This window comes from Syngnathus floridae, unplaced genomic scaffold, assembly GCF_059516105.1.
Source record: "Syngnathus floridae isolate MCC-2025c unplaced genomic scaffold, RoL_Sflo_1.0 HiC_scaffold_55, whole genome shotgun sequence".
Taxonomy (NCBI): domain Eukaryota; kingdom Metazoa; phylum Chordata; class Actinopteri; order Syngnathiformes; family Syngnathidae; genus Syngnathus; species Syngnathus floridae.
The window spans coordinates 1-71,389 of record NW_028284084.1 but is presented as its reverse complement, the minus strand read 5'-3'; the positions used below and the strand labels follow the sequence as shown (position 1 = coordinate 71,389).

General features: G+C 47.1%; 5 long non-coding RNA genes across 5 annotated transcripts; all 5 read right to left on the bottom strand.

The window, feature by feature from the left end:
* Positions 1-264: 264 nt before the first annotated feature.
* On the bottom strand, positions 265-1,061 carry LOC148378268 (uncharacterized). Its single transcript, XR_015856040.1, has 2 exons — positions 937-1,061; positions 265-567 (listed from the first exon to the last, which is right to left on the bottom strand). It is a non-coding gene; the product is annotated as an uncharacterized LOC148378268 (long non-coding RNA).
* Positions 1,062-19,144: 18,083 nt separating this feature from the next.
* On the bottom strand, positions 19,145-21,499 carry LOC148378267 (uncharacterized). Its single transcript, XR_015856031.1, has 4 exons — positions 21,299-21,499; positions 21,075-21,121; positions 20,874-20,951; positions 19,145-19,311 (listed from the first exon to the last, which is right to left on the bottom strand). It is a non-coding gene; the product is annotated as an uncharacterized LOC148378267 (long non-coding RNA).
* Positions 21,500-22,497: 998 nt separating this feature from the next.
* LOC148378266 (uncharacterized) lies at positions 22,498-23,294 on the bottom strand. The gene is made up of 2 exons (XR_015856041.1): positions 23,170-23,294; positions 22,498-22,800 (listed from the first exon to the last, which is right to left on the bottom strand). It is a non-coding gene; the product is annotated as an uncharacterized LOC148378266 (long non-coding RNA).
* Positions 23,295-46,285: 22,991 nt separating this feature from the next.
* On the bottom strand, positions 46,286-47,082 carry LOC148378265 (uncharacterized). The gene is made up of 2 exons (XR_015856042.1): positions 46,958-47,082; positions 46,286-46,588 (listed from the first exon to the last, which is right to left on the bottom strand). It is a non-coding gene; the product is annotated as an uncharacterized LOC148378265 (long non-coding RNA).
* Positions 47,083-63,997: 16,915 nt separating this feature from the next.
* On the bottom strand, positions 63,998-64,794 carry LOC148378264 (uncharacterized). The gene is made up of 2 exons (XR_015856043.1): positions 64,670-64,794; positions 63,998-64,300 (listed from the first exon to the last, which is right to left on the bottom strand). It is a non-coding gene; the product is annotated as an uncharacterized LOC148378264 (long non-coding RNA).
* Between the last annotated feature and the right edge of the window lie 6,595 nt (positions 64,795-71,389).

Below are 71,389 nucleotides of genomic sequence, written 5' to 3'. Positions count from 1 at the left end.
CTGATTAAAACGTCCTGTGTTCATCTACGTATTTTCGTTTTGCTGTGCATCTTTTCCCTGCCATTTCGAGAGCCCAATTGACACTCATAGTTTAAAGAAATGTGTTTGCCCATCCTACTTTGTGGAATTTCACCACATGCGCTTTTGACCAAAATACCAAATTGAACTCAAGTGAAGCCAACACGCACAACCCCCCCCCCCCCCCCCCCCCACACACACACACACACACAAATGTTGATATGAACATAAAAGAGCCGCATGCGGTTCGGGAGTTGCGGCTTGGCCAAACCTGTACTATACAACTTTATTTGTATAAAATTTTCACAACAGCTGTCACACAAACAAAGCGGGAAAAACCGAAGACGTGCGTGTTCCGCCCACGCTGGATTTATTTGCACCTTTGAAAAGACACCGTATTGCCGCAGATGTGGCAAAGAGTACTTTTGGGCATCTGAGACGGAAGGATGTCCAAAGCATCACGTCACCTGCTCTGGTAGGCATGGTGGTGGGACGTTGAGGTCAACCGCTTTGGGGTTGGCTGACTCTTTGATCGCAGGATGCCACACACTTGAAGACAGAAGCAGAAAAGCAGAGCTAAATGCAAAATGTACTCACCGGTGACTCCAATTTTTTTCCCCCCTGAAGAAACAGCTGGACGGGTGGCCCCGGCTGGCCAGTGGGACTCTTGTTATTCTGACCCTTTTTAGTGCGCGTTTGGGGCAACAACCGTTTTTTGTGGCGCTCTCTTCTGGTTCAAAAGTGCCCTGCATGTGAATTTGCTTTTCCTGCCTTCTGATTGGATGAGCGCCGGTGTGACGCGGTGCCTCTGTCACCGTGGCGGGGGGTATACGTTGGCATCGGAGCGTCTGCCAACGTCTGAGACCGGCTGGCAGTGTATCGGAGGTGTCGAGTGCGGTGCCGCTGGAGCTCACTCACCAGCTGGTGTTAGGGCCACAGAATGAAGGCCAAGGAGAAGAATAGAAAGAGAAACAGAAACTTCTCCTCCAATTGTTTGATTTGTCTCTTCTGAGCTTCGATGAATTCTTTCAGCTCTTTGTTCCTCTAGGACGGACAAATGGAAAGTGGCATTCAAAAGCCAGTAAGCGTGCAAGTAAGTGCCGGGCTGGCTTTGGGCCCTTACCTGTTGCGCGCTGTGCAGCAGATCCATTCTCTCTTGGAGGATGCAAGCGTCGCGCTCCCTCAACTCGCACATCAGGGCTCGCTTCCATTGGTCCACGGCGCTCCTAAGCTCTTCTCTCTGATCCGCCGTCAGCACGTCATTCACGCCAGCGTGGCTGGCTTTTTCGCCGTCCGTGGCGGGGCAGTCCCGCTGCGGTAGCGCCTCGTACAACATGGCCTCCAGCTCCAGGATCCTCTGGGCCGCAATCCTCGTCCATCAGTGGTCCGGCGGGAGATTTGAGGGCGGCTTACCTTATGAGCCTGGTCCATGGAACACTTCCTGAAGTCCAACTCTTCATCCAGGTAGCCCTTCTGCTTGCAGAACATATCCTAGCACAGCTCAAGGTCAGAATTGTTGGGGCACATTGCCGGAGTTCCCCTTGGCTGATGTCGCGTGTCTGTCTACCTTCTCACTTTCAATGTCCAACATCTTCTGTTGAAGTGCTGACTTGGTCACTTTGATGTATTCTAACCACTGAGGAAAGGCTGCTGTCACATAAGCAGAATGCGAGAGCGTGCGTGGACGTGCGCGTTACCTTCTCGGCTAGGGTGAGAAGGGTCCTGGCGTGAATCACGACCACCTGCTCCTCGTTGGTGAGATTCTGCAAGAGCCCAAAGGCACAGCGTCAACAAGCTTCTTTCAGCGCAAAGCCTTCCAAAAGTCACATTTGAGCCGCCGAGTCTCGTGGAGTGCGAACATAAGGAGTTCGACATACACTTACGGCGTTATAGCCCAGGATGTCCAGCTTCTTCATCAGATCACTGATGACGATGTCCGGGGGAAAGGCGCAAGGAGCAATGTAAGGTGTTCTGGGACCTCGGGTTAAGGTTAGGGTTGCGAGGGACGCCTTACGTACGCTCACGCCCTCGGCCTCGCAGTAGATCTGCAAAGGGCTGAGGCCGTCTGGGAAACGGACTTGCAGAAACTTCAAGACGGGGGAGCGCCACTCCCTCTCCTGAAAGGCAGAGGCATGCATCCGTCCGTCCGTCCGTCCGTCCGTCACATCTCTGGCCTCAACACGCTTGTGCGAGTCTTCCCACCTCCAGCTCCAGGATGCGGAACTCAAGCAGTTCGTTTTGGTCTCGGATATCCTGGATGTGCTCTTTCAGACGCGCTTCTTCCGCCTCCATCCGCCTGACCTGAAAAGACAGTCAGACCTCATCTGCGGGGCTTCCCGACAGGTGTGACGCCAAGCGACTCCGCCCAGCGCCTTTCTTTCCGTCACCTTTTCGGCCAACTGCTGATTGCTCTGACGCAGCAGCTGCTTCTCCTCCACCCACTTGACATTCTAGAAGAGACAAACGCGTGGACAGCTTTGGAATGTTGTGTCATTTTCATCCACAAATTCTTTGGTTGACTGGAAAATGACATTTGCTTTTCTCCGCATTTTCCCAGCCACGTTCGGGGGGGGGGGGGGGGGTTGGTCCAGTAATGCCAGACGGATGAGTGACTGAAGAATGTAGCTATTTTGTCTGAGAAAAAGGTGTGCTCATTGATGAGCTTACCTGTCCTTGTTGCTTCAGCGCTGACTCCAGATCTGCTACTCTGCTTTGATAGTGACCCATTTCTACCATCAGCTTTTCTCTGGTCTGAAAGGAGGAGGAGGGAGGCTCCTCCTCCTCCTTTCAGACCAGAGAACACCCGAGGCTGGGTGAGAACGGGGAGGCTGCGACCCGGCCGGGGGTTGCGGGAAGGGGCGCCACCTTGATCTCCTTCTCGGCGTCGTAGTCCCCTTTCGCTGGTCTGGGCTAGCAGAGCGTAGGCTCGTTGCAGCGCTTGATATTCTTGCGTCAGCTGGCGGTAGCGAAGCTCCGCCTCTTCATGCACACACCAATGCAACACAGCACTAGTACCAGAATCAGTCAGACCGGCGACAAAGCACCCGCGACGCAAAGACGAGTCCGATTCCAGGCTGAAGAGGAATGTTTGGTGCCAATACGCTGGCAGAAATGGCGGGCTACCTCTTCGGGTTCCGTGTCGGGGGTTCTGTCGGTGTGAAAAGACAAGGACGATCCGTCCGAGTCCACCAACACGTCTTCGTCGTAGCCGTAAAATGTTTCGATGACCTGCGGGCGCGGAAGCAAACATCTCTCTGAACAAACTGAAGCGACACCTCACGATGAATCGACGAGAGGAACGATAGCGAGAAAAAGGCCATTTCATCTTGCGCAACACCAAGCAGCCGCAAACAAACAGACTCACCTTGCAGGACCTCACGCTTTGTTCCTCCTCAGAGATTCTCGACGTCGGTATCGTAGCAGCAAATCTCTCTCCTGTCGACACAAATAATCCGCCTTTGAGATTCTTTGGATGCAAAGGGAACGAACGGCTCCGGCGCAGAAACAAACGCGACTCACAATGACATTTCTGACATGAGCTCCTGTCTCCAGAGCCTGAAAAACACGTCACCGGCGATGATTGGAGGGACGCTCGTCTTTTCCAAAAGTGACAACTACAGGGTGTGTCAGGGTTTTCCAGATTATCTTTATCGTATCATTGTGTTGCTTTGACTTTGACTGCGACCTGTAATAAATAATATTATTTATCCCTTATTTATCCCTATCGCTTATCCCTTCCTACACAAAGTCGTAAAACACCCCTTGCTATGTTTTGACTAGAGGTCAAGGGCTTCCTCTATTCAATCCACTCTTACACCCACCCTGTTTCTCTTAATTAAAATGCTCGTGCAGGAGCCGAGAGTCAGACTTCATTCGTACAACGGATGGACTCTCCACCTGCAGGTGTCCAAAAGAACTTACTTGTCTCCCGTGTGGTTCTTGCAAAATAAGTTGGAGCGAGCGCAACTCTAACAGGGTGCATTTTGCCACTAGCTGCCTACGGACAATGACGTCGCGCTCGCGGCTCATGGTTGACGGGCTGAGCAGCCGGGCAAGTCCGTCGTTTTCAGCGCACAGCGAGTGGCAAAGGCGCTGACAAAACGGGAGCTTTGAGCTGCTGAAAACGGCAAAACAAGTCTAAAGCGTGTTCAAACGCGTGCGCACAATGCTCCTGCTTGAAAGGTCGGAATTTAAGGGGCCAATTTTTTGGATGGCGGCCGCCGGCCAAGCTTTGGACGGAAAAGGTTTCCTGGCGACAGCGAGCGAGCGCGGCGCTGCCGTACGTGCACCGAGTCGCCTGCCTGAAGACCTTGGACAAGTCGTCGATGATGTGCCGCTGCTCCACAACTTGAAGGAACTCCATTTCACCGTCCTGCTGGCCGCAACCGCGGTCCAGGTCATTGAGCGAACTAGGCCTTCTCTGTGGAACACAAATGCAGTGGACTCTGTTGGCACGCCGCCGTTGTCCGCGTCGACTTACCAAGCTTGCCATCTCCTCGTTCTCCTGGGTGACAAAGCGCACTTTGTTTTCAAGGCGACACAGCACCAGCGAGAGTTCTTCATTCTTCCTGCTCAGGCGTTTGTTTTTGTACAGGAGTGGCAGAAACTGGCTTTCTGTTTCTCTCAGTCGCTTTAGCTGCAAGCATGAAGTGCGGGATGTGAAAGACGCACAACACGCGGGCCAGAACGTATCCATTCCTTTTGCATCGGTTTGAACGGAATCGTGGCTTTGGCTCCCAATAAAAGACATCTACCAGGCAACCGACTCGCCGCGCCGCTCAACTAATAAGCAAGCGCAATGGGTGCCTCGCTGGATGGCGCGCATCAAACGTAGCGCAAACCTTCAAGCGTGCCGTCAATAAATTACCAGTTCATTGCGCTCTTCAGAAAGCAGGGCGTTTCGATCCTCCAGTTTCCTGATGACTGCGCTGAGCTCAGCGATTTTCAGATGAAACCGTCGCGTGTCCCGATCCTCCTGAGACTGAAAACGCCCCGCAACACACACACACAAGCACTCGTTCAAAGTTCAAAACTGTTTTTGTGCTACCTTCCTCCAGCAACGAACTAAGTCATGCGTACTGCAAGTGTGTGATGAGGTGGCTTACGCAATGAAGAGGATTGCTAGTAGCGGCGTTGACCCCACTTCCAGGGTAGTTTAGGCCCGCCCTTTGGGAATCCCTCAGGGCAGCGATCTGCTGCTCGGCAGCCTGAGTCTGCAGCTGAAGGCGGTGGACGTGGCCGGCCCCAGGGCTTCATCCAAAACACTAACCGCTCTGTCTTTCAGCTTGATCTCATCCGTCTGGATGTACAAACGGGGAGCGCTCAGGCAGGCGGGCAAACTCATTTGCCAGAATTGTGACAAAAACAAAGAGAGCAACCGGCCAATTTTTTTCTGGAATCGACTAGAACACCTTTGCTGTGACAAAAGCGAAGCGAGCAACCGGACATTTTCTTCTTGTGAAATAGAATAGAATAGAATGCCTTAGGTGTCATTGCACTGCAGGTATACAACGAAATTGGGAACATAGCCACGCACCGCGCATCTGATCAGTCCTACCAGTCGGCGGATCTCCCTCTCGCAGTCTCTCTTGGTTCGGCTCAGCTCCTCCCGATGCTGGTGATGAGCCGATCGGAGCTCGGCCGCTCGGGACTGCCAGGCTTGCTGGGCCGCTGCCAGGGCTTCTTCCGCGCTCCTGGTGGAGGCGACACCGCTCGGTCTCCCGACACCGCCGCGTCTCCTCCACCTCCGCCAGCAAAGCGCCCCCCCTCCTCACCTGAGCAGACATTGCGCCACACCGGGCCGTTGAGACCGCAACGGAGCGCCGCGACGCTTACTGGGGACAAGCTACACAATACGGTAGCGGCCGCATCGAAGCCCGACGTGGCGTGCGGATAGTCAGACACGGATAGAGCGGATCACCTTGTCCATGGAGCCGTCCCTCAGGCTGAGGACCAAGGCATTCAGTCGCTGGATCTCTCCATCTTTGATTTTGATCACTCTCATCAGCTCCATTTCATGCTGCCGCAGTAATGTCTCCCTGGTAATGGCTAACTCTTTCTGCTTCTCCTCATGGAGTTTGCTTTTGAGTTCCGTCATGGCGGCGGTGGCACGGTGGTGCTCCGCCCGCAGGTCCTGACTTCTCTCTCTCTCCAGACAGCTGACCTGACATGACTTAGACTTAGACAAACTTTATTGTCATCTTGTCTGCACATGGTGCATACAAAACGAAATTCCGTTGCATACGTCTTACAACAAAGTAGTGATATTGCAGTTGAATAGAAGTAACATATCCTATGAAAATATATATATATACATATATACTATATATATATATATATATATATTAAAAATAAGTATAAAGTGCAGCAGTGATAATTATGCAATAGTGCAAGTAGGCAAAACAGTATTCAAGAGTGTGCAGAGGAATGCTAAACCATGTATTAAACTTCTATTTAAAGGGTTTATACAAGTTCAGTAAAGTTGGTAGTGCGAGATAGTGCAAGATAGAGGTCCGTAGTGTCATAAAGTACAGTTCTGTGAATGTGTGATGCAGAGTTCAGTTTAGAGCTCAACAGTTCTAGTGTTCAACAGTCTGATGACAGCAGGGAAAAAGCTGTTGCAGAACCTGGTGGACCTGCAGCGGATGCTGCAAACCTCTTCCCAGAGGGCAGCAGGGAGAACAGTCCATGGTGGGGGTGTGATGGGTCATTGATGATGTTACGGGCACGGGACATGCAGCGCTGAGATGAAATGTCCTGAATGGAGGGAAGAGGAGCCCCTATGATCCTCTCTGCTGTCCTCACCACTCTCCTCACGTTCTTCCAATCGGAGGCGGTGCAGCCTCCACACCACACAGAGAGACAGCTTGTCAGAATGCTCTCTATGGTGCTCCTGTAGAACGTCCTCATGATGGGTGGGGGCAGGTGGGCTCTCCTCATCCTCCGCAGGAAGTACAAGCGCTTCTGTGCCCTCTTGACCAGTGCCGTAGTGTTCATAGTCCAGGTGAGGTCTTCTGTGATGTGGACCCCCAGGAATTTGGTGGTGCTGACCACCTCCACAGCTGAGCTGTTGATGATCAGTGGAGCGTGGTGAGGCTGTTTTTTCCTGAAGTCGACGATGATCTCCTTCATCTTCTCCTCATTCAGGATCAGGCTGTTTTCTCTGCACCAGCCCACCAGCTGCTCCACCTCCTCTCTGTAGTCCAGGTCGTTGTTGTCTCTGATGAGCCCCACCACCGTTGTGTCGTCTGCTGACTTCACGATGTGATTGGTGGTGAACCTGAGGACGCAGTCGTGTGTCATCAGGGTGCACAGCAGGGGGCTCAGGACGCAGCCCTGAAGGGAGCCTGTGCTGAGGGTGATGACATCAGAGGTGTTCTGTCCGACCCGGACTGACTGAGGTCTGTTGGTGAGGAAGTCTAGCAGCCAGTTGCGAAGGGGGGTGTTGAAGCCCAGGTGTTCCAATTTTCCTACCAGATGCTGTGGGATGATGGTGTTAAACGCTGAGCTGAAGTCCAGGAACAGCCTCCGCACATGGGTGTTCTTCTCCTCCAGGTGAGCCAGGCTCAGGTGAAGAACGGAGGAGATGGCGTCCTGAGTGGAGCGGTTTTGCCGGTCGGCAAACTGGAACGGGTCAAATAATAGGGGGAGTCTGGAAACGATGTGACCTTTAAGCAGCCTTTCGAAGCACTTCATCATAACCGGAGTCAGTGCAACAGGCCGGTAATCATTAAATGAGGTGATTTGAGGTTTCTTCGGCACCGGAATGATGGAGGCAGTCTTAAAGCACGCCGGCACTGTGGCTTGGCCCAGCGAGGTGTTAAAAATGTCTGTGATGACCCCAGCCAGATGACTTGCACATTCCCTGAACACACGCCCAGGAATGTTGTCGGGGCCAGGGGCCTTACAGGGGTTGACTCTCCTCAGGGTCTTCAACACATCGGCGGAGTCAAGGCAGAGTACCTCCTCTTCCTGATGGGGGACAGTTTTAACTGCTGGAGTGCCGTTTAGTGCCTCGAACCTCCCAAAGAAGTTATTTAGACCATTTAGAAAGTCAGCATCAACTACACCCACCGGGGGGGGGAGGGTGAGTTGTAGTCTGTAATCGCCCGTATGCCTTGCCACATACTCCTGATGTTTTTGACGTCGTGGAAACGATCCTGAAATTTTCGACTGCGGTCTCGCTTCGCTATCCTGATGGCACGGTTCAAGTTGGCTCTCGCTGTCCTCAGTGTCTCCTTGTCGCCAGACTTGAAGGCAGAGTTCCGCGCTCGTAGCGTTTGACGTACCTCCTCAGTCATCCAGGGTCGTTGGTTGCCCCGGGTGATGATATTCTTAGTGGTGCTGACGTCCTCGGTGCATTTGTTGATGTAGGCTGACACAGTCATGGCACACGCATGTCTAATCTACATCGGGAAAACTGGGAGGGAGGGAGGCAGGCAGGGAGGCAGGCAGGGAGGCAGGCAGGGAGGCAGGCAGTGTCTGTCTGTTGAGGTTTTCACCTTGTTCTTCTCCTGCTGAAGTTCTAACTGGACGTCCATCAGTTTGGTTCTCAGCTCGTCATTGGCGGCCTGAAGGGCGTCCGTTCGCTCCGCCTTGGCCCGCCCTGCCGGAGCTCGTTTGGACATCTCTTACTCGAGTCTCGCCCGGTCGTCAGTCAGAGATCACAACATTTGTACCTGGAGAGCACAAACGCAGCGCTGTTTTCCACTGGCTTCGAACTCAACTTCAATCGGTACCGTAACTTACAACATCATAAACATAGAACTAGCTTGACTTATTCATTGAATAAATGCATTTGGTTCTTCAAAACTGCATCACGCAACATAGCGTGACCGAGACGGCCGTTATCCACCTGCGTGAAGTTATTTGGTGAAATGAATGAGATGTTTAAGACACCATCGTTCTGTCTCTATGTAGATGAAGGGAAATAATCGATTGCTGAAGGTCCAAAGGTGTTGTGATAAACAAATAAACATATTAGTGATTAGTGACATATTTGTGATAAACATATTAGGCAGGATAATCACATATGTTAACGTGACTGCCCACACTGTATTTATTTATGGTTATTTGTTAAATCGAGTACTGTTAGACATGAAATAGGAAGTGTTTAACATAAATGGAAGACGAAAGGGGTACTCACCATTGTAGCTCCTGCTGGTCAATGATACGAGCCTCTTCTTGCAGTGGAAAACATACAGCCAACAAACACCGTGGAACCTAAAGGAATGAAATTAAACATTAACATTTAGCCTCAACCAACATTCACAGATACAACGCAACGCAAACTACACAAACGTAAATCTTTTTAAACACAATGAGTTGTACTTACCGTGTACGCTCTAGACGGTCCACTTGCAAGCGGAAAATAAAGATATTTCTGTTGATAATCGTCGTGTTTGTATCCGGTGTCTCGCTCAAGGCCATTGCGCCCACAGATTTGAATTTTGGCGAGAGTTCAGCCTATTGACGTCATTTCCGCGGTGTAATACCCGCATATCTGAAACGGCAAAGTTAAGAGTAGAGTTAAATAAAGTTTTTAGTCAACGCAATAATTTACAACCGTTGACCAGTCGAAATAATCGTCGAAATTTGGCGTCTGTGGCTGGAAGCAGACGCCGAGTTCGACATTCCTCCCAAACGCCACACTCCCTCGCTTTTCAGGGCTAAAAAAAAACAGTTGTAATTACCTTGTACGCTCTAGACGGTCAAGTTGCAAGCTGAAAACAAAAATATTTGCCTTGTTAGTCATCGTGTTACTAACCGCTGTGTCTTGTTTGCCAGAACTGCCGCTTTCCTACTTCCTGTTGCAAGCCACGCCCACGGATTATAATTTTGCCGTGAGTTCCGCCTATTGACGTCATGTCCGCGTCACATGACTGCGACGTAATATTATCTAAAACTGTTTGTGCGGTATTGTGTTGTTCTGTGCGGTATTGTGTTATTCTGTGCGGCGTCGTGTTGTTCTGTGCGGCGTCGTGTTGTTCAGTGCGACGTCGTGTTGTTCAGTGCGGCATGGTGTTGTTCAGTGCGGCATGGTGTTGTTCAGTGCGGCATGGTGTTGTTCAGTGCGGCATAATGTTGTTCAGTGCGGCATAATGTTGTTCAGTGCGGCATGGTGTTGTTCAGTGCGGCATGGTGTTGTTCAGTGCGGCATGGTGTTGTTCAGTGCGGCATAATGTTGTTCAGTGCGCCATAATGTTGTTCAGTGCGGCATGGTGTTGTTCAGTGCGGGATGGTGTTGTTCAGTGCAGGATGGTGTTGTTCAGTGCGGCATGGTGTTGTTCAATGCGGCATGGTGTTGTTCAGTGCGGGATGGTGTTGTTCAGTGCGGCATGGTGTTGTTCAGTGCGGCATAATGTTGTTCAGTGCGGCATGGTGTTGTTCAGTGCGGCATGGTGTTGTTCAGTGCGGCATGGTGTTGTTCAGTGCGGGATCGTGTTGTTCGATGCGGAATGGTGTTGTTCAGTGCGGCATGGTGTTGTTCAGTCCGGGATGGTGTTGTTCAATGCGGGATCGTGTTGTTCAGTGTGGGGTGGTGTTGTTCAGTGCGGGATGGTGTTGTTCAGTGCGGCATGGTGTTGTTCAATGCGGCATGGTGTTGTTCAGTGCGGGATGGTGTTGTTCATTGCGGCATGGTGTTGTTCAGTGCGGCATGGTGTTGTTCAGTGCGGCATGGTGTTGTTCAGTGCGGCATGGTGTTGTTCAGTGCGGCATAATGTTGTTCAGTGCGGCATGGTGTTGTTCAGTGTGGAAAGGTGTTGTTCAGTGCAGGATGGTGTTGTTCAGTGCGGCATGGTGTTGTTCAATGCAGGATCGTGTTGTTCAGTGCAGCATAATGTTGTTCAGTGCAGCATGGTGTTGTTCAGTGCGGCATGGTGTTGTTCAATGCGGCATGGTGTTGTTCACTGCGGGATGGTGTTGTTCAATGCGGGATCGTGTTGTTCAGTGCGGCATAATGTTGTTCAGTGCAGCATGGTGTTGTTCAGTGCGGCATGGTGTTGTTTAGTGCGGCATAATGTTGTTCAGTGCGGCATAATGTTGTTCAGTGCGGCATGGTGTTGTTCAGTGCGGCATGGTGTTGTTCAGTGCGGCATGGTGTTGTTCAGTGCAGGATGGTGTTGTTCAGTGCGGCATGGTGTTGTTCAATGCGGCATGGTGTTGTTCAGTGCGGGATGGTGTTGTTCAGTGCAGGATGGTGTTGTTCAGTGCGGCATGGTGTTGTTCAGTGCGGAATGGTGTTGTTCAGTGCGGCATGGTGTTGTTCAGTGCGGCATGGTGTTGTTCAGTGCAGGATGGTGTTGTTCGATGCGGGATCGTGTTGTTCAGTGCGGCATGGTGTTGTTCAGTGCGGCATGGTGTTGTTCAGTGCGGCATAATGTTGTTCAGTGCGGCATGGTGTTGTTCAGTGCGGCATGGTGTTGTTCAGTGCGGCATGGTGTTGTTCAGTGCGGCATAATGTTGTCCAGTTCGCCATAATGTTGTTCAGTGCGGCATGGTGTTGTTTAGTGCGGGATGGTGTTGTTCAGTGCAGGATGGTGTTGTTCAGTGCGGCATGGTGTTGTTCAATGCGGCATGGTGTTGTTCAGTGCGGGATGGTGTTGTTCAGTGCGGCATGGTGTTGTTCAGTGCGGCATAATGTTGTTCAGTGCGGCATGGTGTTGTTCAGTGCGGCATGGTGTTGTTCAGTGCGGCATGGTGTTGTTCAGTGCGGCATGGTGTTGTTCAGTGCGGAATGGTGTTGTTCAGTGCGGCATGGTGTTGTTCAGTGCGGGATGGTGTTGTTCAATGCGGGATCATGTTGTTCAGTGCGGGGTGGTGTTGTTCAGTGCAGGATGGTGTTGTTCAGTGCAGGATGGTGTTGTTCAGTGCGGCATGGTGTTGTTCAATGCAGGATCGTGTTGTTCAGTGCAGCATAATGTTGTTCAGTGCAGCATGGTGTTGTTCAGTGCGGCATGGTGTTGTTCAATGCGGCATGGTGTTGTTCAGTGCGGGATGGTGTTGTTCAGTGCGGCATGGTGTTTTTCAGTGCGGCATAATGTTGTTCAGTGCGGCATGGTGTTGTTCAGTGCGGCATGGTGTTGTTCAGTGCAGGATGGTGTTGTTCAGTGCGGCATGGTGTTGTTCAATGCAGGATCGTGTTGTTCAGTGCAGCATAATGTTGTTCAGTGCAGCATGGTGTTGTTCAGTGCGGCATGGTGTTGTTCAATGCGGCATGGTGTTGTTCACTGCGGGATGGTGTTGTTCAATGCGGGATCGTGTTGTTCAGTGCGGCATAATGTTGTTCAGTGCAGCATGGTGTTGTTCAGTGCGGCATGGTGTTGTTCAGTGCGACATAATGTTGTTCAGTGCGGCATAATGTTGTTCAGTGCGGCATAATGTTGTTCAGTGCGGCATGGTGTTGTTCAGTGCGGCATGGTGTTGTTCAGTGCGGCATGGTGTTGTTCAGTGCAAGATGGTGTTGTTCAGTGCGGCATGGTGTTGTTTAATGCGGCATGGTGTTGTTCAGTGCGGGATGGTGTTGTTCAGTGCAGGATGGTGTTGTTCAGTGCGGCATGGTGTTGTTCAGTGCGGAATGGTGTTGTTCAGTGCGGCATGGTGTTGTTCAGTGCGGCATGGTGTTGTTCAGTGCAGGATGGTGTTGTTCAATGCGGGATCGTGTTGTTCAGTGCGGCATGGTGTTGTTCAGTGCAGCATGGTGTTGTTCAGTGCGGCATAATGTTGTTCAGTGCGGCATGGTGTTGTTCAGTGCGGCATGGTGTTGTTCAGTGCGGCATGGTGTTGTTCAGTGCGGCATGGTGTTGTTCAGTGCGGCATAATGTTGTCCAGTGCGCCATAATGTTGTTTAGTGCGGGATGGTGTTGTTCAGTGCAGGATGGTGTTGTTCAGTGCGGCATGGTGTTGTTCAATGCGGCATGGTGTTGTTCAGTGCGGGATGGTGTTGTTCAGTGCGGCATGGTGTTGTTCAGTGCGGCATAATGTTGTTCAGTGCGGCATGGTGTTGTTCAGTGCGGCATGGTGTTGTTCAGTGCGGCATGGTGTTGTTCAGTGCGGCATGGTGTTGTTCAGTGCGGAATGGTGTTGTTCAGTGCGGCATGGTGTTGTTCAGTGCGGGATGGTGTTGTTCAATGCGGGATCGTGTTGTTCAGTGCGGGGTGGTGTTGTTAAGTGCAGGATGGTGTTGTTCAGTGCAGGATGGTGTTGTTCAGTGCGGCATGGTGTTGTTCAATGCGGCATGGTGTTGTTCAGTGCAGGATGGTGTTGTTCAGTGCAGGATGGTGTTTTTCAGTGCGGCATAATGTTGTTCAGTGCGGCATGGTGTTGTTCAGTGCGGCATGGTGTTGTTCAGTGCAGGATGGTGTTGTTCAGTGCGGCATGGTGTTGTTCAGTGCGGCATGGTGTTGTTCAGTGCAGCGTAATGTTGTTCAGTGCGGCATGGTGTTGTTCAGTGCGGAATGGTGTTGTTCAGTGCGGCATGGTGTTGTTCAGTGCGGGATGGTGTTGTTCAGTGCGGCATGGTGTTGCTCAGTGCGGCATGGTGTTGTTCAGTGCGGGATGGTGTTGTTCATTGCGGCATGGTGTTGTTCAGTGCGGCATGGTGTTGTTCAGTGCGGCATGGTGTTGTTCAGTGCGGCATAATGTTGTTCAGTGCGCCATAATGTTGTTCAGTGCGGCATGGTGTTGTTCAGTGCGGGATGGTGTTGTTCAGTGCAGGATGGTGTTGTTCAGTGCGGCATGGTGTTGTTCAATGCGGGATCGTGTTGTTCAGTGCGGCATGGTGTTGTTCAGTGCGGCATGGTGTTGTTCAGTGCGGCATGGTGTTGTTCAGTGCGGCATGGTGTTGTTCAGTGCGGCATAATGTTGTTCAGTGCGGCATAATGTTGTTCAGTGCGGCATAATGTTGTTCAGTGCGGCATAATGTTGTTCAGTGCGGGATGGTGTTGTTCATTGCACTATGGTGTTGTTCAGTGCGGCATGGTGTTGTTCAGTGCGGCATGGTGTTGTTCAGTGCGGGATGGTGTTGTTCAGTGCAGGATGGTGTTGTTCAGTGCGGCATGGTGTTGTTCAGTGCGGCATGGTGTTGTTCATTTCGGCATAATGTTGTTCAGTGCGGCATAATGTTGTTTAGTGCGGCATGGTGTTGTTCAGTGCGGGATGGTGTTGTTCAGTGCGTTATAATGTTGTTCAGTGCGGCATGGTGTTGTTCAGTGCGGCATGGTGTTGTTCAGTGCGGCATGGTGTTGTTCAGTGCGGCATAATGTTGTTCAGTGCGGCATAATGTTGTTCAGTGCGGCATGGTGTTGTTCAGTGCGGGATGGTGTTGTTCAGTGCGGGATGGTGTTGTTCAGTGCGGCATGGTGTTCAATGCGGAATGGTGTTGTTCAGTGCAGGATGGTGTTGTTCAGTGCGGCATGGTGTTGTTCAGTGCGGCATAATGTTGTTCAGTGCGGCATGGTGTTGTTCAGTGCGGCATGGTGTTGTTCAGTGCGGCATGGTGTTGTTCAGTGCGGCATAATGTTGTTCAGTGCGGCATGGTGTTGTTCAGTGCGGCATGGTGTTGTTCAGTGCGGCATAATGTTCAGTGCGGCATAATGTTGTTCAGTGCGGCATGGTGTTGTTCAGTGCGGGATGGTGTTGTTCAGTGCAGGATGGTGTTGTTCAGTGCGGCATGGTGTTCAGTGCGGGATGGTGTCTTTCAGTGCGGCATGGTGTCGTTCAGTGCGGCATGGTGTCTTTCAGTGCGGCATGGTGTCGTTCAGTGAGGCATGGTGTTGTTCAGTGCGGCATGGTGTTGTTTAGTGCGGCATGGTGTTGTTCAGTGCGGGATGGTGTTGTTCAGTGTGGCATGGTGTTCAGTGCGGCATGGTGTTGTTCAGTGCGGTATCGTGTTGTTCAGTGCGGTATCGTGTTTCTCAGTGCGGTATCGTGTTGTTCAGTGCAGTATCGTTGTGTTGTTCGTATTGTGTTTAACACTTAGCCTCTAACACTTAGCCTCTAACACTTAGCCTCTAGCATCTAGAAGGTAAATAAATAGGAAGGAAGGACTCACCGGTGACGTCTTCGCCCACGTCCAAGCGTTGTACTTTGTATTTTCATCCTTCTGACAGTGGAAAACATAGCCAACAAACACCGTGGAACCTAAACGAATGAAAGAAAACTATCATTTGGCCACAACCAACATTCACAGATACAACACAATGTGACGTGCGGGGTTGAGGTTAAAGGTTGAGTGAAGGGCCCTCGTTTTAAACTACTTTTTTGAAAAGGATTGGGAACAAGTAAGACGTATTTAATTTATTTAATGGGAAGTAGTAAGAGCTATTGAATTTAATCTATGTATTATATTCTATTGTATTGTATTCTGTTGTATTCTTTTGGATTGTATTCACACTAACCCCACTAAAACTTCAGCCCACAAAAACTCGCCTCTGGCGCCTAGCCTCTGGCACTTAGCCTCTAACACTTAGCCTTTAACACTTAGCCTTTAACACTTAGCCTTTAACACTTAGCCTAGAAGGTGAATAAATAGGGTTAAAGGTTGAGTGAAGGGACCTCGTTTTAAACTACTTTTTTGTAAAGGAGTGGGAACAAGTAAGACGTATTTAATTTATTTAATGGGAAGTAGTAAGACTTATTAAATTTATTTAATCTACTTTTCTTCCCAGGCAAAATTTGATGTGCTGCAATTCCAAATTTCCAAAGTGAATGAAGGAATGAAGTCCTTTAAATTATGATTTTGTATAAATACTAGGCATTAACACAAAATCGACGGCACAAAATGGGCAGACTTTACTTGTTTGAAAAGGACTGGTTACAAGACAGACTTTTTTAATTTATTTAATGGGAAGAAGACTTATTTAGTTTAATTGATCTATTTTTGTTCCCTGCCAAAATTCGATTTGCTGCAATTCCAAATTTCCAAAGTGAATGAAGGAAAGAAGTCGTTTAAATTATGATTTTGTTTAAATACTAGGCATAGACACAAAATCTACGGCACAAAATGGGCAGACTTTACTTGTTTGAAGAGGACTGGTTACAAGACAGACTTTTCTGATTTATTTAATGGGAAGAAGACTTATTTAGTTTATTTAATCTATTTTTGTTCCCTGGCAAAATTGGATTTGCTGAAATTGTATTTTGCCAAATCTTGCCTTGAGACCTGATAGGAAGTATTAAACGCTTAGTTAAATCAATACAAGTTGGTAATAAGAGCGAGTAATGTTGGTTGAACCGATGAATGAAGGTTGAAAGCAATTTAAATTATGACTTTGTATAAATACTAGATATTAACAGAACATCTACTGCGCGAAATGGGCAGAGTTTACTTGTTTGAGAAGGAGTGGCTTATTCAAAACTAAGATTTATTTAATCTGTTTGTTCCCAGGCAAAATTGGATGTGATGCAATTCCAAATTTCACCACATGATGGTGCCCAATTTTGACTTCATAGGACATATTAAACACTTAGCTTGTTATTATGTTCAAGGTAATCAGATTTGTTTATTATTCTAATGGCCTCTTCAAAACTATTCTGGATTACTACTTTGGATCTATTCTACATTACTTGGCAACAACATACTCTGTAACAGATTAGGCAGTATAATCATATCTGTTAACTTGAGAGTGCCCACACTCAATCTACTTATCGTGATGTGTTAAATCAATTACTGTTAGACATTATTTGTCTGATAATCTACCAAATCTTTGAATTGAAGAATTTGTGATTTAATTAATAGCTTGTTGTTATGTTAAGGGTAATCAGACTTGTATATAATTCTAATGGCCTTCTTTTGAAAACTATTCTGAATTACAACTTTGGATCTTATATTACTTTGCAACAATCTACTCCGTGACAGATTAGGCAGTATAATCACATATGTTAACTTCAGTGCCCACACTGTATTTATTTATGGTTATTTGTTAAATCAAGTACTGTTAGACATGAAATAGGAAGTGTTTAACATAAATGTTATGGCTACTCACCATTGTAGCTCGCTCCTGGTCAATGATACGAGCCTCTTCTTGCAGTGGAAAACTTGCAGCCAACAAACACCGTGGAACCTAAAGGAATGAAATTAAACATTAACATTTCGCCTCGACCAATTTTCACACGTACAACGCAACGCGGCTACACTTCTGCTATTACAAACGTAAATCTCCTTAAACACAATGAGTGTTACTTACCGTGTACGCTCTAGACGGTCCAGTTGCAAGCAGAAAATAAAGATATTTCTGTTGATAATCGTCGCTGCTCAGTGGCTCACGGCCATCGCGCCAACAGATTTGAATTTTGGCGGAGGTTCGGGCAATTACGTCATATCCACGGCACATGACTGCGACGTAATACCCGCTTATCTGAAACGGCAGTTAAAAGTAGAGTTACATCAAGTTTTCTTGGAACCTAAACGAATGAAAGAAAACTATCATTTGGCCACAACCAACATTCACAGATACAACACAACGTGCGGGGTTGGGGTTAAAGATTGAGTGAAGGGCCCTCGTTTTAAACTACTGTTTTGAAAAGGAGTGGGAACAAGTAAGACGTATTTAATTTATTTAATGGGAAGTAGTAAGACTTATTAAATTTATTTAATCTACTTTTCTTCCCAGGCAAAATTTGATGTGCTGCAATTCCAAATTTCCAAAGTGAATGAAGGAATGAAGTCCTTTAAATTATGATTTTGTATAAATACTAGGCATTAACACAAAATCGATGGCACAAAATGGGCAGACTTTACTTGTTTGAAAAGGACTGGTTACAAGACAGACTTTTTTAATTTATTTAATGGGAAGAAGACTTATTTAGTTTAATTGATCTATTTTTGTTCCCTGCCAAAATTCGATTTGCTGCAATTCCAAATTTCCAAAGTGAATGAAGGAAAGAAGTCGTTTAAATTATGATTTTGTTTAAATACTAGGCATAGACACAAAATCTACGGCACAAAATGGGCAGACTTTACTTGTTTGAAGAGGACTGGTTACAAGACAGACTTTTCTGATTTATTTAATGGGAAGAGGACTTATTTAGTTTATTTAATCTATTTTTGTTCCCTGGCAAAATTGGATTTGCTGAAATTGTATTTTGCCAAATCTCGATTTGAGACCTGATAGGAAGTATTAAACGCTTAGTTAAATCAATACAAGTTGGTAATAAGAGCGAGTAATGTTGGTTGAACCGATGAATGAAGGTTGAAAGCAATTTAAATTATGACTTTGTATAAATACTAGATATTAACAGAACATCTACTGCGCAAAATGGGCAGAGTTTACTTGCTTGAGAAGGAGTGGCTTATTCAAAACTAAGATTTATGTAATCTGTTTGTTCCCAGGCAAAATTGGATGTGATGCAATTCCTAATTTCACCACATGATGGTGCCCAATTTTGACTTCATAGGACATATTAAACACTTAGCTTGTTATTATGTTCAAGGTAATCAGATTTGTTTATCATTCTAATGGCCTCTTCAAAACTATTCTGGATTACTACTTTGGATCTATTCTACATTACTTGGCAACAACATACTCTGTAACAGATTAGGCAGTATAATCACATATGTTAACTTGAGAGTGCCCACACTCAATCTACTTATCGTGATGTGTTAAATCAATTACTGTTAGACATTATTTGTCTGATAATCTACCAAATCTTTGAATTGAAGAATTTGTGATTTAATTAATAGCTTGTTCAGGGTAATCAGACTTGTATATAATTCTAATGGCCTTCTTTTGAAAACTATTCTGAATTACAACTTTGGATCTTATATTACTTTGCAACAATCTACTCCGTGACAGATTAGGCAGTATAATCACATATGTTAACTTCAGTGCCCACACTGTATTTATTTATGGTTATTTGTTAAATCAAGTACTGTTAGACATGAAATAGGAAGTGTTTAACATAAATGTTATGGCTACTCACCATTGTAGCTCGCTCCTGATCAATGATACGAGCCTCTTCTTGCAGTGGAAAACTTGCAGCCAACAAACACCGTGGAACCTAAAGGAATGAAATTAAACATTAACATTTCGCCTCGACCAATTTTCACACGTACAACGCAACGCGGCTACACTTCTGCTATTACAAACGTAAATCTCCTTAAACACAATGAGTGTTACTTACCGTGTACGCTCTAGACGGTCCAGTTGCAAGCAGAAAATAAAGATATTTCTGTTGATAATCGTCGCTGCTCAGTGGCTCACGGCCATCGCGCCAACAGATTTGAATTTTGGCGGAGGTTCGGGCAATTACGTCATATCCGCGGCATTTGACTGCGACGTAATACCCGCTTATCTGAAACGGCAGTTAAAAGTAGAGTTACATCAAGTTTTCTTGGAACCTAAACGAATGAAAGAAAACTATCATTTGGCCACAACCAACATTCACAGATACAACACAACGTGCGGGGTTGAGGTTAAAGATTGAGTGAAGGGCCCTCGTTTTAAACTACTGTTTTGAAAAGGAGTGGGAACAAGTAAGACGTATTTAATTTATTTAATGGGAAGTAGTAAGACTTATTAAATTTATTTAATCTACTTTTCTTCCCAGGCAAAATTTGATGTGCTGCAATTCCAAATTTCCAAAGTGAATGAAGGAATGAAGTCCTTTAAATTATGATTTTGTATAAATACTAGGCATTAACACAAAATCGACGGCACAAAATGGGCAGACTTTACTTGTTTGAAAAGGACTGGTTACAAGACAGACTTTTTTAATTTATTTAATGGGAAGAAGACTTATTTAGTTTAATTGATCTATTTTTGTTCCCTGCCAAAATTCGATTTGCTGCAATTCCAAATTTCCAAAGTGAATGAAGGAAAGAAGTCGTTTAAATTATGATTTTGTTTAAATACTAGGCATAGACACAAAATCTACGGCACAAAATGGGCAGACTTTACTTGTTTGAAGAGGACTGGTTACAAGACAGACTTTTCTGATTTATTTAATGGGAAGAGGACTTATTTAGTTTATTTAATCTATTTTTGTTCCCTGGCAAAATTGGATTTGCTGAAATTGTATTTTGCCAAATCTCGATTTGAGACCTGATAGGAAGTATTAAACGCTTAGTTAAATCAATACAAGTTGGTAATAAGAGCGAGTAATGTTGGTTGAACCGATGAATGAAGGTTGAAAGCAATTTAAATTATGACTTTGTATAAATACTAGATATTAACAGAACATCTACTGCGCAAAATGGGCAGAGTTTACTTGTTTGAGAAGGAGTGGCTTATTCAAAACTAAGATTTATGTAATCTGTTTGTTCCCAGGCAAAATTGGATGTGATGCAATTCCAAATTTCACCACATGATGGTGCCCAATTTTGACTTCATAGGACATATTAAACACTTAGCTTGTTATTATGTTCAAGGTAATCAGATTTGTTTATCATTCTAATGGCCTCTTCAAAACTATTCTGGATTACTACTTTGGATCTATTCTACATTACTTGGCAACAACATACTCTGTAACAGATTAGGCAGTATAATCACATATGTTAACTTGAGAGTGCCCACACAATCTACTTATCGTGATGTGTTAAATCAATTACTGTTAGACATTATTTGTCTGATAATCTACCAAATCTTTGAATTGAAGAATTTGTGATTTAATTAATAGCTTGTTCAGGGTAATCAGAATTGTATATAATTCTAATGGCCTTCTTTTGAAAACTATTCTGAATTACAACTTTGGATCTTATATTACTTTGCAACAATCTACTCGGTGACAGATTAGGCAGTATAATCACATATGTTAACTTCAGTGCCCACACTGTATTTATTTATGGTTATTTGTTAAATCAAGTACTGTTAGACATGAAATAGGAAGTGTTTAACATAAATGTTATGGCTACTCACCATTGTAGCTCGCTCCTGGTCAATGATATGAGCCTCTTCTTGCAGTGGAAAACTTGCAGCCAACAAACACCGTGGAACCTAAAGGAATGAAATTAAACATTAACATTTCGCCCGGACCAACATTCACACGTACAACGCAACGCGGCTACACTTCTGCTATTACAAACGTAAATCTCCTTAAACACAACGAGTGTTACTTACCGTGTACGCTCTAGTTAAAATTGGATGTGATGCAATTCCAAATCTATCTGAAACGGCAGTTAAAAGTAGAGTTACATCAAGTTTTCTTTTTTAATCAACACAATCATTTACAACCGTTGACCAGAAAGAATCGTCGAAATTCGACGTCCCCCACAAACGCCACGCTCACTCGCTTTTCAGGGCAACAAAAGTACTTCTTTTTAAAAACGATGAGTTGTACTTACCGTGTACGCTCTGGACGGTCCAGTTGCAAGCAGAAAATAAAAATATTTCTCTTGTTAGTCGTATGTTACCATCCGCTGTGTCTTTGTCAACATCGCCGCCATTTTCCTACTTCCTGCTGCGAGCCACGCCCACGGATTTAAATTTGGGCGGAAGCTCTTTCCATTGGCGTCGTTTTCGCGTATAGCAAATCCGATTGGTTGGGAAGGGGGCACGGTTATGCAGCCGAGGGGTCCTGTGATCGGTGGGATGTAAAGTAGGCGTCGACGTCACGTCCGCGTCACGTGACCACGACGTGGCAGACGTCATATAGCAACCGCTGTTTTGTTTAGTAGACTTACAGTTGTTATGCATTGACATAATGGCGCACACACCAAATAGATTTAAATAAATTAAATAATTCTTCTGCCCACTCTCTTTTAAACAAGTTAACTCTCCCCGCGGATTTGAATTCCGGCGAAAGTTACGCCCATCGACGTCACGTATGTCACGTGACCACGACGTGGCAGATGTCATATAGCAACCGCTGTTTTGTTTAGTAGATTTACAGTTGTTATGCATTGGCATAATGGTGTGCACTCAAAATAGATTTAAATAAATTAAATATTTCTTCTGCCTACTCCCTTTTAAACAAGTTAACTCTGCCCACGTCCATTGACGTCTTGTCTGCGTCACGTGACCACGACGTAGCGACGTCATATAGTAACCGCTGTTTTGACCAGTAGACTTAGTTATTATGCGTTGACATAATGGCGCACTGGTTAGCATGGCCACCTCTTAAGCATGATGATGCGGGTTCGACGCCTGATCAATGTTAGCATGGAGTGAGCTGAAGTGCATGGCGCTGAAGATTTGAATCTTTGAAATGCGCTGAGGTCTGACATATCAGGCAGAATGGTTTGCCATCACGTTCAACAAAAAATAGAAACTTTCCCACTCTGATTAAAACGTCCTGTGTTCATCTACGTATTTTCGTTTTGCTGTGCATCTTTTCCCTGCCATTTCGAGAGCCCAATTGACACTCATAGTTTAAAGAAATGTGTTTGCCCATCCTACTTTGTGGAATTTCACCACATGCGCTTTTGACCAAAATACCAAATTGAACTCAAGTGAAGCCAACACGCACAACCCCCCCCCCCCCCCCCCCCACACACACACACACACACAAATGTTGATATGAACATAAAAGAGCCGCATGCGGTTCGGGAGTTGCGGCTTGGCCAAACCTGTACTATACAACTTTATTTGTATAAAATTTTCACAACAGCTGTCACACAAACAAAGCGGGAAAAACCGAAGACGTGCGTGTTCCGCCCACGCTGGATTTATTTGCACCTTTGAAAAGACACCGTATTGCCGCAGATGTGGCAAAGAGTACTTTTGGGCATCTGAGACGGAAGGATGTCCAAAGCATCACGTCACCTGCTCTGGTAGGCATGGTGGTGGGACGTTGAGGTCAACCGCTTTGGGGTTGGCTGACTCTTTGATCGCAGGATGCCACACACTTGAAGACAGAAGCAGAAAAGCAGAGCTAAATGCAAAATGTACTCACCGGTGACTCCAATTTTTTTCCCCCCTGAAGAAACAGCTGGACGGGTGGCCCCGGCTGGCCAGTGGGACTCTTGTTATTCTGACCCTTTTTAGTGCGCGTTTGGGGCAACAACCGTTTTTTGTGGCGCTCTCTTCTGGTTCAAAAGTGCCCTGCATGTGAATTTGCTTTTCCTGCCTTCTGATTGGATGAGCGCCGGTGTGACGCGGTGCCTCTGTCACCGTGGCGGGGGGTATACGTTGGCATCGGAGCGTCTGCCAACGTCTGAGACCGGCTGGCAGTGTATCGGAGGTGTCGAGTGCGGTGCCGCTGGAGCTCACTCACCAGCTGGTGTTAGGGCCACAGAATGAAGGCCAAGGAGAAGAATAGAAAGAGAAACAGAAACTTCTCCTCCAATTGTTTGATTTGTCTCTTCTGAGCTTCGATGAATTCTTTCAGCTCTTTGTTCCTCTAGGACGGACAAATGGAAAGTGGCATTCAAAAGCCAGTAAGCGTGCAAGTAAGTGCCGGGCTGGCTTTGGGCCCTTACCTGTTGCGCGCTGTGCAGCAGATCCATTCTCTCTTGGAGGATGCAAGCGTCGCGCTCCCTCAACTCGCACATCAGGGCTCGCTTCCATTGGTCCACGGCGCTCCTAAGCTCTTCTCTCTGATCCGCCGTCAGCACGTCATTCACGCCAGCGTGGCTGGCTTTTTCGCCGTCCGTGGCGGGGCAGTCCCGCTGCGGTAGCGCCTCGTACAACATGGCCTCCAGCTCCAGGATCCTCTGGGCCGCAATCCTCGTCCATCAGTGGTCCGGCGGGAGATTTGAGGGCGGCTTACCTTATGAGCCTGGTCCATGGAACACTTCCTGAAGTCCAACTCTTCATCCAGGTAGCCCTTCTGCTTGCAGAACATATCCTAGCACAGCTCAAGGTCAGAATTGTTGGGGCACATTGCCGGAGTTCCCCTTGGCTGATGTCGCGTGTCTGTCTACCTTCTCACTTTCAATGTCCAACATCTTCTGTTGAAGTGCTGACTTGGTCACTTTGATGTATTCTAACCACTGAGGAAAGGCTGCTGTCACATAAGCAGAATGCGAGAGCGTGCGTGGACGTGCGCGTTACCTTCTCGGCTAGGGTGAGAAGGGTCCTGGCGTGAATCACGACCACCTGCTCCTCGTTGGTGAGATTCTGCAAGAGCCCAAAGGCACAGCGTCAACAAGCTTCTTTCAGCGCAAAGCCTTCCAAAAGTCACATTTGAGCCGCCGAGTCTCGTGGAGTGCGAACATAAGGAGTTCGACATACACTTACGGCGTTATAGCCCAGGATGTCCAGCTTCTTCATCAGATCACTGATGACGATGTCCGGGGGAAAGGCGCAAGGAGCAATGTAAGGTGTTCTGGGACCTCGGGTTAAGGTTAGGGTTGCGAGGGACGCCTTACGTACGCTCACGCCCTCGGCCTCGCAGTAGATCTGCAAAGGGCTGAGGCCGTCTGGGAAACGGACTTGCAGAAACTTCAAGACGGGGGAGCGCCACTCCCTCTCCTGAAAGGCAGAGGCATGCATCCGTCCGTCCGTCCGTCCGTCCGTCCGTCACATCTCTGGCCTCAACACGCTTGTGCGAGTCTTCCCACCTCCAGCTCCAGGATGCGGAACTCAAGCAGTTCGTTTTGGTCTCGGATATCCTGGATGTGCTCTTTCAGACGCGCTTCTTCCGCCTCCATCCGCCTGACCTGAAAAGACAGTCAGACCTCATCTGCGGGGCTTCCCGACAGGTGTGACGCCAAGCGACTCCGCCCAGCGCCTTTCTTTCCGTCACCTTTTCGGCCAACTGCTGATTGCTCTGACGCAGCAGCTGCTTCTCCTCCACCCACTTGACATTCTAGAAGAGACAAACGCGTGGACAGCTTTGGAATGTTGTGTCATTTTCATCCACAAATTCTTTGGTTGACTGGAAAATGACATTTGCTTTTCTCCGCATTTTCCCAGCCACGTTCGGGGGGGGGGGGGGGGTTGGTCCAGTAATGCCAGACGGATGAGTGACTGAAGAATGTAGCTATTTTGTCTGAGAAAAAGGTGTGCTCATTGATGAGCTTACCTGTCCTTGTTGCTTCAGCGCTGACTCCAGATCTGCTACTCTGCTTTGATAGTGACCCATTTCTACCATCAGCTTTTCTCTGGTCTGAAAGGAGGAGGAGGGAGGCTCCTCCTCCTCCTTTCAGACCAGAGAACACCCGAGGCTGGGTGAGAACGGGGAGGCTGCGACCCGGCCGGGGGTTGCGGGAAGGGGCGCCACCTTGATCTCCTTCTCGGCGTCGTAGTCCCCTTTCGCTGGTCTGGGCTAGCAGAGCGTAGGCTCGTTGCAGCGCTTGATATTCTTGCGTCAGCTGGCGGTAGCGAAGCTCCGCCTCTTCATGCACACACCAATGCAACACAGCACTAGTACCAGAATCAGTCAGACCGGCGACAAAGCACCCGCGACGCAAAGACGAGTCCGATTCCAGGCTGAAGAGGAATGTTTGGTGCCAATACGCTGGCAGAAATGGCGGGCTACCTCTTCGGGTTCCGTGTCGGGGGTTCTGTCGGTGTGAAAAGACAAGGACGATCCGTCCGAGTCCACCAACACGTCTTCGTCGTAGCCGTAAAATGTTTCGATGACCTGCGGGCGCGGAAGCAAACATCTCTCTGAACAAACTGAAGCGACACCTCACGATGAATCGACGAGAGGAACGATAGCGAGAAAAAGGCCATTTCATCTTGCGCAACACCAAGCAGCCGCAAACAAACAGACTCACCTTGCAGGACCTCACGCTTTGTTCCTCCTCAGAGATTCTCGACGTCGGTATCGTAGCAGCAAATCTCTCTCCTGTCGACACAAATAATCCGCCTTTGAGATTCTTTGGATGCAAAGGGAACGAACGGCTCCGGCGCAGAAACAAACGCGACTCACAATGACATTTCTGACATGAGCTCCTGTCTCCAGAGCCTGAAAAACACGTCACCGGCGATGATTGGAGGGACGCTCGTCTTTTCCAAAAGTGACAACTACAGGGTGTGTCAGGGTTTTCCAGATTATCTTTATCGTATCATTGTGTTGCTTTGACTTTGACTGCGACCTGTAATAAATAATATTATTTATCCCTTATTTATCCCTATCGCTTATCCCTTCCTACACAAAGTCGTAAAACACCCCTTGCTATGTTTTGACTAGAGGTCAAGGGCTTCCTCTATTCAATCCACTCTTACACCCACCCTGTTTCTCTTAATTAAAATGCTCGTGCAGGAGCCGAGAGTCAGACTTCATTCGTACAACGGATGGACTCTCCACCTGCAGGTGTCCAAAAGAACTTACTTGTCTCCCGTGTGGTTCTTGCAAAATAAGTTGGAGCGAGCGCAACTCTAACAGGGTGCATTTTGCCACTAGCTGCCTACGGACAATGACGTCGCGCTCGCGGCTCATGGTTGACGGGCTGAGCAGCCGGGCAAGTCCGTCGTTTTCAGCGCACAGCGAGTGGCAAAGGCGCTGACAAAACGGGAGCTTTGAGCTGCTGAAAACGGCAAAACAAGTCTAAAGCGTGTTCAAACGCGTGCGCACAATGCTCCTGCTTGAAAGGTCGGAATTTAAGGGGCCAATTTTTTGGATGGCGGCCGCCGGCCAAGCTTTGGACGGAAAAGGTTTCCTGGCGACAGCGAGCGAGCGCGGCGCTGCCGTACGTGCACCGAGTCGCCTGCCTGAAGACCTTGGACAAGTCGTCGATGATGTGCCGCTGCTCCACAACTTGAAGGAACTCCATTTCACCGTCCTGCTGGCCGCAACCGCGGTCCAGGTCATTGAGCGAACTAGGCCTTCTCTGTGGAACACAAATGCAGTGGACTCTGTTGGCACGCCGCCGTTGTCCGCGTCGACTTACCAAGCTTGCCATCTCCTCGTTCTCCTGGGTGACAAAGCGCACTTTGTTTTCAAGGCGACACAGCACCAGCGAGAGTTCTTCATTCTTCCTGCTCAGGCGTTTGTTTTTGTACAGGAGTGGCAGAAACTGGCTTTCTGTTTCTCTCAGTCGCTTTAGCTGCAAGCATGAAGTGCGGGATGTGAAAGACGCACAACACGCGGGCCAGAACGTATCCATTCCTTTTGCATCGGTTTGAACGGAATCGTGGCTTTGGCTCCCAATAAAAGACATCTACCAGGCAACCGACTCGCCGCGCCGCTCAACTAATAAGCAAGCGCAATGGGTGCCTCGCTGGATGGCGCGCATCAAACGTAGCGCAAACCTTCAAGCGTGCCGTCAATAAATTACCAGTTCATTGCGCTCTTCAGAAAGCAGGGCGTTTCGATCCTCCAGTTTCCTGATGACTGCGCTGAGCTCAGCGATTTTCAGATGAAACCGTCGCGTGTCCCGATCCTCCTGAGACTGAAAACGCCCCGCAACACACACACACAAGCACTCGTTCAAAGTTCAAAACTGTTTTTGTGCTACCTTCCTCCAGCAACGAACTAAGTCATGCGTACTGCAAGTGTGTGATGAGGTGGCTTACGCAATGAAGAGGATTGCTAGTAGCGGCGTTGACCCCACTTCCAGGGTAGTTTAGGCCCGCCCTTTGGGAATCCCTCAGGGCAGCGATCTGCTGCTCGGCAGCCTGAGTCTGCAGCTGAAGGCGGTGGACGTGGCCGGCCCCAGGGCTTCATCCAAAACACTAACCGCTCTGTCTTTCAGCTTGATCTCATCCGTCTGGATGTACAAACGGGGAGCGCTCAGGCAGGCGGGCAAACTCATTTGCCAGAATTGTGACAAAAACAAAGAGAGCAACCGGCCAATTTTTTTCTTGAATCGACTAGAACACCTTTGCTGTGACAAAAGCGAAGCGAGCAACCGGACATTTTCTTCTTGTGAAATAGAATAGAATAGAATGCCTTAGGTGTCATTGCACTGCAGGTATACAACGAAATTGGGAACATAGCCACGCACCGCGCATCTGATCAGTCCTACCAGTCGGCGGATCTCCCTCTCGCAGTCTCTCTTGGTTCGGCTCAGCTCCTCCCGATGCTGGTGATGAGCCGATCGGAGCTCGGCCGCTCGGGACTGCCAGGCCTGCTGGGCCGCTGCCAGGGCTTCTTCCGCGCTCCTGGTGGAGGCGACACCGCTCGGTCTCCCGACACCGCCGCGTCTCCTCCACCTCCGCCAGCAAAGCGCCCCCCCTCCTCACCTGAGCAGACATTGCGCCACACCGGGCCGTTGAGACCGCAACGGAGCGCCGCGACGCTTACTGGGGACAAGCTACACAATACGGTAGCGGCCGCATCGAAGCCCGACGTGGCGTGCGGATAGTCAGACACGGATAGAGCGGATCACCTTGTCCATGGAGCCGTCCCTCAGGCTGAGGACCAAGGCATTCAGTCGCTGGATCTCTCCATCTTTGATTTTGATCACTCTCATCAGCTCCATTTCATGCTGCCGCAGTAATGTCTCCCTGGTAATGGCTAACTCTTTCTGCTTCTCCTCATGGAGTTTGCTTTTGAGTTCCGTCATGGCGGCGGTGGCACGGTGGTGCTCCGCCCGCAGGTCCTGACTTCTCTCTCTCTCCAGACAGCTGACCTGACATGACTTAGACTTAGACAAACTTTATTGTCATCTTGTCTGCACATGGTGCATACAAAACGAAATTCCGTTGCATACGTCTTACAACAAAGTAGTGATATTGCAGTTGAATAGAAGTAACATATCCTATGAAAATATATATATATACATATATACTATATATATATATATATATATATTAAAAATAAGTATAGAGTGCAGCAGTGATAATTATGCAATAGTGCAAGTAGGCAAAACAGTATTCAAGAGTGTGCAGAGGAATGCTAAACCATGTATTAAACTTCTATTTAAAGGGTTTATACAAGTTCAGTAAAGTTGGTAGTGCGAGATAGTTCAAGATAGAGGTCCGTAGTGTCATAAAGTACAGTTCTGTGAATGTGTGATGCAGAGTTCAGTTTAGAGCTCAACAGTTCTAGTGTTCAACAGTCTGATGACAGCAGGGAAAAAGCTGTTGCAGAACCTGGTGGACCTGCAGCGGATGCTGCAAACCTCTTCCCAGAGGGCAGCAGGGAGAACAGTCCATGGTGGGGGTGTGATGGGTCATTGATGATGTTACGGGCACGGGACATGCAGCGCTGAGATGAAATGTCCTGAATGGAGGGAAGAGGAGCCCCTATGATCCTCTCTGCTGTCCTCACCACTCTCCTCACGTTCTTCCAATCGGAGGCGGTGCAGCCTCCACACCACACAGAGAGACAGCTTGTCAGAATGCTCTCTATGGTGCTCCTGTAGAACGTCCTCATGATGGGTGGGGGCAGGTGGGCTCTCCTCATCCTCCGCAGGAAGTACAAGCGCTTCTGTGCCCTCTTGACCAGTGCCGTAGTGTTCATAGTCCAGGTGAGGTCTTCTGTGATGTGGACCCCCAGGAATTTGGTGGTGCTGACCACCTCCACACCTGAGCTGTTGATGATCAGTGGAGCGTGGTGAGGCTGTTTTTTCCTGAAGTCGACGATGATCTCCTTCATCTTCTCCTCATTCAGGATCAGGCTGTTTTCTCTGCACCAGCCCACCAGCTGCTCCACCTCCTCTCTGTAGTCCAGGTCGTTGTTGTCTCTGATGAGCCCCACCACCGTTGTGTCGTCTGCTGACTTCACGATGTGATTGGTGGTGAACCTGAGGACGCAGTCGTGTGTCATCAGGGTGCACAGCAGGGGGCTCAGGACGCAGCCCTGAAGGGAGCCTGTGCTGAGGGTGATGACATCAGAGGTGTTCTGTCCGACCCGGACTGACTGAGGTCTGTTGGTGAGGAAGTCTAGCAGCCAGTTGCGAAGGGGGGTGTTGAAGCCCAGGTGTTCCAATTTTCCTACCAGATGCTGTGGGATGATGGTGTTAAACGCTGAGCTGAAGTCCAGGAACAGCCTCCGCACATGGGTGTTCTTCTCCTCCAGGTGAGCCAGGCTCAGGTGAAGAACGGAGGAGATGGCGTCCTGAGTGGAGCGGTTTTGCCGGTCGGCAAACTGGAACGGGTCAAATAATAGGGGGAGTCTGGAAACGATGTGACCTTTAAGCAGCCTTTCGAAGCACTTCATCATAACCGGAGTCAGTGCAACAGGCCGGTAATCATTAAATGAGGTGATTTGAGGTTTCTTCGGCACCGGAATGATGGAGGCAGTCTTAAAGCACGCCGGCACTGTGGCTTGGCCCAGCGAGGTGTTAAAAATGTCTGTGATGACCCCAGCCAGATGACTTGCACATTCCCTGAACACACGCCCAGGAATGTTGTCGGGGCCAGGGGCCTTACAGGGGTTGACTCTCCTCAGGGTCTTCAACACATCGGCGGAGTCAAGGCAGAGTACCTCCTCTTCCTGATGGGGGACAGTTTTAACTGCTGGAGTGCCGTTTAGTGCCTCGAACCTCCCAAAGAAGTTATTTAGACCATTTAGAAAGTCAGCATCAACTACACCCACCGGGGGGGGGGAGGGTGAGTTGTAGTCTGTAATCGCCCGTATGCCTTGCCACATACTCCTGATGTTTTTGACGTCGTGGAAACGATCCTGAAATTTTCGACTGCGGTCTCGCTTCGCTATCCTGATGGCACGGTTCAAGTTGGCTCTCGCTGTCCTCAGTGTCTCCTTGTCGCCAGACTTGAAGGCAGAGTTCCGCGCTCGTAGCGTTTGACGTACCTCCTCAGTCATCCAGGGTCGTTGGTTGCCCCGGGTGATGATATTCTTAGTGGTGCTGACGTCCTCGGTGCATTTGTTGATGTAGGCTGACACAGTCATGGCACACGCATGTCTAATCTACATCGGGAAAACTGGGAGGGAGGGAGGCAGGCAGGGAGGCAGGCAGGGAGGCAGGCAGGGAGGCAGGCAGTGTCTGTCTGTTGAGGTTTTCACCTTGTTCTTCTCCTGCTGAAGTTCTAACTGGACGTCCATCAGTTTGGTTCTCAGCTCGTCATTGGCGGCCTGAAGGGCGTCCGTTCGCTCCGCCTTGGCCCGCCCTGCCGGAGCTCGTTTGGACATCTCTTACTCGAGTCTCGCCCGGTCGTCAGTCAGAGATCACAACATTTGTACCTGGAGAGCACAAACGCAGCGCTGTTTTCCACTGGCTTCGAACTCAACTTCAATCGGTACCGTAACTTACAACATCATAAACATAGAACTAGCTTGACTTATTCATTGAATAAATGCATTTGGTTCTTCAAAACTGCATCACGCAACATAGCGTGACCGAGACGGCCGTTATCCACCTGCGTGAAGTTATTTGGTGAAATGAATGAGATGTTTAAGACATCATCGTTCTGTCTCTATGTAGATGAAGGGAAATAATCGATTGCTGAAGGTCCAAAGGTGTTGTGATAAACAAATAAACATATTAGTGATTAGTGACATATTTGTGATAAACATATTAGGCAGGATAATCACATATGTTAACGTGACTGCCCACACTGTATTTATTTATGGTTATTTGTTAAATCGAGTACTGTTAGACATGAAATAGGAAGTGTTTAACATAAATGGAAGACGAAAGGGGTACTCACCATTGTAGCTCCTGCTGGTCAATGATACGAGCCTCTTCTTGCAGTGGAAAACATACAGCCAACAAACACCGTGGAACCTAAAGGAATGAAATTAAACATTAACATTTAGCCTCAACCAACATTCACAGATACAACGCAACGCAAACTACACAAACGTAAATCTTTTTAAACACAATGAGTTGTACTTACCGTGTACGCTCTAGACGGTCCACTTGCAAGCGGAAAATAAAGATATTTCTGTTGATAATCGTCGTGTTTGTATCCGGTGTCTCGCTCAAGGCCATTGCGCCCACAGATTTGAATTTTGGCGAGAGTTCAGCCTATTGACGTCATTTCCGCGGTGTAATACCCGCATATCTGAAACGGCAAAGTTAAGAGTAGAGTTAAATAAAGTTTTTAGTCAACGCAATAATTTACAACCGTTGACCAGTCGAAATAATCATCGAAATTTGGCGTCTGTGGCTGGAAGCAGACGCCGAGTTCGACATTCCTCCCAAACGCCACACTCCCTTGCTTTTCAGGGCTAAAAAAAAACAGTTGTAATTACCTTGTACGCTCTAGACGGTCAAGTTGCAAGCTGAAAACAAAAATATTTGCCTTGTTAGTCATCGTGTTACTAACAGCTGTGTCTTGTTTGCCAGAACTGCCGCTTTCCTACTTCCTGTTGCAAGCCACGCCCACGGATTATAATTTTGCCGTGAGTTCCGCCTATTGACGTCATGTCCGCGTCACATGACTGCGACGTAATATTATCTAAAACTGTTTGTGCGGTATTGTGTTGTTCTGTGCGGTATTGTGTTATTCTGTGCGGCGTCGTGTTGTTCTGTGTGGCGTCGTGTTGTTCAGTGCGACGTCGTGTTGTTCAGTGCGGCATGGTGTTGTTCAGTGCGGCATGGTGTTGTTCAGTGCGGCATGGTGTTGTTCAGTGCGGCATAATGTTGTTCAGTGCGGCATAATGTTGTTCAGTGCGGCATGGTGTTGTTCAGTGCGGCATGGTGTTGTTCAGTGCGGCATGGTGTTGTTCAGTGCGGCATAATGTTGTTCAGTGCGCCATAATGTTGTTCAGTGCGGCATGGTGTTGTTCAGTGCGGGATGGTGTTGTTCAGTGCAGGATGGTGTTGTTCAGTGCGGCATGGTGTTGTTCAATGCGGCATGGTGTTGTTCAGTGCGGGATGGTGTTGTTCAGTGCGGCATGGTGTTGTTCAGTGCGGCATAATGTTGTTCAGTGCGGCATGGTGTTGTTCAGTGCGGCATGGTGTTGTTCAGTGCGGCATGGTGTTGTTCAGTGCGGCATGGTGTTGTTCAGTGCGGAATGGTGTTGTTCAGTGCGGCATGGTGTTGTTCAGTCCGGGATGGTGTTGTTCAATGCGGGATCGTGTTGTTCAGTGCGGGGTGGTGTTGTTCAGTGCGGGATGGTGTTGTTCAGTGCGGCATGGTGTTGTTCAATGCGGCATGGTGTTGTTCAGTGCGGGATGGTGTTGTTCATTGCGGCATGGTGTTGTTCAGTGCGGCATGGTGTTGTTCAGTGCGGCATGGTGTTGTTCAGTGCGGCATGGTGTTGTTCAGTGCGGCATGGTGTTGTTCAGTGCGGCATGGTGTTGTTCAGTGTGGAAAGGTGTTGTTCAGTGCAGGATGGTGTTGTTCAGTGCGGCATGGTGTTGTTCAATGCAGGATCGTGTTGTTCAGTGCAGCATAATGTTGTTCAGTGCAGCATGGTGTTGTTCAGTGCGGCATGGTGTTGTTCAATGCGGCATGGTGTTGTTCACTGCGGGATGGTGTTGTTCAATGCGGGATCGTGTTGTTCAGTGCGGCATAATGTTGTTCAGTGCAGCATGGTGTTGTTCAGTGCGGCATGGTGTTGTTCAGTGCGACATAATGTTGTTTAGTGCGGCATAATGTTGTTCAGTGCGGCATAATGTTGTTCAGTGCGGCATGGTGTTGTTCAGTGCGGCATGGTGTTGTTCAGTGCGGCATGGTGTTGTTCAGTGCAGGATGGTGTTGTTCAGTGCGGCATGGTGTTGTTCAATGCGGCATGGTGTTGTTCAGTGCGGGATGGTGTTGTTCAGTGCAGGATGGTGTTGTTCAGTGCGGCATGGTGTTGTTCAGTGCGGAATGGTGTTGTTCAGTGCGGAATGGTGTTGTTCAGTGCGGCATGGTGTTGTTCAGTGCGGCATGGTGTTGTTCAGTGCAGGATGGTGTTGTTCAATGCGGGATCGTGTTGTTCAGTGCGGCATGGTGTTGTTCAGTGCGGCATGGTGTTGTTCAGTGCGGCATAATGTTGTTCAGTGCGGCATGGTGTTGTTCAGTGCGGCATGGTGTTGTTCAGTGCGGCATGTGTTGTTCAGTGCGGCATGGTGTTGTTCAGTGCGGCATAATGTTGTCCAGTGCGCCATAATGTTGTTCAGTGCGGCATGGTGTTGTTTAGTGCGGGATGGTGTTGTTCAGTGCAGGATGGTGTTGTTCAGTGCGGCATGGTGTTGTTCAATGCGGCATGGTGTTGTTCAGTGCGGGATGGTGTTGTTCAGTGCGGCATGGTGTTGTTCAGTGCGGCATAATGTTGTTCAGTGCGGCATGGTGTTGTTCAGTGCGGCATGGTGTTGTTCAGTGCGGCATGGTGTTGTTCAGTGCGGCATGGTGTTGTTCAGTGCGGAATGGTGTTGTTCAGTGCGGCATGGTGTTGTTCAGTGCGGGATGGTGTTGTTCAATGCGGGATCGTGTTGTTCAGTGCGGGGTGGTGTTGTTCAGTGCAGGATGGTGTTGTTCAGTGCAGGATGGTGTTGTTCAGTGCGGCATGGTGTTGTTGAATGCAGGATCGTGTTGTTCAGTGCAGCATAATGTTGTTCAGTGCAGCATGGTGTTGTTCAGTGCGGCATGGTGTTGTTCAATGCGGCATGGTGTTGTTCAGTGCGGGATGGTGTTGTTCAGTGCGGCATGGTGTTTTTCAGTGCGGCATAATGTTGTTCAGTGCGGCATGGTGTTGTTCAGTGCGGCATGGTGTTGTTCAGTGCAGGATGGTGTTGTTCAGTGCGGCATGGTGTTGTTCAATGCAGGATCGTGTTGTTCAGTGCAGCATAATGTTGTTCAGTGCAGCATGGTGTTGTTCAGTGCGGCATGGTGTTGTTCAATGCGGCATGGTGTTGTTCACTGCGGGATGGTGTTGTTCAATGCGGGATCGTGTTGTTCAGTGCGGCATAATGTTGTTCAGTGCAGCATGGTGTTGTTCAGTGCGGCATGGTGTTGTTCAGTGCGACATAATGTTGTTTAGTGCGGCATAATGTTGTTCAGTGCGGCATAATGTTGTTCAGTGCGGCATGGTGTTGTTCAGTGCGGCATGGTGTTGTTCAGTGCGGCATGGTGTTGTTCAGTGCAGGATGGTGTTGTTCAGTGCGGCATGGTGTTGTTTAATGCGGCATGGTGTTGTTCAGTGCGGGATGGTGTTGTTCAGTGCAGGATGGTGTCGTTCAGTGCGGCATGGTGTTGTTCAGTGCGGAATGGTGTTGTTCAGTGCGGCATGGTGTTGTTCAGTGCGGCATGGTGTTGTTCAGTGCAGGATGGTGTTGTTCAATGCGGGATCGTGTTGTTCAGTGCGGCATGGTGTTGTTCAGTGCGGCATGGTGTTGTTCAGTGCGGCATAATGTTGTTCAGTGCGGCATGGTGTTGTTCAGTGCGGCATGGTGTTGTTCAGTGCGGCATGGTGTTGTTCAGTGCGGCATGGTGTTGTTCAGTGCGGCATAATGTTGTCCAGTGCGCCATAATGTTGTTCAGTGCGGCATGGTGTTGTTTAGTGCGGGATGGTGTTGTTCAGTGCAGGATGGTGTTGTTCAGTGCGGCATGGTGTTGTTCAATGCGGCATGGTGTTGTTCAGTGCGGCATGGTGTTGTTCAGTGCGGCATGGTGTTGTTCAGTGCGGCATAATGTTGTTCAGTGCGGCATGGTGTTGTTCAGTGCGGCATGGTGTTGTTCAGTGCGGCATGGTGTTGTTCAGTGCGGCATGGTGTTGTTCAGTGCGGAATGGTGTTGTTCAGTGCGGCATGGTGTTGTTCAGTGCGGGATGGTGTTCAATGCGGGATCGTGTTGTTCAGTGCGGGGTGGTGTTGTTCAGTGCAGGATGGTGTTGTTCAGTGCAGGATGGTGTTGTTCAGTGCGGCATGGTGTTGTTCAATGCAGGATCGTGTTGTTCAGTGCAGCATAATGTTGTTCAGTGCAGCATGGTGTTGTTCAGTGCGGCATGGTGTTGTTCAATGCGGCATGGTGTTGTTCAGTGCGGGATGGTGTTGTTCAGTGCGGCATGGTGTTTTTCAGTGCGGCATAATGTTGTTCAGTGCGGCATGGTGTTGTTCAGTGCGGCATGGTGTTGTTCAGTGCGACATAATGTTGTTCAGTGCGGCATAATGTTGTTCAGTGCGGCATGGTGTTGTTCAGTGCGGCATGGTGTTGTTCAGTGCGGCATGGTGTTGTTCAGTGCGGCATGGTGTTGTTCAGTGCAGGATGGTGTTGTTCAGTGCAGGATGGTGTTGTTCAATGCGGCATGGTGTTGTTCAGTGCGGGATGGTGTTGTTCAGTGCAGGATGGTGTTGTTCAGTGCGGCATGGTGTTGTTCAGTGCGGAATGGTGTTGTTCAGTGCGGCATGGTGTTGTTCAGTGCGGCATGGTGTTGTTCAGTGCAGGATGGTGTTGTTCAATGCGGGATGGTGTTGTTCAGTGCGGGATGGTGTTGTTCAGTGCAGGATGGTGTTGTTCAGTGCGGCATGGTGTTGTTCAATGCGGCATGGTGTTGTTCAGTGCAGGATGGTGTTGTTCAGTGCGGCATGGTGTTGTTCAGTGCGGCTTGGTGTTGTTCAGTGCGGCATAATGTTGTCCAGTGCGCCATAATGTTGTTCAGTGCGGCATGGTGTTGTTTAGTGCGGGATGGTGTTGTTCAGTGCAGGATGGTGTTGTTCAGTGCGGCATGGTGTTGTTCAATGCGGCATGGTGTTGTTCAGTGCGGGATGGTGTTGTTCAGTGCGGCATGGTGTTGTTCAGTGCGGCATAATGTTGTTCAGTGCGGCATGGTGTTGTTCAGTGCGGCATGGTGTTGTTCAGTGCGGCATGGTGTTGTTCAGTGCGGCATGGTGTTGTTCAGTGCGGAATGGTGTTGTTCAGTGCGGCATGGTGTTGTTCAGTGCGGGATGGTGTTCAATGCGGGATCGTGTTGTTCAGTGCGGGGTGGTGTTGTTCAGTGCAGGATGGTGTTGTTCAGTGCAGGATGGTGTTGTTCAGTGTGGCATGGTGTTGTTCAATGCAGGATCGTGTTGTTCAGTGCAGCATAATGTTGTTCAGTGCAGCATGGTGTTGTTCAGTGCGGCATGGTGTTGTTCAATGCGGCATGGTGTTGTTCAGTGCGGGATGGTGTTGTTCAGTGCGGCATGGTGTTTTTCAGTGCGGCATAATGTTGTTCAGTGCGGCATGGTGTTGTTCAGTGCGGCATGGTGTTGTTCAGTGCGACATAATGTTGTTCAGTGCGGCATAATGTTGTTCAGTGCGGCATGGTGTTGTTCAGTGCGGCATGGTGTTGTTCAGTGCGGCATGGTGTTGTTCAGTGCGGCATGGTGTTGTTCAGTGCAGGATGGTGTTGTTCAGTGCAGGATGGTGTTGTTCAATGCGGCATGGTGTTGTTCAGTGCGGGATGGTGTTGTTCAGTGCAGGATGGTGTTGTTCAGTGCGGCATGGTGTTGTTCAGTGCGGAATGGTGTTGTTCAGTGCGGCATGGTGTTGTTCAGTGCGGCATGGTGTTGTTCAGTGCAGGATGGTGTTGTTCAATGCGGGATGGTGTTGTTCAGTGCGGGATGGTGTTGTTCAGTGCAGGATGGTGTTGTTCAGTGCGGCATGGTGTTGTTCAATGCGGCATGGTGTTGTTCAGTGCAGGATGGTGTTGTTCAGTGCGGCATGGTGTTGTTCAATGCGGCATGGTGTTGTTCAATGCGGCATGGTGTTGTTCAGTGCGGCATGGTGTTGTTCAGTGCGGCATGGTGTTGTTCAGTGCAGCGTAATGTTGTTCAGTGCGGCATGGTGTTGTTCAGTGCGGAATGGTGTTGTTCAGTGCGGCATGGTGTTGTTCAGTGCAGGATGGTGTTGTTCAGTGCGGCATGGTGTTGCTCAGTGCGGCATGGTGTTGTTCAGTGCGGGATGGTGTTGTTCATTGCGGCATAGTGTTGTTCAGTGCGGCATGGTGTTGTTCAGTGCGGCATGGTGTTGTTCAGTGCGGCATGGTGTTGTTCAGTGCGCCATAATGTTGTTCAGTGCGGCATGGTGTTGTTCAGTGCGGGATGGTGTTGTTCAGTGCAGGATGGTGTTGTTCAGTGCGGCATGGTGTTGTTCAATGCGGCATGGTGTTGTTCAGTGCGGGATGGTGTTGTTCAGTGCGGCATGGTGTTGTTCAGTGCGGCATAATGTTGTTCAGTGCGGCATGGTGTTGTTCAGTGCGGCATGGTGTTGTTCAGTGCGGCATGGTGTTGTTCAGTGCGGCATGGTGTTGTTCAGTGCGGAATGGTGTTGTTCAGTGCGGCATGGTGTTGTTCAGTGCGGGATGGTGTTCAATGCGGGATCGTGTTGTTCAGTGCGGGGTGGTGTTGTTCAGTGCAGGATGGTGTTGTTCAGTGCAGGATGGTGTTGTTCAGTGCGGCATGGTGTTGTTCAATGCAGGATCGTGTTGTTCAGTGCAGCATAATGTTGTTCAGTGCAGCATGGTGTTGTTCAGTGCGGCATGGTGTTGTTCAATGCGGCATGGTGTTGTTCAGTGCGGGATGGTGTTGTTCAGTGCGGCATGGTGTTTTTCAGTGCGGCATAATGTTGTTCAGTGCGGCATGGTGTTGTTCAGTGCGGCATGGTGTTGTTCAGTGCGACATAATGTTGTTCAGTGCGGCATAATGTTGTTCAGTGCGGCATGGTGTTGTTCAGTGCGGCATGGTGTTGTTCAGTGCGGCATGGTGTTGTTCAGTGCGGCATAATGTTCAGTGCGGCATAATGTTGTTCAGTGCGGCATGGTGTTGTTCAGTGCGGGATGGTGTTGTTCAGTGCAGGATGGTGTTGTTCAGTGCGGCATGGTGTTCAGTGCGGGATGGTGTCTTTCAGTGCGGCATGGTGTCGTTCAGTGCGGCATGGTGTCTTTCAGTGCGGCATGGTGTCGTTCAGTGAGGCATGGTGTTGTTCAGTGCGGCATGGTGTTATTTAGTGCGGCATGGTGTTGTTCAGTGCGGGATGGTGTTGTTCAGTGTGGCATGGTGTTCAGTGCGGCATGGTGTTGTTCAGTGCGGTATCGTGTTGTTCAGTGCGGTATCGTGTTTCTCAGTGCGGTATCGTGTTGTTCAGTGCAGTATCGTTGTGTTGTTCGTATTGTGTTTAACACTTAGCCTCTAACACTTAGCCTCTAACACTTAGCCTCTAGCATCTAGAAGGTAAATAAATAGGAAGGAAGAACTCACCGGTGACGTCTTCGCCCACGTCCAAGCGTTGTACTTTGTATTTTCATCCTTCTGACAGTGGAAAACATAGCCAACAAACACCGTGGAACCTAAACGAATGAAAGAAAACTATCATTTGGCCACAACCAACATTCACAGATACAACACAATGTGACGTGCGGGGTTGAGGTTAAAGGTTGAGTGAAGGGCCCTCGTTTTAAACTACTTTTTTGAAAAGGATTGGGAACAAGTAAGACGTATTTAATTTATTTAATGGGAAGTAGTAAGAGCTATTGAATTTAATCTATGTATTATATTCTATTGTATTGTATTCTGTTGTATTCTTTTGGATTGTATTCACACTAACCCCACTAAAACTTCAGCCCACAATAACTCGCCTCTGGCGCCTAGCCTCTGGCACTTAGCCTCTAACACTTAGCCTTTAACACTTAGCCTTTAACACTTAGCCTTTAACACTTAGCCTAGAAGGTGAATAAATAGGGTTAAAGGTTGAGTGAAGGGACCTCGTTTTAAACTACTTTTTTGTAAAGGAGTGGGAACAAGTAAGACGTATTTAATTTATTTAATGGGAAGTAGTAAGACTTATTAAATTTATTTAATCTACTTTTCTTCCCAGGCAAAATTGGATGTGCTGCAATTCCAAATTTCCAAAGTGAATGAAGGAATGAAGTCCTTTAAATTATGATTTTGTATAAATACTAGGCATTAACACAAAATCGACGGCACAAAATGGGCAGACTTTACTTGTTTGAAAAGGACTGGTTACAAGACAGACTTTTTTAATTTATTTAATGGGAAGAAGACTTATTTAGTTTAATTGATCTATTTTTGTTCCCTGGCAAAATTCGATTTGCTGCAATTCCAAATTTCCAAAGTGAATGAAGGAAAGAAGTCGTTTAAATTATGATTTTGTTTAAATACTAGGCATAGACACAAAATCTACGGCACAAAATGGGCAGACTTTACTTGTTTGAAGAGGACTGGTTACAAGACAGACTTTTCTGATTTATTTAATGGGAAGAAGACTTATTTAGTTTATTTAATCTATTTTTGTTCCCTGGCAAAATTGGATTTGCTGAAATTGTATTTTGCCAAATCTTGCCTTGAGACCTGATAGGAAGTATTAAACGCTTAGTTAAATCAATACAAGTTGGTAATAAGAGCGAGTAATGTTGGTTGAACCGATGAATGAAGGTTGAAAGCAATTTAAATTATGACTTTGTATAAATACTAGATATTAACAGAACATCTACTGCGCGAAATGGGCAGAGTTTACTTGTTTGAGAAGGAGTGGCTTATTCAAAACTAAGATTTATTTAATCTGTTTGTTCCCAGGCAAAATTGGATGTGATGCAATTCCAAATTTCACCACATGATGGTGCCCAATTTTGACTTCATAGGACATATTAAACACTTAGCTTGTTATTATGTTCAAGGTAATCAGATTTGTTTATTATTCTAATGGCCTCTTCAAAACTATTCTGGATTACTACTTTGGATCTATTCTACATTACTTGGCAACAACATACTCTGTAACAGATTAGGCAGTATAATCATATCTGTTAACTTGAGAGTGCCCACACTCAATCTACTTATCGTGATGTGTTAAATCAATTACTGTTAGACATTATTTGTCTGATAATCTACCAAATCTTTGAATTGAAGAATTTGTGATTTAATTAATAGCTTGTTGTTATGTTAAGGGTAATCAGACTTGTATATAATTCTAATGGCCTTCTTTTGAAAACTATTCTGAATTACAACTTTGGATCTTATATTACTTTGCAACAATCTACTCCGTGACAGATTAGGCAGTATAATCACATATGTTAACTTCAGTGCCCACACTGTATTTATTTATGGTTATTTGTTAAATCAAGTACTGTTAGACATGAAATAGGAAGTGTTTAACATAAATGTTATGGCTACTCACCATTGTAGCTCGCTCCTGGTCAATGATACGAGCCTCTTCTTGCAGTGGAAAACTTGCAGCCAACAAACACCGTGGAACCTAAAGGAATGAAATTAAACATTAACATTTCGCCTCGACCAATTTTCACACGTACAACGCAACGCGGCTACACTTCTGCTATTACAAACGTAAATCTCCTTAAACACAATGAGTGTTACTTACCGTGTACGCTCTAGACGGTCCAGTTGCAAGCAGAAAATAAAGATATTTCTGTTGATAATCGTCGCTGCTCAGTGGCTCACGGCCATCGCGCCAACAGATTTGAATTTTGGCGGAGGTTCGGGCAATTACGTCATATCCACGGCACATGACTGCGACGTAATACCCGCTTATCTGAAACGGCAGTTAAAAGTAGAGTTACATCAAGTTTTCTTGGAACCTAAACGAATGAAAGAAAACTATCATTTGGCCACAACCAACATTCACAGATACAACACAACGTGCGGGGTTGGGGTTAAAGATTGAGTGAAGGGCCCTCGTTTTAAACTACTGTTTTGAAAAGGAGTGGGAACAAGTAAGACGTATTTAATTTATTTAATGGGAAGTAGTAAGACTTATTAAATTTATTTAATCTACTTTTCTTCCCAGGCAAAATTTGATGTGCTGCAATTCCAAATTTCCAAAGTGAATGAAGGAATGAAGTCCTTTAAATTATGATTTTGTATAAATACTAGGCATTAACACAAAATCGACGGCACAAAATGGGCAGACTTTACTTGTTTGAAAAGGACTGGTTACAAGACAGACTTTTTTTAATTTATTTAATGGGAAGAAGACTTATTTAGTTTAATTGATCTATTTTTGTTCCCTGCCAAAATTCGATTTGCTGCAATTCCAAATTTCCAAAGTGAATGAAGGAAAGAAGTCGTTTAAATTATGATTTTGTTTAAATACTAGGCATAGACACAAAATCTACGGCACAAAATGGGCAGACTTTACTTGTTTGAAGAGGACTGGTTACAAGACAGACTTTTCTGATTTATTTAATGGGAAGAGGACTTATTTAGTTTATTTAATCTATTTTTGTTCCCTGGCAAAATTGGATTTGCTGAAATTGTATTTTGCCAAATCTCGATTTGAGACCTGATAGGAAGTATTAAACGCTTAGTTAAAATCAATACAAGTTGGTAATAAGAGCGAGTAATGTTGGTTGAACCGATGAATGAAGGTTGAAAGCAATTTAAATTATGACTTTGTATAAATACTAGATATTAACAGAACATCTACTGCGCAAAATGGGCAGAGTTTACTTGTTTGAGAAGGAGTGGCTTATTCAAAACTAAGATTTATGTAATCTGTTTGTTCCCAGGCAAAATTGGATGTGATGCAATTCCAAATTTCACCACATGATGGTGCCCAATTTTGACTTCATAGGACATATTAAACACTTAGCTTGTTATTATGTTCAAGGTAATCAGATTTGTTTATCATTCTAATGGCCTCTTCAAAACTATTCTGGATTACTACTTTGGATCTATTCTACATTACTTGGCAACAACATACTCTGTAACAGATTAGGCAGTATAATCACATATGTTAACTTGAGAGTGCCCACACTCAATCTACTTATCGTGATGTGTTAAATCAATTACTGTTAGACATTATTTGTCTGATGATCTACCAAATCTTTGAATTGAAGAATTTGTGATTTAATTAATAGCTTGTTCAGGGTAATCAGACTTGTATATAATTCTAATGGCCTTCTTTTGAAAACTATTCTGAATTACAACTTTGGATCTTATATTACTTTGCAACAATCTACTCCGTGACAGATTAGGCAGTATAATCACATATGTTAACTTCAGTGCCCACACTGTATTTATTTATGGTTATTTGTTAAATCAAGTACTGTTAGACATGAAATAGGAAGTGTTTAACATAAATGTTATGGCTACTCACCATTGTAGCTCGCTCCTGGTCAATGATACGAGCCTCTTCTTGCAGTGGAAAACTTGCAGCCAACAAACACCGTGGAACCTAAAGGAATGAAATTAAACATTAACATTTCGCCTCGACCAATTTTCACACGTACAACGCAACGCGGCTACACTTCTGCTATTACAAACGTAAATCTCCTTAAACACAATGAGTGTTACTTACCGTGTACGCTCTAGACGGTCCAGTTGCAAGCAGAAAATAAAGATATTTCTGTTGATAATCGTCGCTGCTCAGTGGCTCACGGCCATCGCGCCAACAGATTTGAATTTTGGCGGAGGTTCGGGCAATTACGTCATATCCGCGGCATTTGACTGCGACGTAATACCCGCTTATCTGAAACGGCAGTTAAAAGTAGAGTTACATCAAGTTTTCTTGGAACCTAAACGAATGAAAGAAAACTATCATTTGGCCACAACCAACATTCACAGATACAACACAACGTGCGGGGTTGAGGTTAAAGATTGAGTGAAGGGCCCTCGTTTTAAACTGCTGTTTTGAAAAGGAGTGGGAACAAGTAAGACGTATTTAATTTATTTAATGGGAAGTAGTAAGACTTATTAAATTTATTTAATCTACTTTTCTTCCCAGGCAAAATTTGATGTGCTGCAATTCCAAATTTCCAAAGTGAATGAAGGAATGAAGTCCTTTAAATTATGATTTTGTATAAATACTAGGCATTAACACAAAATCGACGGCACAAAATGGGCAGACTTTACTTGTTTGAAAAGGACTGGTTACAAGACAGACTTTTTTAATTTATTTAATGGGAAGAAGACTTATTTAGTTTAATTGATCTATTTTTGTTCCCTGCCAAAATTCGATTTGCTGCAATTCCAAATTTCCAAAGTGAATGAAGGAAAGAAGTCGTTTAAATTATGATTTTGTTTAAATACTAGGCATAGACACAAAATCTACGGCACAAAATGGGCAGACTTTACTTGTTTGAAGAGGACTGGTTACAAGACAGACTTTTCTGATTTATTTAATGGGAAGAGGACTTATTTAGTTTATTTAATCTATTTTTGTTCCCTGGCAAAATTGGATTTGCTGAAATTGTATTTTGCCAAATCTCGATTTGAGACCTGATAGGAAGTATTAAACGCTTAGTTAAATCAATACAAGTTGGTAAGAAGAGCGAGTAATGTTGGTTGAACCGATGAATGAAGGTTGAAAGCAATTTAAATTATGACTTTGTATAAATACTAGATATTAACAGAACATCTACTGCGCAAAATGGGCAGAGTTTACTTGTTTGAGAAGGAGTGGCTTATTCAAAACTAAGATTTATGTAATCTGTTTGTTCCCAGGCAAAATTGGATGTGATGCAATTCCAAATTTCACCACATGATGGTGCCCAATTTTGACTTCATAGGACATATTAAACACTTAGCTTGTTATTATGTTCAAGGTAATCAGATTTGTTTATCATTCTAATGGCCTCTTCAAAACTATTCTGGATTACTACTTTGGATCTATTCTACATTACTTGGCAACAACATACTCTGTAACAGATTAGGCAGTATAATCACATATGTTAACTTGAGAGTGCCCACACTCAATCTACTTATCGTGATGTGTTAAATCAATTACTGTTAGACATTATTTGTCTGATAATCTACCAAATCTTTGAATTGAAGAATTTGTGATTTAATTAATAGCTTGTTCAGGGTAATCAGACTTGTATATAATTCTAATGGCCTTCTTTTGAAAACTATTCTGAATTACAACTTTGGATCTTATATTACTTTGCAACAATCTACTCGGTGACAGATTAGGCAGTATAATCACATATGTTAACTTCAGTGCCCACACTGTATTTATTTATGGTTATTTGTTAAATCAAGTACTGTTAGACATGAAATAGGAAGTGTTTAACATAAATGTTATGGCTACTCACCATTGTAGCTCGCTCCTGGTCAATGATATGAGCCTCTTCTTGCAGTGGAAAACTTGCAGCCAACAAACACCGTGGAACCTAAAGGAATGAAATTAAACATTAACATTTCGCCCGGACCAACATTCACACGTACAACGCAACGCGGCTACACTTCTGCTATTACAAACGTAAATCTCCTTAAACACAACGAGTGTTACTTACCGTGTACGCTCTAGGCAAAATTGGATGTGATGCAATTCCAAATCTATCTGAAACGGCAGTTAAAAGTAGAGTTACATCAAGTTTTCTTTTTTAATCAACACAATCATTTACAACCGTTGACCAGAAAGAATCGTCGAAATTCGACGTCCCCCACAAACGCCACGCTCACTCGCTTTTCAGGGCAACAAAAGTACTTCTTTTTAAAAACGATGAGTTGTACTTACCGTGTACGCTCTGGACGGTCCAGTTGCAAGCAGAAAATAAAAATATTTCTCTTGTTAGTCGTATGTTACCATCCGCTGTGTCTTTGTCAACATCGCCGCCATTTTCCTACTTCCTGCTGCGAGCCACGCCCATGGATTTAAATTTGGGCGGAAGCTCTTTCCATTGGCGTCGTTTTCGCGTATAGCAAATCCGATTGGTTGGGAAGGGGGCACGGTTATGCAGCCGAGGAGTCCTGTGATCGGTGGGATGTAAAGTAGGCGTCGACGTCACGTCCGCGTCACGTGACCACGACGTGGCAGACGTCAAATAGCAACCGCTGTTTTGTTTAGTAGACTTACAGTTGTTATGCATTGACATAATGGCGCACACACCAAATAGATTTAAATAAATTAAATAATTCTTCTGCCCACTCTCTTTTAAACAAGTTAACTCTCCCCGCGGATTTGACTTCCGGCGAAAGTTACGCCCATCGACGTCACGTATGTCACGTGACCACGACGTGGCAGATGTCATATAGCAACCGCTGTTTTGTTTAGTAGATTTACAGTTGTTATGCATTGGCATAATGGTGTGCACTCAAAATAGATTTAAATAAATTAAATATTTCTTCTGCCTACTCCCTTTTAAACAAGTTAACTCTGCCCACGTCCATTGACGTCTTGTCTGCGTCACGTGACCACGACGTAGCGACGTCATATAGTAACCGCTGTTTTGACCAGTAGACTTAGTTATTATGCGTTGACATAATGGCGCACTGGTTAGCATGGCCACCTCTTAAGCATGATGATGCGGGTTCGACGCCTGATCAATGTTAGCATGGAGTGAGCTGAAGTGCATGGCACTGAAGATTTGAATCTTTGAAATGCGCTGAGGTCTGACATATCAGGCAGAATGGTTTGCCATCACGTTCAACAAAAAATAGAAACTTTCCCACTCTGATTAAAACGTCCTGTGTTCATCTACGTATTTTCGTTTTGCTGTGCATCTTTTCCCTGCCATTTCGAGAGCCCAATTGACACTCATAGTTTAAAGAAATGTGTTTGCCCATCCTACTTTGTGGAATTTCACCACATGCGCTTTTGACCAAAATACCAAATTGAACTCAAGTGAAGCCAACACGCACAACCCCCCCCCCCCCCCCACACACACACACACACAAATGTTGATATGAACATAAAAGAGCCGCATGCGGTTCGGGAGTTGCGGCTTGGCCAAACCTGTACTATACAACTTTATTTGTATAAAATTTTCACAACAGCTGTCACACAAACAAAGCGGGAAAAACCGAAGACGTGCGTGTTCCGCCCACGCTGGATTTATTTGCACCTTTGAAAAGACACCGTATTGCCGCAGATGTGGCAAAGAGTACTTTTGGGCATCTGAGACGGAAGGATGTCCAAAGCATCACGTCACCTGCTCTGGTAGGCATGGTGGTGGGACGTTGAGGTCAACCGCTTTGGGGTTGGCTGACTCTTTGATCGCAGGATGCCACACACTTGAAGACAGAAGCAGAAAAGCAGAGCTAAATGCAAAATGTACTCACCGGTGACTCCAATTTTTTTCCCCCCTGAAGAAACAGCTGGACGGGTGGCCCCGGCTGGCCAGTGGGACTCTTGTTATTCTGACCCTTTTTAGTGCGCGTTTGGGGCAACAACCGTTTTTTGTGGCGCTCTCTTCTGGTTCAAAAGTGCCCTGCATGTGAATTTGCTTTTCCTGCCTTCTGATTGGATGAGCGCCGGTGTGACGCGGTGCCTCTGTCACCGTGGCGGGGGGTATACGTTGGCATCGGAGCGTCTGCCAACGTCTGAGACCGGCTGGCAGTGTATCGGAGGTGTCGAGTGCGGTGCCGCTGGAGCTCACTCACCAGCTGGTGTTAGGGCCACAGAATGAAGGCCAAGGAGAAGAATAGAAAGAGAAACAGAAACTTCTCCTCCAATTGTTTGATTTGTCTCTTCTGAGCTTCGATGAATTCTTTCAGCTCTTTGTTCCTCTAGGACGGACAAATGGAAAGTGGCATTCAAAAGCCAGTAAGCGTGCAAGTAAGTGCCGGGCTGGCTTTGGGCCCTTACCTGTTGCGCGCTGTGCAGCAGATCCATTCTCTCTTGGAGGATGCAAGCGTCGCGCTCCCTCAACTCGCACATCAGGGCTCGCTTCCATTGGTCCACGGCGCTCCTAAGCTCTTCTCTCTGATCCGCCGTCAGCACGTCATTCACGCCAGCGTGGCTGGCTTTTTCGCCGTCCGTGGCGGGGCAGTCCCGCTGCGGTAGCGCCTCGTACAACATGGCCTCCAGCTCCAGGATCCTCTGGGCCGCAATCCTCGTCCATCAGTGGTCCGGCGGGAGATTTGAGGGCGGCTTACCTTATGAGCCTGGTCCATGGAACACTTCCTGAAGTCCAACTCTTCATCCAGGTAGCCCTTCTGCTTGCAGAACATATCCTAGCACAGCTCAAGGTCAGAATTGTTGGGGCACATTGCCGGAGTTCCCCTTGGCTGATGTCGCGTGTCTGTCTACCTTCTCACTTTCAATGTCCAACATCTTCTGTTGAAGTGCTGACTTGGTCACTTTGATGTATTCTAACCACTGAGGAAAGGCTGCTGTCACATAAGCAGAATGCGAGAGCGTGCGTGGACGTGCGCGTTACCTTCTCGGCTAGGGTGAGAAGGGTCCTGGCGTGAATCACGACCACCTGCTCCTCGTTGGTGAGATTCTGCAAGAGCCCAAAGGCACAGCGTCAACAAGCTTCTTTCAGCGCAAAGCCTTCCAAAAGTCACATTTGAGCCGCCGAGTCTCGTGGAGTGCGAACATAAGGAGTTCGACATACACTTACGGCGTTATAGCCCAGGATGTCCAGCTTCTTCATCAGATCACTGATGACGATGTCCGGGGGAAAGGCGCAAGGAGCAATGTAAGGTGTTCTGGGACCTCGGGTTAAGGTTAGGGTTGCGAGGGACGCCTTACGTACGCTCACGCCCTCGGCCTCGCAGTAGATCTGCAAAGGGCTGAGGCCGTCTGGGAAACGGACTTGCAGAAACTTCAAGACGGGGGAGCGCCACTCCCTCTCCTGAAAGGCAGAGGCATGCATCCGTCCGTCCGTCCGTCCGTCCGTCACATCTCTGGCCTCAACACGCTTGTGCGAGTCTTCCCACCTCCAGCTCCAGGATGCGGAACTCAAGCAGTTCGTTTTGGTCTCGGATATCCTGGATGTGCTCTTTCAGACGCGCTTCTTCCGCCTCCATCCGCCTGACCTGAAAAGACAGTCAGACCTCATCTGCGGGGCTTCCCGACAGGTGTGACGCCAAGCGACTCCGCCCAGCGCCTTTCTTTCCGTCACCTTTTCGGCCAACTGCTGATTGCTCTGACGCAGCAGCTGCTTCTCCTCCACCCACTTGACATTCTAGAAGAGACAAACGCGTGGACAGCTTTTGAATGTTGTGTCATTTTCATCCACAAATTCTTTGGTTGACTGGAAAATGACATTTGCTTTTCTCCGCATTTTCCCAGCCACGTTCGGGGGGGGGGGGGTGGGGGGTTGGTCCAGTAATGCCAGACGGATGAGTGACTGAAGAATGTAGCTATTTTGTCTGAGAAAAAGGTGTGCTCATTGATGAGCTTACCTGTCCTTGTTGCTTCAGCGCTGACTCCAGATCTGCTACTCTGCTTTGATAGTGACCCATTTCTACCATCAGCTTTTCTCTGGTCTGAAAGGAGGAGGAGGGAGGCTCCTCCTCCTCCTTTCAGACCAGAGAACACCCGAGGCTGGGTGAGAACGGGGAGGCTGCGACCCGGCCGGGGGTTGCGGGAAGGGGCGCCACCTTGATCTCCTTCTCGGCGTCGTAGTCCCCTTTCGCTGGTCTGGGCTAGCAGAGCGTAGGCTCGTTGCAGCGCTTGATATTCTTGCGTCAGCTGGCGGTAGCGAAGCTCCGCCTCTTCATGCACACACCAATGCAACACAGCACTAGTACCAGAATCAGTCAGACCGGCGACAAAGCACCCGCGACGCAAAGACGAGTCCGATTCCAGGCTGAAGAGGAATGTTTGGTGCCAATACGCTGGCAGAAATGGCGGGCTACCTCTTCGGGTTCCGTGTCGGGGGTTCTGTCGGTGTGAAAAGACAAGGACGATCCGTCCGAGTCCACCAACACGTCTTCGTCGTAGCCGTAAAATGTTTCGATGACCTGCGGGCGCGGAAGCGAACATCTCTCTGAACAAACTGAAGCGACACCTCACGATGAATCGACGAGAGGAACGATAGCGAGAAAAAGGCCATTTCATCTTGCGCAACACCAAGCAGCCGCAAACAAGCAGACTCACCTTGCAGGACCTCACGCTTTGTTCCTCCTCAGAGATTCTCGACGTCGGTATCGTAGCAGCAAATCTCTCTCCTGTCGACACAAATAATCCGCCTTTGAGATTCTTTGGATGCAAAGGGAACGAACGGCTCCGGCGCAGAAACAAACGCGACTCACAATGACATTTCTGACATGAGCTCCTGTCTCCAGAGCCTGAAAAACACGTCACCGGCGATGATTGGAGGGACGCTCGTCTTTTCCAAAAGTGACAACTACAGGGTGTGTCAGGGTTTTCCAGATTATCTTTATCGTATCATTGTGTTGCTTTGACTTTGACTGCGACCTGTAATAAATAATATTATTTATCCCTTATTTATCCCTATCGCTTATCCCTTCCTACACAAAGTCGTAAAACACCCCTTGCTATGTTTTGACTAGAGGTCAAGGGCTTCCTCTATTCAATCCACTCTTACACCCACCCTGTTTCTCTTAATTAAAATGCTCGTGCAGGAGCCGAGAGTCAGACTTCATTCGTACAACGGATGGACTCTCCACCTGCAGGTGTCCAAAAGAACTTACTTGTCTCCCGTGTGGTTCTTGCAAAATAAGTTGGAGCGAGCGCAACTCTAACAGGGTGCATTTTGCCACTAGCTGCCTACGGACAATGACGTCGCGCTCGCGGCTCATGGTTGACGGGCTGAGCAGCCGGGCAAGTCCGTCGTTTTCAGCGCACAGCGAGTGGCAAAGGCGCTGACAAAACGGGAGCTTTGAGCTGCTGAAAACGGCAAAACAAGTCTAAAGCGTGTTCAAACGCGTGCGCACAATGCTCCTGCTTGAAAGGTCGGAATTTAAGGGGCCAATTTTTTGGATGGCGGCCGCCGGCCAAGCTTTGGACGGAAAAGGTTTCCTGGCGACAGCGAGCGAGCGCGGCGCTGCCGTACGTGCACCGAGTCGCCTGCCTGAAGACCTTGGACAAGTCGTCGATGATGTGCCGCTGCTCCACAACTTGAAGGAACTCCATTTCACCGTCCTGCTGGCCGCAACCGCGGTCCAGGTCATTGAGCGAACTAGGCCTTCTCTGTGGAACACAAATGCAGTGGACTCTGTTGGCACGCCGCCGTTGTCCGCGTCGACTTACCAAGCTTGCCATCTCCTCGTTCTCCTGGGTGACAAAGCGCACTTTGTTTTCAAGGCGACACAGCACCAGCGAGAGTTCTTCATTCTTCCTGCTCAGGCGTTTGTTTTTGTACAGGAGTGGCAGAAACTGGCTTTCTGTTTCTCTCAGTCGCTTTAGCTGCAAGCATGAAGTGCGGGATGTGAAAGACGCACAACACGCGGGCCAGAACGTATCCATTCCTTTTGCATCGGTTTGAACGGAATCGTGGCTTTGGCTCCCAATAAAAGACATCTACCAGGCAACCGACTCGCCGCGCCGCTCAACTAATAAGCAAGCGCAATGGGTGCCTCGCTGGATGGCGCGCATCAAACGTAGCGCAAACCTTCAAGCGTGCCGTCAATAAATTACCAGTTCATTGCGCTCTTCAGAAAGCAGGGCGTTTCGATCCTCCAGTTTCCTGATGACTGCGCTGAGCTCAGCGATTTTCAGATGAAACCGTCGCGTGTCCCGATCCTCCTGAGACTGAAAACGCCCCGCAACACACACACACAAGCACTCGTTCAAAGTTCAAAACTGTTTTTGTGCTACCTTCCTCCAGCAACGAACTAAGTCATGCGTACTGCAAGTGTGTGATGAGGTGGCTTACGCAATGAAGAGGATTGCTAGTAGCGGCGTTGACCCCACTTCCAGGGTAGTTTAGGCCCGCCCTTTGGGAATCCCTCAGGGCAGCGATCTGCTGCTCGGCAGCCTGAGTCTGCAGCTGAAGGCGGTGGACGTGGCCGGCCCCAGGGCTTCATCCAAAACACTAACCGCTCTGTCTTTCAGCTTGATCTCATCCGTCTGGATGTACAAACGGGGAGCGCTCAGGCAGGCGGGCAAACTCATTTGCCAGAATTGTGACAAAAACAAAGAGAGCAACCGGCCAATTTTTTTCTTGAATCGACTAGAACACCTTTGCTGTGACAAAAGCGAAGCGAGCAACCGGACATTTTCTTCTTGTGAAATAGAATAGAATAGAATGCCTTAGGTGTCATTGCACTGCAGGTATACAACGAAATTGGGAACATAGCCACGCACCGCGCATCTGATCAGTCCTACCAGTCGGCGGATCTCCCTCTCGCAGTCTCTCTTGGTTCGGCTCAGCTCCTCCCGATGCTGGTGATGAGCCGATCGGAGCTCGGCCGCTCGGGACTGCCAGGCCTGCTGGGCCGCTGCCAGGGCTTCTTCCGCGCTCCTGGTGGAGGCGACACCGCTCGGTCTCCCGACACCGCCGCGTCTCCTCCACCTCCGCCAGCAAAGCGCCCCCCCTCCTCACCTGAGCAGACATTGCGCCACACCGGGCCGTTGAGACCGCAACGGAGCGCCGCGACGCTTACTGGGGACAAGCTACACAATACGGTAGCGGCCGCATCGAAGCCCGACGTGGCGTGCGGATAGTCAGACACGGATAGAGCGGATCACCTTGTCCATGGAGCCGTCCCTCAGGCTGAGGACCAAGGCATTCAGTCGCTGGATCTCTCCATCTTTGATTTTGATCACTCTCATCAGCTCCATTTCATGCTGCCGCAGTAATGTCTCCCTGGTAATGGCTAACTCTTTCTGCTTCTCCTCATGGAGTTTGCTTTTGAGTTCCGTCATGGCGGCGGTGGCACGGTGGTGCTCCGCCCGCAGGTCCTGACTTCTCTCTCTCTCCAGACAGCTGACCTGACATGACTTAGACTTAGACAAACTTTATTGTCATCTTGTCTGCACATGGTGCATACAAAACGAAATTCCGTTGCATACGTCTTACAACAAAGTAGTGATATTGCAGTTGAATAGAAGTAACATATCCTATGAAAATATATATATATACATATATACTATATATGTATATATATATATATTAAAAATAAGTATAAAGTGCAGCAGTGATAATTATGCAATAGTGCAAGTAGGCAAAACAGTATTCAAGAGTGTGCAGAGGAATGCTAAACCATGTATTAAACTTCTATTTAAAGGGTTTATACAAGTTCAGTAAAGTTGGTAGTGCGAGATAGTGCAAGATAGAGGTCCGTAGTGTCATAAAGTACAGTTCTGTGAATGTGTGATGCAGAGTTCAGTTTAGAGCTCAACAGTTCTAGTGTTCAACAGTCTGATGACAGCAGGGAAAAAGCTGTTGCAGAACCTGGTGGACCTGCAGCGGATGCTGCAAACCTCTTCCCAGAGGGCAGCAGGGAGAACAGTCCATGGTGGGGGTGTGATGGGTCATTGATGATGTTACGGGCACGGGACATGCAGCGCTGAGATGAAATGTCCTGAATGGAGGGAAGAGGAGCCCCTATGATCCTCTCTGCTGTCCTCACCACTCTCCTCACGTTCTTCCAATCGGAGGCGGTGCAGCCTCCACACCACACAGAGAGACAGCTTGTCAGAATGCTCTCTATGGTGCTCCTGTAGAACGTCCTCATGATGGGTGGGGGCAGGTGGGCTCTCCTCATCCTCCGCAGGAAGTACAAGCGCTTCTGTGCCCTCTTGACCAGTGCCGTAGTGTTCATAGTCCAGGTGAGGTCTTCTGTGATGTGGACCCCCAGGAATTTGGTGGTGCTGACCACCTCCACAGCTGAGCTGTTGATGATCAGTGGAGCGTGGTGAGGCTGTTTTTTCCTGAAGTCGACGATGATCTCCTTCATCTTCTCCTCATTCAGGATCAGGCTGTTTTCTCTGCACCAGCCCACCAGCTGCTCCACCTCCTCTCTGTAGTCCAGGTCGTTGTTGTCTCTGATGAGCCCCACCACCGTTGTGTCGTCTGCTGACTTCACGATGTGATTGGTGGTGAACCTGAGGACGCAGTCGTGTGTCATCAGGGTGCACAGCAGGGGGCTCAGGACGCAGCCCTGAAGGGAGCCTGTGCTGAGGGTGATGACATCAGAGGTGTTCTGTCCGACCCGGACTGACTGAGGTCTGTTGGTGAGGAAGTCTAGCAGCCAGTTGCGAAGGGGGGTGTTGAAGCCCAGGTGTTCCAATTTTCCTACCAGATGCTGTGGGATGATGGTGTTAAACGCTGAGCTGAAGTCCAGGAACAGCCTCCGCACATGGGTGTTCTTCTCCTCCAGGTGAGCCAGGCTCAGGTGAAGAACGGAGGAGATGGCGTCCTGAGTGGAGCGGTTTTGCCGGTCGGCAAACTGGAACGGGTCAAATAATAGGGGGAGTCTGGAAACGATGTGACCTTTAAGCAGCCTTTCGAAGCACTTCATCATAACCGGAGTCAGTGCAACAGGCCGGTAATCATTAAATGAGGTGATTTGAGGTTTCTTCGGCACCGGAATGATGGAGGCAGTCTTAAAGCACGCCGGCACTGTGGCTTGGCCCAGCGAGGTGTTAAAAATGTCTGTGATGACCCCAGCCAGATGACTTGCACATTCCCTGAACACACGCCCAGGAATGTTGTCGGGGCCAGGGGCCTTACAGGGGTTGACTCTCCTCAGGGTCTTCAACACATCGGCGGAGTCAAGGCAGAGTACCTCCTCTTCCTGATGGGGGACAGTTTTAACTGCTGGAGTGCCGTTTAGTGCCTCGAACCTCCCAAAGAAGTTATTTAGACCATTTAGAAAGTCAGCATCAACTACACCCACCGGGGGGGGGGAGGGTGAGTTGTAGTCTGTAATCGCCCGTATGCCTTGCCACATACTCCTGATGTTTTTGACGTCGTGGAAACGATCCTGAAATTTTCGACTGCGGTCTCGCTTCGCTATCCTGATGGCACGGTTCAAGTTGGCTCTCGCTGTCCTCAGTGTCTCCTTGTCGCCAGACTTGAAGGCAGAGTTCCGCGCTCGTAGCGTTTGACGTACCTCCTCAGTCATCCAGGGTCGTTGGTTGCCCCGGGTGATGATATTCTTAGTGGTGCTGACGTCCTCGGTGCATTTGTTGATGTAGGCTGACACAGTCATGGCACACGCATGTCTAATCTACATCGGGAAAACTGGGAGGGAGGGAGGCAGGCAGGGAGGCAGGCAGGGAGGCAGGCAGGGAGGCAGGCAGTGTCTGTCTGTTGAGGTTTTCACCTTGTTCTTCTCCTGCTGAAGTTCTAACTGGACGTCCATCAGTTTGGTTCTCAGCTCGTCATTGGCGGCCTGAAGGGCGTCCGTTCGCTCCGCCTTGGCCCGCCCTGCCGGAGCTCGTTTGGACATCTCTTACTCGAGTCTCGCCCGGTCGTCAGTCAGAGATCACAACATTTGTACCTGGAGAGCACAAACGCAGCGCTGTTTTCCACTGGCTTCGAACTCAACTTCAATCGGTACCGTAACTTACAACATCATAAACATAGAACTAGCTTGACTTATTCATTGAATAAATGCATTTGGTTCTTCAAAACTGCATCACGCAACATAGCGTGACCGAGACGGCCGTTATCCACCTGCGTGAAGTTATTTGGTGAAATGAATGAGATGTTTAAGACACCATCGTTCTGTCTCTATGTAGATGAAGGTAAATAATCGATTGCTGAAGGTCCAAAGGTGTTGTGATAAACAAATAAACATATTAGTGATTAGTGACATATTTGTGATAAACATATTAGGCAGGATAATCACATATGTTAACGTGACTGCCCACACTGTATTTATTTATGGTTATTTGTTAAATCAAGTACTGTTAGACATGAAATAGGAAGTGTTTAACATAAATGGAAGACGAAAGGGGTACTCACCATTGTAGCTCCTGCTGGTCAATGATACGAGCCTTTTCTTGCAGTGGAAAACATACAGCCAACAAACACCGTGGAACCTAAAGGAATGAAATTAAACATTAACATTTAGCCTCAACCAACATTCACAGATACAACGCAACGCAAACTACACAAACGTAAATCTTTTTAAACACAATGAGTTGTACTTACCGTGTACGCTCTAGACGGTCCACTTGCAAGCGGAAAATAAAGATATTTCTGTTGATAATCGTCGTGTTTGTATCCGGTGTCTCGCTCAAGGCCATTGCGCCCACAGATTTGAATTTTGGCGAGAGTTCAGCCTATTGACGTCATTTCCGCGGTGTAATACCCGCATATCTGAAACGGCAAAGTTAAGAGTAGAGTTAAATAAAGTTTTTAGTCAACGCAATAATTTACAACCGTTGACCAGTCGAAATAATCGTCGAAATTTGGCGTCTGTGGCTGGAAGCAGACGCCGAGTTCGACATTCCTCCCAAACGCCACACTCCCTTGCTTTTCAGGGCTAAAAAAAAACAGTTGTAATTACCTTGTACGCTCTAGACGGTCAAGTTGCAAGCTGAAAACAAAAATATTTGCCTTGTTAGTCATCGTGTTACTAACAGCTGTGTCTTGTTTGCCAGAACTGCCGCTTTCCTACTTCCTGTTGCAAGCCACGCCCACGGATTATAATTTTGCCGTGAGTTCCGCCTATTGACGTCATGTCCGCGTCACATGACTGCGACGTAATATTATCTAAAACTGTTTGTGCGGTATTGTGTTGTTCTGTGCGGTATTGTGTTATTCTGTGCGGCGTCGTGTTGTTCTGTGCGGCGTCGTGTTGTTCAGTGCGACGTCGTGTTGTTCAGTGCGGCATGGTGTTGTTCAGTGCGGCATGGTGTTGTTCAGTGCGGCATAATGTTCAGTGCGGCATAATGTTGTTCAGTGCGGCATGGTGTTGTTCAGTGCGGGATGGTGTTGTTCAGTGCAGGATGGTGTTGTTCAGTGCGGCATGGTGTTCAGTGCGGGATGGTGTCTTTCAGTGCGGCATGGTGTCGTTCAGTGCGGCATGGTGTCTTTCAGTGCGGCATGGTGTCGTTCAGTGAGGCATGGTGTTGTTCAGTGCGGCATGGTGTTGTTTAGTGCGGCATGGTGTTGTTCAGTGCGGGATGGTGTTGTTCAGTGTGGCATGGTGTTCAGTGCGGCATGGTGTTGTTCAGTGCGGTATCGTGTTGTTCAGTGCGGTATCGTGTTTCTCAGTGCGGTATCGTGTTGTTCAGTGCAGTATCGTCGTGTTGTTCGTATTGTGTTTAACACTTAGCCTCTAACACTTAGCCTCTAACACTTAGCCTCTAGCATCTAGAAGGTAAATAAATAGGAAGGAAGGACTCACCGGTGACGTCTTCGCCCACGTCCAAGCGTTGTACTTTGTATTTTCATCCTTCTGACAGTGGAAAACATAGCCAACAAACACCGTGGAACCTAAACGAATGAAAGAAAACTATCATTTGGCCACAACCAACATTCACAGATACAACACAATGTGACGTGCGGGGTTGAGGTTAAAGGTTGAGTGAAGGGCCCTCGTTTTAAACTACTTTTTTGAAAAGGATTGGGAACAAGTAAGACGTATTTAATTTATTTAATGGGAAGTAGTAAGAGCTATTGAATTTAATCTATGTATTATATTCTATTGTATTGTATTCTGTTGTATTCTTTTGGATTGTATTCACACTAACCCCACTAAAACTTCAGCCCAACGAAACTCGCCTCTGGCGCCTAGCCTCTGGCACTTAGCCTCTAACACTTAGCCTTTAACACTTAGCCTTTAACACTTAGCCTTTAACACTTAGCCTAGAAGGTGAATAAATAGGGTTAAAGGTTGAGTGAAGGGACCTCGTTTTAAACTACTTTTTTGTAAAGGAGTGGGAACAAGTAAGACGTATTTAATTTATTTAATGGGAAGTAGTAAGACTTATTAAATTTATTTAATCTACTTTTCTTCCCAGGCAAAATTGGATGTGCTGCAATTCCAAATTTCCAAAGTGAATGAAGGAATGAAGTCCTTTAAATTATGATTTTGTATAAATACTAGGCATTAACACAAAATCGACGGCACAAAATGGGCAGACTTTACTTGTTTGAAAAGGACTGGTTACAAGACAGACTTTTTAAATTTATTTAATGGGAAGAAGACTTATTTAGTTTAATTGATCTATTTTTGTTCCCTGGCAAAATTCGATTTGCTGCAATTCCAAATTTCCAAAGTGAATGAAGGAAAGAAGTCGTTTAAATTATGATTTTGTTTAAATACTAGGCATAGACACAAAATCTACGGCACAAAATGGGCAGACTTTACTTGTTTGAAGAGGACTGGTTACAAGACAGACTTTTCTGATTTATTTAATGGGAAGAAGACTTATTTAGTTTATTTAATCTATTTTTGTTCCCTGGCAAAATTGGATTTGCTGAAATTGTATTTTGCCAAATCTTGCCTTGAGACCTGATAGGAAGTATTAAACGCTTAGTTAAATCAATACAAGTTGGTAATAAGAGCGAGTAATGTTGGTTGAACCGATGAATGAAGGTTGAAAGCAATTTAAATTATGACTTTGTATAAATACTAGATATTAACAGAACATCTACTGCGCGAAATGGGCAGAGTTTACTTGTTTGAGAAGGAGTGGCTTATTCAAAACTAAGATTTATTTAATCTGTTTGTTCCCAGGCAAAATTGGATGTGATGCAATTCCAAATTTCACCACATGATGGTGCCCAATTTTGACTTCATAGGACATATTAAACACTTAGCTTGTTATTATGTTCAAGGTAATCAGATTTGTTTATTATTCTAATGGCCTCTTCAAAACTATTCTGGATTACTACTTTGGATCTATTCTACATTACTTGGCAACAACATACTCTGTAACAGATTAGGCAGTATAATCATATCTGTTAACTTGAGAGTGCCCACACTCAATCTACTTATCGTGATGTTAAATCAATTACTGTTAGACATTATTTGTCTGATAATCTACCAAATCTTTGAATTGAAGAATTTGTGATTTAATTAATAGCTTGTTGTTATGTTAAGGGTAATCAGACTTGTATATAATTCTAATGGCCTTCTTTTGAAAACTATTCTGAATTACAACTTTGGATCTTATATTACTTTGCAACAATCTACTCCGTGACAGATTAGGCAGTATAATCACATATGTTAACTTCAGTGCCCACACTGTATTTATTTATGGTTATTTGTTAAATCAAGTACTGTTAGACATGAAATAGGAAGTGTTTAACATAAATGTTATGGCTACTCACCATTGTAGCTCGCTCCTGGTCAATGATACGAGCCTCTTCTTGCAGTGGAAAACTTGCAGCCAACAAACACCGTGGAACCTAAAGGAATGAAATTAAACATTAACATTTCGCCTCGACCAATTTTCACACGTACAACGCAACGCGGCTACACTTCTGCTATTACAAACGTAAATCTCCTTAAACACAATGAGTGTTACTTACCGTGTACGCTCTAGACGGTCCAGTTGCAAGCAGAAAATAAAGATATTTCTGTTGATAATCGTCGCTGCTCAGTGGCTCACGGCCATCGCGCCAACAGATTTGAATTTTGGCGGAGGTTCGGGCAATTACGTCATATCCACGGCACATGACTGCGACGTAATACCCGCTTATCTGAAACGGCAGTTAAAAGTAGAGTTACATCAAGTTTTCTTGGAACCTAAACGAATGAAAGAAAACTATCATTTGGCCACAACCAACATTCACAGATACAACACAACGTGCGGGGTTGGGGTTAAAGATTGAGTGAAGGGCCCTCGTTTTAAACTACTGTTTTGAAAAGGAGTGGGAACAAGTAAGACGTATTTAATTTATTTAATGGGAAGTAGTAAGACTTATTAAATTTATTTAATCTACTTTTCTTCCCAGGCAAAATTTGATGTGCTGCAGTTCCAAATTTCCAAAGTGAATGAAGGAATGAAGTCCTTTAAATTATGATTTTGTATAAATACTAGGCATTAACACAAAATCGACGGCACAAAATGGGCAGACTTTACTTGTTTGAAAAGGACTGGTTACAAGACAGACTTTTTTAATTTATTTAATGGGAAGAAGACTTATTTAGTTTAATTGATCTATTTTTGTTCCCTGCCAAAATTCGATTTGCTGCAATTCCAAATTTCCAAAGTGAATGAAGGAAAGAAGTCGTTTAAATTATGATTTTGTTTAAATACTAGGCATAGACACAAAATCTACGGCACAAAATGGGCAGACTTTACTTGTTTGAAGAGGACTGGTTACAAGACAGACTTTTCTGATTTATTTAATGGGAAGAGGACTTATTTAGTTTATTTAATCTATTTTTGTTCCCTGGCAAAATTGGATTTGCTGAAATTGTATTTTGCCAAATCTCGATTTGAGACCTGATAGGAAGTATTAAACGCTTAGTTAAATCAATACAAGTTGGTAATAAGAGCGAGTAATGTTGGTTGAACCGATGAATGAAGGTTGAAAGCAATTTAAATTATGACTTTGTATAAATACTAGATATTAACAGAACATCTACTGCGCAAAATGGGCAGAGTTTACTTGTTTGAGAAGGAGTGGCTTATTCAAAACTAAGATTTATGTAATCTGTTTGTTCCCATGCAAAATTGGATGTGATGCAATTCCAAATTTCACCACATGATGGTGCCCAATTTTGACTTCATAGGACATATTAAACACTTAGCTTGTTATTATGTTCAAGGTAATCAGATTTGTTTATCATTCTAATGGCCTCTTCAAAACTATTCTGGATTACTACTTTGGATCTATTCTACATTACTTGGCAACAACATACTCTGTAACAGATTAGGCAGTATAATCACATATGTTAACTTGAGAGTGCCCACACTCAATCTACTTATCGTGATGTGTTAAATCAATTACTGTTAGACATTATTTGTCTGATAATCTACCAAATCTTTGAATTGAAGAATTTGTGATTTAATTAATAGCTTGTTCAGGGTAATCAGACTTGTATATAATTCTAATGGCCTTCTTTTGAAAACTATTCTGAATTACAACTTTGGATCTTATATTACTTTGCAACAATCTACTCCGTGACAGATTAGGCAGTATAATCACATATGTTAACTTCAGTGCCCACACTGTATTTATTTATGGTTATTTGTTAAATCAAGTACTGTTAGACATGAAATAGGAAGTGTTTAACATAAATGTTATGGCTACTCACCATTGTAGCTCGCTCCTGGTCAATGATACAAGCCTCTTCTTGCAGTGGAAAACTTGCAGCCAACAAACACCGTGGAACCTAAAGGAATGAAATTAAACATTAACATTTCGCCTCGACCAATTTTCACACGTACAACGCAACGCGGCTACACTTCTGCTATTACAAACGTAAATCTCCTTAAACACAATGAGTGTTACTTACCGTGTACGCTCTAGACGGTCCAGTTGCAAGCAGAAAATAAAGATATTTCTGTTGATAATCGTCGCTGCTCAGTGGCTCACGGCCATCGCGCCAACAGATTTGAATTTTGGCGGAGGTTCGGGCAATTACGTCATATCCGCGGCATTTGACTGCGACGTAATACCCGCTTATCTGAAACGGCAGTTAAAAGTAGAGTTACATCAAGTTTTCTTGGAACCTAAACGAATGAAAGAAAACTATCATTTGGCCACAACCAACATTCACAGATACAACACAACGTGCGGGGTTGAGGTTAAAGATTGAGTGAAGGGCCCTCGTTTTAAACTACTGTTTTGAAAAGGAGTGGGAACAAGTAAGACGTATTTAATTTATTTAATGGGAAGTAGTAAGACTTATTAAATTTATTTAATCTACTTTTCTTCCCAGGCAAAATTTGATGTGCTGCAATTCCAAATTTCCAAAGTGAATGAAGGAATGAAGTCCTTTAAATTATGATTTTGTATAAATACTAGGCATTAACACAAAATCGACGGCACAAAATGGGCAGACTTTACTTGTTTGAAAAGGACTGGTTACAAGACAGACTTTTTTAATTTATTTAATGGGAAGAAGACTTATTTAGTTTAATTGATCTATTTTTGTTCCCTGCCAAAATTCGATTTGCTGCAATTCCAAATTTCCAAAGTGAATGAAGGAAAGAAGTCGTTTAAATTATGATTTTGTTTAAATACTAGGCATAGACACAAAATCTACGGCACAAAATGGGCAGACTTTACTTGTTTGAAGAGGACTGGTTACAAGACAGACTTTTCTGATTTATTTAATGGGAAGAGGACTTATTTAGTTTATTTAATCTATTTTTGTTCCCTGGCAAAATTGGATTTGCTGAAATTGTATTTTGCCAAATCTCGATTTGAGACCTGATAGGAAGTATTAAACGCTTAGTTAAATCAATACAAGTTGGTAATAAGAGCGAGTAATGTTGGTTGAACCGATGAATGAAGGTTGAAAGCAATTTAAATTATGACTTTGTATAAATACTAGATATTAACAGAACATCTACTGCGCAAAATGGGCAGAGTTTACTTGTTTGAGAAGGAGTGGCTTATTCAAAACTAAGATTTATGTAATCTGTTTGTTCCCAGGCAAAATTGGATGTGATGCAATTCCAAATTTCACCACATGATGGTGCCCAATTTTGACTTCATAGGACATATTAAACACTTAGCTTGTTATTATGTTCAAGGTAATCAGATTTGTTTATCATTCTAATGGCCTCTTCAAAACTATTCTGGATTACTACTTTGGATCTATTCTACATTACTTGGCAACAACATACTCTGTAACAGATTAGGCAGTATAATCACATATGTTAACTTGAGAGTGCCCACACTCAATCTACTTATCGTGATGTGTTAAATCAATTACTGTTAGACATTATTTGTCTGATAATCTACCAAATCTTTGAATTGAAGAATTTGTGATTTAATTAATAGCTTGTTCAGGGTAATCAGACTTGTATATAATTCTAATGGCCTTCTTTTGAAAACTATTCTGAATTACAACTTTGGATCTTATATTACTTTGCAACAATCTACTCGGTGACAGATTAGGCAGTATAATCACATATGTTAACTTCAGTGCCCACACTGTATTTATTTATGGTTATTTGTTAAATCAAGTACTGTTAGACATGAAATAGGAAGTGTTTAACATAAATGTTATGGCTACTCACCATTGTAGCTCGCTCCTGGTCAATGATATGAGCCTCTTCTTGCAGTGGAAAACTTGCAGCCAACAAACACCGTGGAACCTAAAGGAATGAAATTAAACATTAACATTTCGCCCGGACCAACATTCACACGTACAACGCAACGCGGCTACACTTCTGCTATTACAAACGTAAATCTCCTTAAACACAACGAGTGTTACTTACCGTGTACGCTCTAGGCAAAATTGGATGTGATGCAATTCCAAATCTATCTGAAACGGCAGTTAAAAGTAGAGTTACATCAAGTTTTCTTTTTTAATCAACACAATCATTTACAACCGTTGACCAGAAAGAATCGTCGAAATTCGACGTCCCCCACAAACGCCACGCTCACTCGCTTTTCAGGGCAACAAAAGTACTTCTTTTTAAAAACGATGAGTTGTACTTACCGTGTACGCTCTGGACGGTCCAGTTGCAAGCAGAAAATAAAAATATTTCTCTTGTTAGTCGTATGTTACCATCCGCTGTGTCTTTGTCAACATCGCCGCCATTTTCCTACTTCCTGCTGCGAGCCACGCCCACGGATTTAAATTTGGGCGGAAGCTCTTTCCATTGGCGTCGTTTTCGCGTATAGCAAATCCGATTGGTTGGGAAGGGGGCACGGTTATGCAGCCGAGGAGTCCTGTGATCGGTGGGATGTAAAGTAGGCGTCGACGTCACGTCCGCGTCACGTGACCACGACGTGGCAGACGTCAAATAGCAACCGCTGTTTTGTTTAGTAGACTTACAGTTGTTATGCATTGACATAATGGCGCACACACCAAATAGATTTAAATAAATTAAATAATTCTTCTGCCCACTCTCTTTTAAACAAGTTAACTCTCCCCGCGGATTTGAATTCCGGCGAAAGTTACGCCCATCGACGTCACGTATGTCACGTGACCACGACGTGGCAGATGTCATATAGCAACCGCTGTTTTGTTTAGTAGATTTACAGTTGTTATGCATTGGCATAATGGTGTGCACTCAAAATAGATTTAAATAAATTAAATATTTCTTCTGCCTACTCCCTTTTAAACAAGTTAACTCTGCCCACGTCCATTGACGTCTTGTCTGCGTCACGTGACCACGACGTAGCGACGTCATATAGTAACCGCTGTTTTGACCAGTAGACTTAGTTATTATGCGTTGACATAATGGCGCACTGGTTAGCATGGCCACCTCTTAAGCATGATGATGCGGGTTCGACGCCTGATCAATGTTAGCATGGAGTGAGCTGAAGTGCATGGCACTGAAGATTTGAATCTTTGAAATGCGCTGAGGTCTGACATATCAGGCAGAATGGTTTGCCATCACGTTCAACAAAAAATAGAAACTTTCCCACTCTGATTAAAACGTCCTGTGTTCATCTACGTATTTTCGTTTTGCTGTGCATCTTTTCCCTGCCATTTCGAGAGCCCAATTGACACTCATAGTTTAAAGAAATGTGTTTGCCCATCCTACTTTGTGGAATTTCACCACATGCGCTTTTGACCAAAATACCAAATTGAACTCAAGTGAAGCCAACACGCACAACCCCCCCCCCCCACACACACACACACACACAAATGTTGATATGAACATAAAAGAGCCGCATGCGGTTCGGGAGTTGCGGCTTGGCCAAACCTGTACTATACAACTTTATTTGTATAAAATTTTCACAACAGCTGTCACACAAACAAAGCGGGAAAAACCGAAGACGTGCGTGTTCCGCCCACGCTGGATTTATTTGCACCTTTGAAAAGACACCGTATTGCCGCAGATGTGGCAAAGAGTACTTTTGGGCATCTGAGACGGAAGGATGTCCAAAGCATCACGTCACCTGCTCTGGTAGGCATGGTGGTGGGACGTTGAGGTCAACCGCTTTGGGGTTGGCTGACTCTTTGATCGCAGGATGCCACACACTTGAAGACAGAAGCAGAAAAGCAGAGCTAAATGCAAAATGTACTCACCGGTGACTCCAATTTTTTTCCCCCCTGAAGAAACAGCTGGACGGGTGGCCCCGGCTGGCCAGTGGGACTCTTGTTATTCTGACCCTTTTTAGTGCGCGTTTGGGGCAACAACCGTTTTTTGTGGCGCTCTCTTCTGGTTCAAAAGTGCCCTGCATGTGAATTTGCTTTTCCTGCCTTCTGATTGGATGAGCGCCGGTGTGACGCGGTGCCTCTGTCACCGTGGCGGGGGGTATACGTTGGCATCGGAGCGTCTGCCAACGTCTGAGACCGGCTGGCAGTGTATCGGAGGTGTCGAGTGCGGTGCCGCTGGAGCTCACTCACCAGCTGGTGTTAGGGCCACAGAATGAAGGCCAAGGAGAAGAATAGAAAGAGAAACAGAAACTTCTCCTCCAATTGTTTGATTTGTCTCTTCTGAGCTTCGATGAATTCTTTCAGCTCTTTGTTCCTCTAGGACGGACAAATGGAAAGTGGCATTCAAAAGCCAGTAAGCGTGCAAGTAAGTGCCGGGCTGGCTTTGGGCCCTTACCTGTTGCGCGCTGTGCAGCAGATCCATTCTCTCTTGGAGGATGCAAGCGTCGCGCTCCCTCAACTCGCACATCAGGGCTCGTTTCCATTGGTCCACGGCGCTCCTAAGCTCTTCTCTCTGATCCGCCGTCAGCACGTCATTCACGCCAGCGTGGCTGGCTTTTTCGCCGTCCGTGGCGGGGCAGTCCCGCTGCGGTAGCGCCTCGTACAACATGGCCTCCAGCTCCAGGATCCTCTGGGCCGCAATCCTCGTCCATCAGTGGTCCGGCGGGAGATTTGAGGGCGGCTTACCTTATGAGCCTGGTCCATGGAACACTTCCTGAAGTCCAACTCTTCATCCAGGTAGCCCTTCTGCTTGCAGAACATATCCTAGCACAGCTCAAGGTCAGAATTGTTGGGGCACATTGCCGGAGTTCCCCTTGGCTGATGTCGCGTGTCTGTCTACCTTCTCACTTTCAATGTCCAACATCTTCTGTTGAAGTGCTGACTTGGTCACTTTGATGTATTCTAACCACTGAGGAAAGGCTGCTGTCACATAAGCAGAATGCGAGAGCGTGCGTGGACGTGCGCGTTACCTTCTCGGCTAGGGTGAGAAGGGTCCTGGCGTGAATCACGACCACCTGCTCCTCGTTGGTGAGATTCTGCAAGAGCCCAAAGGCACAGCGTCAACAAGCTTCTTTCAGCGCAAAGCCTTCCAAAAGTCACATTTGAGCCGCCGAGTCTCGTGGAGTGCGAACATAAGGAGTTCGACATACACTTACGGCGTTATAGCCCAGGATGTCCAGCTTCTTCATCAGATCACTGATGACGATGTCCGGGGGAAAGGCGCAAGGAGCAATGTAAGGTGTTCTGGGACCTCGGGTTAAGGTTAGGGTTGCGAGGGACGCCTTACGTACGCTCACGCCCTCGGCCTCGCAGTAGATCTGCAAAGGGCTGAGGCCGTCTGGGAAACGGACTTGCAGAAACTTCAAGACGGGGGAGCGCCACTCCCTCTCCTGAAAGGCAGAGGCATGCATCCGTCCGTCCGTCCGTCCGTCCGTCCGTCACATCTCTGGCCTCAACACGCTTGTGCGAGTCTTCCCACCTCCAGCTCCAGGATGCGGAACTCAAGCAGTTCGTTTTGGTCTCGGATATCCTGGATGTGCTCTTTCAGACGCGCTTCTTCCGCCTCCATCCGCCTGACCTGAAAAGACAGTCAGACCTCATCTGCGGGGCTTCCCGACAGGTGTGACGCCAAGCGACTCCGCCCAGCGCCTTTCTTTCCGTCACCTTTTCGGCCAACTGCTGATTGCTCTGACGCAGCAGCTGCTTCTCCTCCACCCACTTGACATTCTAGAAGAGACAAACGCGTGGACAGCTTTGGAATGTTGTGTCATTTTCATCCACAAATTCTTTGGTTGACTGGAAAATGACATTTACTTTTCTCCGCATTTTCCCAGCCACGTTCGGGGGGGGGGGGGGGGTTGGTCCAGTAATGCCAGACGGATGAGTGACTGAAGAATGTAGCTATTTTGTCTGAGAAAAAGGTGTGCTCATTGATGAGCTTACCTGTCCTTGTTGCTTCAGCGCTGACTCCAGATCTGCTACTCTGCTTTGATAGTGACCCATTTCTACCATCAGCTTTTCTCTGGTCTGAAAGGAGGAGGAGGGAGGCTCCTCCTCCTCCTTTCAGACCAGAGAACACCCGAGGCTGGGTGAGAACGGGGAGGCTGCGACCCGGCCGGGGGTTGCGGGAAGGGGCGCCACCTTGATCTCCTTCTCGGCGTCGTAGTCCCCTTTCGCTGGTCTGGGCTAGCAGAGCGTAGGCTCGTTGCAGCGCTTGATATTCTTGCGTCAGCTGGCGGTAGCGAAGCTCCGCCTCTTCATGCACACACCAATGCAACACAGCACTAGTACCAGAATCAGTCAGACCGGCGACAAAGCACCCGCGACGCAAAGACGAGTCCGATTCCAGGCTGAAGAGGAATGTTTGGTGCCAATACGCTGGCAGAAATGGCGGGCTACCTCTTCGGGTTCCGTGTCGGGGGTTCTGTCGGTGTGAAAAGACAAGGACGATCCGTCCGAGTCCACCAACACGTCTTCGTCGTAGCCGTAAAATGTTTCGATGACCTGCGGGCGCGGAAGCAAACATCTCTCTGAACAAACTGAAGCGACACCTCACGATGAATCGACGAGAGGAACGATAGCGAGAAAAAGGCCATTTCATCTTGCGCAACACCAAGCAGCCGCAAACAAACAGACTCACCTTGCAGGACCTCACGCTTTGTTCCTCCTCAGAGATTCTCGACGTCGGTATCGTAGCAGCAAATCTCTCTCCTGTCGACACAAATAATCCGCCTTTGAGATTCTTTGGATGCAAAGGGAACGAACGGCTCCGGCGCAGAAACAAACGCGACTCACAATGACATTTCTGACATGAGCTCCTGTCTCCAGAGCCTGAAAAACACGTCACCGGCGATGATTGGAGGGACGCTCGTCTTTTCCAAAAGTGACAACTACAGGGTGTGTCAGGGTTTTCCAGATTATCTTTATCGTATCATTGTGTTGCTTTGACTTTGACTGCGACCTGTAATAAATAATATTATTTATCCCTTATTTATCCCTATCGCTTATCCCTTCCTACACAAAGTCGTAAAACACCCCTTGCTATGTTTTGACTAGAGGTCAAGGGCTTCCTCTATTCAATCCACTCTTACACCCACCCTGTTTCTCTTAATTAAAATGCTCGTGCAGGAGCCGAGAGTCAGACTTCATTCGTACAACGGATGGACTCTCCACCTGCAGGTGTCCAAAAGAACTTACTTGTCTCCCGTGTGGTTCTTGCAAAATAAGTTGGAGCGAGCGCAACTCTAACAGGGTGCATTTTGCCACTAGCTGCCTACGGACAATGACGTCGCGCTCGCGGCTCATGGTTGACGGGCTGAGCAGCCGGGCAAGTCCGTCGTTTTCAGCGCACAGCGAGTGGCAAAGGCGCTGACAAAACGGGAGCTTTGAGCTGCTGAAAACGGCAAAACAAGTCTAAAGCGTGTTCAAACGCGTGCGCACAATGCTCCTGCTTGAAAGGTCGGAATTTAAGGGGCCAATTTTTTGGATGGCGGCCGCCGGCCAAGCTTTGGACGGAAAAGGTTTCCTGGCGACAGCGAGCGAGCGCGGCGCTGCCGTACGTGCACCGAGTCGCCTGCCTGAAGACCTTGGACAAGTCGTCGATGATGTGCCGCTGCTCCACAACTTGAAGGAACTCCATTTCACCGTCCTGCTGGCCGCAACCGCGGTCCAGGTCATTGAGCGAACTAGGCCTTCTCTGTGGAACACAAATGCAGTGGACTCTGTTGGCACGCCGCCGTTGTCCGCGTCGACTTACCAAGCTTGCCATCTCCTCGTTCTCCTGGGTGACAAAGCGCACTTTGTTTTCAAGGCGACACAGCACCAGCGAGAGTTCTTCATTCTTCCTGCTCAGGCGTTTGTTTTTGTACAGGAGTGGCAGAAACTGGCTTTCTGTTTCTCTCAGTCGCTTTAGCTGCAAGCATGAAGTGCGGGATGTGAAAGACGCACAACACGCGGGCCAGAACGTATCCATTCCTTTTGCATCGGTTTGAACGGAATCGTGGCTTTGGCTCCCAATAAAAGACATCTACCAGGCAACCGACTCGCCGCGCCGCTCAACTAATAAGCAAGCGCAATGGGTGCCTCGCTGGATGGCGCGCATCAAACGTAGCGCAAACCTTCAAGCGTGCCGTCAATAAATTACCAGTTCATTGCGCTCTTCAGAAAGCAGGGCGTTTCGATCCTCCAGTTTCCTGATGACTGCGCTGAGCTCAGCGATTTTCAGATGAAACCGTCGCGTGTCCCGATCCTCCTGAGACTGAAAACGCCCCGCAACACACACACACAAGCACTCGTTCAAAGTTCAAAACTGTTTTTGTGCTACCTTCCTCCAGCAACGAACTAAGTCATGCGTACTGCAAGTGTGTGATGAGGTGGCTTACGCAATGAAGAGGATTGCTAGTAGCGGCGTTGACCCCACTTCCAGGGTAGTTTAGGCCCGCCCTTTGGGAATCCCTCAGGGCAGCCATCTGCTGCTCGGCAGCCTGAGTCTGCAGCTGAAGGCGGTGGACGTGGCCGGCCCCAGGGCTTCATCCAAAACACTAACCGCTCTGTCTTTCAGCTTGATCTCATCCGTCTGGATGTACAAACGGGGAGCGCTCAGGCAGGCGGGCAAACTCATTTGCCAGAATTGTGACAAAAACAAAGAGAGCAACCGGCCAATTTTTTTCTGGAATCGACTAGAACACCTTTGCTGTGACAAAAGCGAAGCGAGCAACCGGACATTTTCTTCTTGTGAAATAGAATAGAATAGAATGCCTTAGGTGTCATTGCACTGCAGGTATACAACGAAATTGGGAACATAGCCACGCACCGCGCATCTGATCAGTCCTACCAGTCGGCGGATCTCCCTCTCGCAGTCTCTCTTGGTTCGGCTCAGCTCCTCCCGATGCTGGTGATGAGCCGATCGGAGCTCGGCCGCTCGGGACTGCCAGGCCTGCTGGGCCGCTGCCAGGGCTTCTTCCGCGCTCCTGGTGGAGGCGACACCGCTCGGTCTCCCGACACCGCCGCGTCTCCTCCACCTCCGCCAGCAAAGCGCCCCCCCTCCTCACCTGAGCAGACATTGCGCCACACCGGGCCGTTGAGACCGCAACGGAGCGCCGCGACGCTTACTGGGGACAAGCTACACAATACGGTAGCGGCCGCATCGAAGCCCGACGTGGCGTGCGGATAGTCAGACACGGATAGAGCGGATCACCTTGTCCATGGAGCCGTCCCTCAGGCTGAGGACCAAGGCATTCAGTCGCTGGATCTCTCCATCTTTGATTTTGATCACTCTCATCAGCTCCATTTCATGCTGCCGCAGTAATGTCTCCCTGGTAATGGCTAACTCTTTCTGCTTCTCCTCATGGAGTTTGCTTTTGAGTTCCGTCATGGCGGCGGTGGCACGGTGGTGCTCCGCCCGCAGGTCCTGACTTCTCTCTCTCTCCAGACAGCTGACCTGACATGACTTAGACTTAGACAAACTTTATTGTCATCTTGTCTGCACATGGTGCATACAAAACGAAATTCCGTTGCATACGTCTTACAACAAAGTAGTGATATTGCAGTTGAATAGAAGTAACATATCCTATGAAAATATATATATATACATATATACTATATATGTATATATATATATATTAAAAATAAGTATAAAGTGCAGCAGTGATAATTATGCAATAGTGCAAGTAGGCAAAACAGTATTCAAGAGTGTGCAGAGGAATGCTAAACCATGTATTAAACTTCTATTTAAAGGGTTTATACAAGTTCAGTAAAGTTGGTAGTGCGAGATAGTGCAAGATAGAGGTCCGTAGTGTCATAAAGTACAGTTCTGTGAATGTGTGATGCAGAGTTCAGTTTAGAGCTCAACAGTTCTAGTGTTCAACAGTCTGATGACAGCAGGGAAAAAGCTGTTGCAGAACCTGGTGGACCTGCAGCGGATGCTGCAAACCTCTTCCCAGAGGGCAGCAGGGAGAACAGTCCATGGTGGGGGTGTGATGGGTCATTGATGATGTTACGGGCACGGGACATGCAGCGCTGAGATGAAATGTCCTGAATGGAGGGAAGAGGAGCCCCTATGATCCTCTCTGCTGTCCTCACCACTCTCCTCACGTTCTTCCAATCGGAGGCGGTGCAGCCTCCACACCACACAGAGAGACAGCTTGTCAGAATGCTCTCTATGGTGCTCCTGTAGAACGTCCTCATGATGGGTGGGGGCAGGTGGGCTCTCCTCATCCTCCGCAGGAAGTACAAGCGCTTCTGTGCCCTCTTGACCAGTGCCGTAGTGTTCATAGTCCAGGTGAGGTCTTCTGTGATGTGGACCCCCAGGAATTTGGTGGTGCTGACCACCTCCACAGCTGAGCTGTTGATGATCAGTGGAGCGTGGTGAGGCTGTTTTTTCCTGAAGTCGACGATGATCTCCTTCATCTTCTCCTCATTCAGGATCAGGCTGTTTTCTCTGCACCAGCCCACCAGCTGCTCCACCTCCTCTCTGTAGTCCAGGTCGTTGTTGTCTCTGATGAGCCCCACCACCGTTGTGTCGTCTGCTGACTTCACGATGTGATTGGTGGTGAACCTGAGGACGCAGTCGTGTGTCATCAGGGTGCACAGCAGGGGGCTCAGGACGCAGCCCTGAAGGGAGCCTGTGCTGAGGGTGATGACATCAGAGGTGTTCTGTCCGACCCGGACTGACTGAGGTCTGTTGGTGAGGAAGTCTAGCAGCCAGTTGCGAAGGGGGGTGTTGAAGCCCAGGTGTTCCAATTTTCCTACCAGATGCTGTGGGATGATGGTGTTAAACGCTGAGCTGAAGTCCAGGAACAGCCTCCGCACATGGGTGTTCTTCTCCTCCAGGTGAGCCAGGCTCAGGTGAAGAACGGAGGAGATGGCGTCCTGAGTGGAGCGGTTTTGCCGGTCGGCAAACTGGAACGGGTC